At 44.7% G+C, this 72,089-nt stretch overlaps 2 protein-coding genes and 1 long non-coding RNA gene across 9 annotated transcripts in view; 1 reads left to right on the top strand and 2 right to left on the bottom strand.

The window, feature by feature from the left end:
- Nucleotides 1–560, bottom strand: part of epn1a (epsin 1a) — an 18,167-nt gene extending 17,607 nt beyond the window's left edge. For 2 of the 4 annotated variants that reach the window (XM_052494952.1, XM_052494954.1), the window contains exon 1: nt 228–459. In XM_052494952.1, coding sequence (XP_052350912.1) covers nt 228–361 — 134 coding nt within the window. In that variant the 5' untranslated portion in view covers nt 362–459. The other 2 variants (XM_052494953.1, XM_052494955.1) reach the window with 2 other exon arrangements.
- Nucleotides 561–41,645: 41,085 nt separating this feature from the next.
- LOC118378352 (serine/threonine-protein kinase SBK2-like) lies at nt 41,646–59,803 on the top strand. The gene is made up of 4 exons (XM_052494950.1): nt 41,646–41,996; nt 45,323–45,467; nt 57,365–57,567; nt 58,593–59,803. The coding sequence occupies exons 1-4, from the start codon at nt 41,991–41,993 to the stop codon at nt 59,391–59,393; spliced, it is 1,155 nt and encodes a 384-aa protein (XP_052350910.1). The 5' UTR covers nt 41,646–41,990; the 3' UTR covers nt 59,394–59,803.
- On the bottom strand, nt 48,431–56,385 carry LOC127915254 (uncharacterized). 4 transcript variants are annotated; one of them, XR_008090773.1, is made up of 4 exons: nt 55,987–56,385; nt 53,630–53,747; nt 51,567–51,743; nt 48,431–48,560 (listed from the first exon to the last, which is right to left on the bottom strand). It is a non-coding gene; the product is annotated as an uncharacterized LOC127915254 (long non-coding RNA). The 4 variants fall into 4 exon arrangements; XR_008090775.1 differs by lacking the exon at nt 55,987–56,385 and adding an exon at nt 54,573–54,633; XR_008090776.1 differs by lacking the exons at nt 48,431–48,560; nt 51,567–51,743 and adding an exon at nt 52,675–52,804.
- Nucleotides 59,804–72,089: the final 12,286 nt, after the last annotated feature.

The raw sequence follows: 72,089 nt of genomic DNA, 5'->3' as shown, positions 1-72,089 counted from the left end.
GCTATAGGCTGGCTAACGTTAGCTATCTGGTACCACCCTCCCAGCTATCAGCTGGAAAACGTTAGCTTACTTACCGTTAACTCCCCCCCTCCTTGGCTTTCTCAGTTGCGAACAATTTTAACGTTTTACACTTGTGTTTGGGGTTAAGGGGAAAACGTGAAAGAGAAACCCGACTAACTAAATATAGGTATTCCTGTCACGACACTGAATGAATCATTGCTATTTACCTAGCTAGGTAGCTGAAGTAGCCAACAGTACAAACAGATGAGATAACGTTGAACCCTGTTGCTAGCAGTTCAAGTGGCAACAGAATAGGAGTGGTATTTATGATCTGATCGAGTGACACCACCATCCTTAACATAAAACTGATGGTTATGGAACGTTCACTCTGTCAATATTACTTATAACATTTAATAACTGTTGACAATTTACCATACTTAACATCTAAATTAAGTCTATACTGACCCTGTTGTAGCTCGAATGGTACAAGGAGATGGCGGAACTTCCGGTTCCGTTCCCGAATACAGGAAAGACCGCACCCCTTTGCACGCTCCCATCATTTAATATTTATGAACTGGGCGAAGCTACACATTCATTATGCATTAAATAGTTAAAATTTGATCTAAATTAATTAAATTTCATTCATTTAAATTTCATTGTCTGGATGGGAATGTAGCGCTATTTATCACACTTGTAAATAAGCTTTATACTGTAACATAATGTCAAACTGACCCTTGATATTGATTGTTTTGTATGAAGGAACATGTGGAGCCTATAAAAGCACCCGTCAGACCTCTATAATTGTACCTGAAGTTGGGTGTCGGTTGAGAATGTGTGGCGTCGGTTGAGAATGTGTGGCGTCGTTGCTGTGCGTAGTCTGTTTAAGAAACATTTGAGGACCAAGATAGATGTAAGTGGTGTGGTCGAATGTGTTCAAATCAAATATATATATATATTAATTTATTTAACCAGTCAGTTAAGAACAAATTCTTATTTACAACAACGGCCAAACACAGCAATTCAAGCCCTGAGATGCAGTGCCTTAGACTGCTGTGTCAAGCCCTGAGATGCAGTGCCTTAGACTGCTGTGCCAAGCACTGAGATGCAGTGCCTTAGACTGCTGTGCCAAGCAGTGAGATGCAGTACCTTAGACTGCTGTGTCAAGCACTGAGATGCAGTGCCTTAGACTGCTGTGTCAAGCACTGAGATGCAGTGCCTTAGACTGCTGTGTCAAGCACTGAGATGCAGTGCCTTTGACTGCTGTGTCAAGCACTGAGATGCAGTGCCTTAGACTGCTGTGTCAAGCACTGAGATGCAGTGCCTTAGACTGCTGTGTCAAGCACTGAGATGCAGTGCCTTAGACTGCTGTGCCAAGCCCTGAGATGCAGGGCCTTAGACTGCTGTGCCAAGCACTGAGATGCAGTGCCTTAGACTGCTGTGCCAAGCACTGAGATGCAGTGCCTTAGACTGCTGTGCCAAGCACTGAGATGCAGTGCCTTAGACTGCTGTGCCAAGCACTGAGATGCAGTGCCTTAGACTGCTGTGTCAAGCCCTGAAATGCAGTGCCTTAGACTGCTGTGCCAAGCACTGAGATGCAGTGCCTTAGACTGCTGTGCCAAGCCCTGAGATGTAGTGCCTTAGACTGCTGTGCCAAGCACTAGGATGTAGTGCCTTAGACTGCTGTGCCAAGCACTAGGATGTAGTGCCTTAGACTGCTGTGCCAAGCACTGAGATACAGTGCCTTAGACTGCTGTGCCAAGCACTAGGATGTAGTGCCTTAGACTGCTGTGCCAAGCACTGAGATACAGTGCCTTAGACTGTTGTGCCAAGCACTGAGATGCAGTGCCTTAGACTGCTGTGCCAAGCCCTGAGATGCAGTGCCTTAGACTGCGGTGCCAAGCCCCGAGATGCAGTGCCTTAGACTGCTGTGCCAAGCACTGAGATGCAGTGCCTTAGACTGCTGTGCCAAGCACTGAGATGCAGTGTCTTAGATTGCTGTGCCAAGTAGTGAGATGCAGTGCCTTAGACTGCTGTGCCAAGCACTGAGATGCAGTGCCTTAGACTGCTGTGCCAAGCAGTGAGATGCAGTGCCTTAGACTGCTGTGTCAAGCACTAGGATGTAGTGCCTTAGACTGCTGTGCCAAGCAGTGAGATGCAGTGCCTTAGACTGCTGTGCCAAGCACTAGGATGCAGTGCCTTTGACTGCTGTGCCAAGCACTAGGATGTAGTGCCTTAGACTGCTGTGCCAAGCAGTGAGATGCAGTGCCTTAGACTGCTGTGCCAAGCAGTGAGATGCAGTGCCTTAGACTGCTGTGCCAAGCAGTGAGATGCAGTGCCTTAGACTGCTGTGCCAAGCACTGAGATGCAGTGCCTTAGACTGCTGTGCCAAGCACTGAGATGCAGTGCCTTAGACTGCTGTGCCAAGCACTGAGATGCAGTGCCTTAGACTGCTGTGCCAAGCACTGAGATGCAGTGCCTTAGACTGCTGTGCCAAGCACTGAGATGCAGTGCCTTAGACTGCTGTGCCAAGCACTGAGATGCAGTGCCTTAGACTGCTGTGCCAAGCACTGAGATGCAGTGCCTTAGACTGCTGCGCCAAGCACTGAGATGCAGTGCCTTAGACTGCTGTGCCAAGCACTGAGATGCAGTGCCTTAGACTGCTGTGCCAAGCACTAGGATGTAGTGCCTTAGACTGCTGTGCCAAGCACTGAGATGCAGTGCCTTAGACTGCTGTGCCAAGCAGTGAGATGCAGTGCCTTAGACTGCTGTGCCAAGCACTGAGATGCAGTGCCTTAGACTTGCTGTGCGTAGTCTGTTTAAGAAACATTTGAGGACCAAGATAGATGTAAGTGGTGTGGTCGAATGTGTTCAAATCAAATATATATATATATTAATTTATTTAACCAGTCAGTTAAGAACAAATTCTTATTTACAACAACGGCCAAACACAGCAATTCAAGCCCTGAGATGCAGTGCCTTAGACTGCTGTGTCAAGCCCTGAGATGCAGTGCCTTAGACTGCTGTGCCAAGCACTGAGATGCAGTGCCTTAGACTGCTGTGCCAAGCAGTGAGATGCAGTACCTTAGACTGCTGTGTCAAGCACTGAGATGCAGTGCCTTAGACTGCTGTGTCAAGCACTGAGATGCAGTGCCTTTGACTGCTGTGTCAAGCACTGAGATGCAGTGCCTTAGACTGCTGTGTCAAGCACTGAGATGCAGTGCCTTAGACTGCTGTGTCAAGCACTGAGATGCAGTGCCTTAGACTGCTGTGTCAAGCACTGAGATGCAGTGCCTTAGACTGCTGTGCCAAGCCCTGAGATGCAGGGCCTTAGACTGCTGTGCCAAGCACTGAGATGCAGTGCCTTAAGACTGCTGTGCCAAGCACTGAGATGCAGTGCCTTAGACTGCTGTGCCAAGCACTGAGATGCAGTGCCTTAGACTGCTGTGCCAAGCACTGAGATGCAGTGCCTTAGACTGCTGTGCCAAGCACTGAGATGCAGTGCCTTAGACTGCTGTGTCAAGCCCTGAAATGCAGTGCCTTAGACTGCTGTGCCAAGCACTGAGATGCAGTGCCTTAGACTGCTGTGTCAAGCCCTGAGATGCAGTGCCTTAGACTGCTGTGCCAAGCCCTGAGATGTAGTGCCTTAGACTGCTGTGCCAAGCACTAGGATGTAGTGCCTTAGACTGCTGTGCCAAGCACTAGGATGTAGTGCCTTAGACTGCTGTGCCAAGCACTGAGATACAGTGCCTTAGACTGTTGTGCCAAGCACTGAGATGCAGTGCCTTAGACTGCTGTGCCAAGCCCTGAGATGCAGTGCCTTAGAGTGCGGTGCCAAGCCCCGAGATGCAGTGCCTTAGACTGCTGTGCCAAGCACTGAGATACAGTGCCTTAGACTGTTGTGCCAAGCACTGAGATGCAGTGCCTTAGACTGCTGTGCCAAGCCCTGAGATGCAGTGCCTTAGAGTGCGGTGCCAAGCACTGAGATGCAGTGCCTTAGACTGCTGTGCCAAGCACTGAGATGCAGTGTCTTAGATTGCTGTGCCAAGTAGTGAGATGCAGTGCCTTAGACTGCTGTGCCAAGCACTGAGATGCAGTGCCTTAGACTGCTGTGCCAAGCCCTGAGATGCAGTGCCTTAGACTGCTGTGTCAAGCACTAGGATGTAGTGCCTTAGACTGCTGTGCCAAGCAGTGAGATGCAGTGCCTTAGACTGCTGTGCCAAGCACTAGGATGCAGTGCCTTAGACTGCTGTGCCAAGCACTAGGATGTAGTGCCTTAGACTGCTGTGCCAAGCAGTGAGATGCAGTGCCTTAGACTGCTGTGCCAAGCAGTGAGATGCAGTGCCTTAGACTGCTGTGCCAAGCACTGAGATGCAGTGCCTTAGACTGCTGTGCCAAGCACTGAGATGCAGTGCCTTAGACTGCTGTGCCAAGCACTGAGATGCAGTGCCTTAGACTGCTGTGCCAAGCACTGAGATGCAGTGCCTTAGACTGCTGTGCCAAGCACTGAGATGCAGTGCCTTAGACTGCTGTGCCAAGCACTGAGATGCAGTGCCTTAGACTGCTGTGCCAAGCACTGAGATGCAGTGCCTTAGACTGCTGTGCCAAGCACTGAGATGCAGTGCCTTAGACTGCTGTGCCAAGCACTGAGATGCAGTGCCTTAGACTGCTGTGCCAAGCACTGAGATGCAGTGCCTTAGACTGCTGTGCCAAGCACTGAGATGCAGTGCCTTAGACTGCTGTGCCAAGCACTAGGATGTAGTGCCTTAGACTGCTGTGCCAAGCACTGAGATGCAGTGCCTTAGACTGCTGTGCCAAGCAGTGAGATGCAGTGCCTTAGACTGCTGTGCCAAGCACTGAGATGCAGTGCCTTAGACTGCTGTGCCAAGCAGTGAGATGCAGTGCCTTAGACTGCTGTGCCAAGCACTGAGATGCAGTGCCTTAGACTGCTGTGCCAAGCACTGAGATGCAGTGCCTTAGACTGCTGTGCCAAGCAGTGAGATGCAGTGCCTTAGACTGCTGTGCCAAGCAGTGAGATGCAGTGCCTTAGACTGCTGTGCCACTCGGGTGCCCGAGTGCAATGTTGCCAACATTCCAAATGTGTATTTTGTTAAAGGGGAAAACTGCAATTGCTGCACACATTTTTTGACATGATATGTACCCATTCCTTCTTGAAGAATATAACTTAAAAATGCCTACAGAGCTTAGTTGAACTGTAGTAACCCATCAGAACCAAAAATATAAGCTTGTTTTACTCCAATGTTTGTAAACAAAGTAAATGTAGACAAACACTGTATAGCCTCAAAACATGGATAAAACTATAATGTTGATATCATGGATGCTTGAATGATCAGTCCTTGTATCCATAGCTCTGTCTATGGACGCAAGGAGAGGGGTTACATTTCTCCAGCCCCATCCTTCACATTTATACAGAAACAGGTTGGGAATATGTTTTGTTATTGTTACAACTGCAGATTTCCTCTTTATTGATTTTTTATTTCACCTTTATTTAACTAGGCAAGCCAGTTAAGAACAAATGGTTATTCACAATAACGGCCTACCCAACCAAACCCTGACGACGCTGGGCCAATTGTGTGCCACCCTATGGGACTCCCAATCACGGCCGGATGTAATTGCATTAATGTGCTTTGAGTTTATCCTGTTTGAAACAAGAAAACCTATATGTAGCCTGAATCGCTTAATAAACTTAGCTTGTCTTTTTATAGCTGACTCCTGACTGTTTCCCAAACAGGCCTAGAAAGCCTTATATAAAAAAATGATCAAATATGAATATACTTTAGTAATATAAGCATATTTCAATACTTATATTTCAAAGCATTTATCAAATAAGACAGGATAAAATACTAGCCAATACAAATAATCAAATATATATATAACTAAGGGACAGTAGACAACAAATCATTGAGATTTGTCTGACATTAATTTCAAGAGGGTTAGGCTTGTGTTGTGTCGCTTGACGTTCCTGCAGGCCCACTTCCTAAATTTAGCAGCAAAACCAGTGGCAAATATTGAGCTATAAATAAAATCAGCTCATATAAATCACCTCGTTGTGAATGGAATTATTCCTCTCATTCACATTCTTCACATTCAGATTCACACAGAAGTGTGTTATGTCATTTTATTGTTGCTTTGGTTTCTGCTGGTATGAATAGTAATCATTAACACCTCTCCACTCCCTCCCTGCTGAATGTCCATCAACACGAAACATCTATCCTGTCCTCCTCAGGCATGAGTCCCTGTTCATGTGCATATCATTATGAATAGTATGATCACAATAAAAATAGAATCATCTTTCAACAGGCACAATCCCGCAAGTGCTGTCACATCCACAGGCATCAATCACTCACATTTTTCCTTCACATTTGTAGAGCTCTTTTTACAAATACACATGGTAGTCAGACAGTAATGTCCAGAGATCACGTTTCTCAGTTCCTAACCCCATAACCCTAACCCAACAGGATACCTCTGAGCCTGGGACATTGTGTGTCTGGGACATGTGCATGTCTGCTGTGGGTCGCTGTGTAAATTGCCCTCAATAACACTACTGTAGCATATAGCATCCACACAGAGGTAACCTCCAGCATATTTTACAGAGATGTACAGTATAGCGTCAGAACCCAGCTGAACCATGATAATGCATGGAGGTCAACAGATCAGAGGACCATTATAAGAGCTGCTATACATGTGGGTCACAACTCCTCCTTTTATCCACTATCTACACTGAAACCAAATATAAACTCAACATGTAAAGTGTTGGTCCCATGTTACATGAGCTGAAATAAAAGATCCCAAAAGCTTATTTATCTCACATTTTGTGAACAATTTTGTTTACATCCCTGTTAGTGAGCATATATCCTTTGCCAAGATAACCCATCCACCTGACAGGTGTGGCATATCAAGAAGCTGATTAAACAGCATGATCATTACACAGATGCACCTGGTGCTGGAGGACAATAAAAGGACACTCTAAAATGTGCCGTTTTGTCACACAACACAATGCCACAGCTGTGTCAAGTTGAGGGTGTGTGCAATAGTCATGCTGACTGCAGGAATGTCCACCAGAGCTGTTTAAGAAAATTGAAAGCTGAAAATGTCCCAGTTATTCCATTGCCTGCATACACACCAGACATGTCACCCATTGAGCATGTTTGGGATGCTCAGGATTGACATGTACAACAGCGTGTTCCAGTTCCCGCCAATATCCAGCAACTTTGCAATCAACAGCCTGATCAACTCTATGTGAAGAAGATGGGTTATGCTGCATGAGACACTGACTGGTTTTCTGATCCACACCCCTACTGTCACGGTTTTCATGTGGTGAAGGAAAGTCGGACCAAACTGCAGCGTGTATATTGCGATCCATGTTTAATCACACAACGTAACACGAATCCGTAACACAAACTCTACAAAACAATAAACGTAGTGAAAACCAAAACAGCCTTAACTGGTGCAAACTAACACAGACTAAGGACATCAAGACACTCAGGACAATCACTCACGACAAACTCAAAGAATATGGCTGCCTAAATATGGTTCCCAATCAGAGACAACGATAAGCACCTGCCACTGATTGAGAACCACTCCAGACAGCCATAGACTTTGCTAGATAACCCCACTAGCTACAATCCCAAATACATACACACCAAAATCCCAAGACAAAACACACCACAATACAAAAACTCCATGCCACACCCTGACCTGACCCAATACAAGAAGAAAAACACAAAATACTTAGACCAGGGCGTGACACCTACCTTTTTTTTAAGGTATCTGTGACAAACAGTTGCATATCTGTATTTCCAGTTTCCATATTTTAACGCCTAAGGAATTTATTTAAATTGACTGATTTCCTTATATGAACTGTAACTCAGTAAAATGTTTGAAATAGTTGAATGTGGCATTTATATTTTTTCCACAAATACTACTGGAGTCACAGACAACAAAACTCTCTCTCTCTCTCTCTCTCTCTCTCTCTCTCTCTCTCTCTCTCTCTCTCTCTCTCTCTTTGTCTCTCTCTCTCTCTCTCTCTCTCTTTGTCTCTCTCTCTTCTCTCTCTCTCTCTTCGTCTCTCTCTTCGTCTCTCTCTCTTCTCTCTCTCTCTCTCTCTCTCTCTCTCTCTCTCTCTCTCTCTCTCTCTCTCTCTCTCTCTCTCTCTCTCTGTCTCTCCCTCTCCCCCTATGCTCTGTCAGGATTGCTGGGGACACTTGAGAGGGTGTGGGTCCCGCACTGATCAGACAGGCACATAGGAAAACACACAAATATGCTTTGGTGTTTCAAAGAAATATAGTTTATGCTTGAGTTCCAATGTAAAATCCTTATTAGTGTTTCTTGAAAGGTGGGTCGGGGTAGTGATGGTATGTTGCTCTTGGGTCATGCTCTAAGATTGGATTGTGTTAGGGAGATTTTATTTTACATTACTTGATGGATCTTATGATAGTTAAAACAAGTAGGACACAATATATAACAAATGCTAACCATTACTTTTAATGCAAAATGGATTAAGTGCAAACATAAAGTAGTTCTTATTCTGCCACTAGCAAGAATTGCAGAAGGACAGGGGACAGATGAACCTGTTATACAGGTACCACAATGCTGTCATTACACGTATTTCAGTCTATTCTGAATGCTTAAACGCTAACAATGATTCTTGAAGCACTATCTCTGAAACCATTAACACTTGTAGGAAACATACTTACCAAGTGTGTCAAACTGAATGCACTATCTCTGAAACCATTAACACTTGTAGGAAACATACTTACCAAGTGTGTCAAACTGAATACACGTTCTCTGAAACCATTAACACTTGTAGGAAACATACTTACCAAGTGTGTCAAACTGAATGCACGTTCTCTGAAACCATTAACACTTGTAGGAAACATACTTACCAAGTGTGCCAAACTGAATGCACGTTCTCTGAAACCATTAACACTTGTAGGAAACATACTTACCAAGTGTGTCAAACTGAATGCACGTTCTCTGAAACCATTAACACTTGTAGGAAACATACTTACCAAGTGTGTCAAACTGAATACACGTTCTCTGAAACCATTAACACTTGTAGGAAACATACTTACCAAGTGTGTCAAACTGAATGCACGTTCTCTGAAACCATTAACACTTGTAGGAAACATACTTACCAAGTGTGCCAAACTGAATGCACATTCTCTGAAACCATTAACACTTGTAGGAAACATACTTACCAAGTGTGTCAAACTGAATGCACGTTCTCTGCTTTACACTCAGTTTGTAACTTAATTACACTCTTCTAGCAAAACTGTAAATATTGGTCTCTACATTGCTACACTATTTTGCCAATTGCCTTTCCACATTGACCCATGTGAAAACACTTAAGATAATGAGTTCACTTACACATCAGAGCTTGAGCACTATAAATAGGCCACAGGTAAACATTTGGTTTGGACAACAATGGAGGTCAATATTGGACAGAGAGTAAGAGGGGTGAGAACTAGAGGAGGACGAGTAGGAGGAAGAGGAGGACAAGGAGGTGAAGAAGTAAGAGGAGGAGGAGGAAGAGGTGAAGTAGGATGGGGGAGAAGGAGAGGAAACCATTCAAATGTTTTTACAGAGCTGCAAGAAAACCAGTATCTGGTGGAAGAGGTCGACTGTTCACCCCAGAGCAGGAGACCCACATTGTAAATATGGTCATTGAAAATAACTGCATCCGACTCAGAGAACTGCAGGACCACATAATGTCAGATAACACCATATTCCAAAACGTCAACAGAGTGAGTCTCTGCACTGTCTCGTCTACTGAAACAGAGTGAGTCTCTCTGCACTGTCTCGTCTACTGAAACAGAGTGAGTCTCTGCACTGTCTCGTCTACTGAAACAGAGTGAGTCTCTGCACTGTCTCGTCTACTGAAACAGAGTGAGTCTCTCTGTCTCGTCTACTGAAACAGAGTGAGTCTCTGCACTGTCTCGTCTACTGAAACAGAGTGAGTCTCTGCACTGTCTCGTCTACTGAAACAGAGTGAGTCTCTGCACTGTCTCGTCTACTGAAACAGAGTGAGTCTCTCTGTCTCGTCTACTGAAACAGAGTGAGTCTCTCTGTCTCGTCTACTGAAACAGAGTGAGTCTCTGCACTGTCTCGTCTACTGAAACAGAGTGAGTCTCTGCACTGTCTCGTCTACTGAAACAGAGTGAGTCTCTGCACTGTCTCGTCTACTGAAACAGAGTGAGTCTCTGCACTGTCTCGTCTACTGAAACAGAGTGAGTCTCTCTGTCTCGTCTACTGAAACAGAGTGAGTCTCTGCACTGTCTCGTCTACTGAAACAGAGTGAGTCTCTGCACTGTCTCGTCTACTGAAACAGAGTGAGTCTCTGCACTGTCTCGTCTACTGAAACAGAGTGAGTCTCTCTGTCTCGTCTACTGAAACAGAGTGAGTCTCTGCACTGTCTCGTCTACTGAAACAGAGTGAGTCTCTCTGCACTGTCTCGTCTACTGAAACAGAGTGAGTCTCTCTGCACTGTCTCGTCTACTGAAACAGAGTGAGTCTCTGCACTGTCTCGTCTACTGAAACAGAGTGAGTCTCTGCACTGTCTCGTCTACTGAAACAGAGTGAGTCTCTCTGCACTGTCTCGTCTACTGAAACAGAGTGAGTCTCTGCACTGTCTCGTCTACTGAAACAGAGTGAGTCTCTGCACTGTCTCGTCTACTGAAACAGAGTGAGTCTCTGCTCTCGTCTACTGAAACAGAGTGAGTCTCTCTGTCTCGTCTACTGAAACAGAGTGAGTCTCTGCACTGTCTCGTCTACTGAAACAGAGTGAGTCTCTGCACTGTCTCGTCTACTGAAACAGAGTGAGTCTCTGCACTGTCTCGTCTACTGAAACAGAGTGAGTCTCTCACTGTCTCGTCTACTGAAACAGAGTGAGTCTCTGCACTGTCTCTGTCTGCTGAAACAGAGTGAGTCTCTCTGTCTCGTCTACTGAAACAGAGTGAGTCTCTGCACTGTCTCGTCTACTGAAACAGAGTGAGTCTCTGCACTGTCTCGTCTACTGAAACAGAGTGAGTCTCTCTGTCTCGTCTACTGAAACAGAGTGAGTCTCTGCACTGTCTCGTCTACTGAAACAGAGTGAGTCTCTGCACTGTCTCGTCTACTGAAACAGAGTGAGTCTCTGCACTGTCTCGTCTACTGAAACAGAGTGAGTCTCTGCACTGTCTCGTCTACTGAAACAGAGTGAGTCTCTGCACTGTCTCGTCTACTGAAACAGAGTGAGTCTCTGCACTGTCTCGTCTACTGAAACAGAGTGAGTCTCTGCACTGTCTCGTCTACTGAAACAGAGTGAGTCTCTGCACTGTCTCGTCTACTGAAACAGAGTGAGTCTCTGCACTGTCTCGTCTACTGAAACAGAGTGAGTCTCTGCACTGTCTCGTCTACTGAAACAGAGTGAGTCTCTGCACTGTCTCGTCTACTGAAACAGAGTGAGTCTCTGCACTGTCTCGTCTACTGAAACAGAGTGAGCCTCTGCACTGTCTCGTCTACTGAAACAGAGTGAGTCTCTCTGTCTCGTCTACTGAAACAGAGTGAGGCTCTGCACTGTCTCGACTGCTGAAACAGAGTGAGTCTTTCTGTCTCGTCTACTGAAACAGAGTGAGTCTCTGCACTGTCTCGTCTACTGAAACAGAGTGAGTCTCTGCACTGTCTCGTCTACTACAGAGTGAGTCTCTGCAACAGAGTGAGTCTCTCTGTCTCGTCTACTGAAACAGAGTGAGTCTCTGCACTGTCTCGTCTACTGAAACAGAGTGAGTCTCTGCACTGTCTCGTCTACTGAAACAGAGTGAGTCTCTGCACTGTCTCGTCTACTGAAACAGAGTGAGTCTCTGCACTGTCTCGTCTACTGAAACAGAGTGAGTCTCTGCACTGTCTCGTCTACTGAAACAGAGTGAGTCTCTGCACTGTCTCGTCTACTGAAACAGAGTGAGTCTCTGCACTGTCTCGTCTACTGAAACAGAGTGAGTCTCTGCACTGTCTCGTCTACTGAAACAGAGTGAGTCTCTGCACTGTCTCGTCTACTGAAACAGAGTGAGTCTCTGCACTGTCTCGTCTACTGAAACAGAGTGAGTCTCTGCACTGTCTCGTCTACTGAAACAGAGTGAGTCTCTGCACTGTCTCGTCTACTGAAACAGAGTGAGTCTCTGCACTGTCTCGTCTACTGAAACAGAGTGAGTCTCTGCACTGTCTCGTCTACTGAAACAGAGTGAGTCTCTCTGTCTCGTCTACTGAAACAGAGTGAGTCTCTGCACTGTCTCGTCTACTGAAACAGAGTGAGTCTTTCTGTCTCGTCTACTGAAACAGAGTGAGTCTCTGCACTGTCTCGTCTACTGAAACAGAGTGAGTCTCTGCACTGTCTCGTCTACTGAAACAGAGTGAGTCTCTGCACTGTCTCGTCTACTGAAACAGAGTGAGTCTCTCTGTCTCGTCTACTGAAACAGAGTGAGTCTCTGCACTGTCTCGTCTACTGAAACAGAGTGAGTCTCTGCACTGTCTCGTCTACTGAAACAGAGTGAGTCTCTGCACTGTCTCGTCTACTGAAACAGAGTGAGTCTCTGCACTGTCTCGTCTACTGAAACAGAGTGAGTCTCTGCACTGTCTCGTCTACTGAAACAGAGTGAGTCTCTGCACTGTCTCGTCTACTGAAACAGAGTGAGTCTCTGCACTGTCTCGTCTACTGAAACAGAGTGAGTCTCTGCACTGTCTCGTCTACTGAAACAGAGTGAGTCTCTGCACTGTCTCGTCTACTGAAACAGAGTGAGTCTCTGCACTGTCTCGTCTACTGAAACAGAGTGAGTCTCTGCACTGTCTCGTCTACTGAAACAGAGTGAGTCTCTGCACTGTCTCGTCTACTGAAACAGAGTGAGTCTCTCTGCACTGTCTCGTCTACTGAAACAGAGTGAGTCTCTGCACTGTCTCGTCTACTGAAACAGAGTGAGTCTCTCTGCACTGTCTCGTCTGCTGAAACGCAATAGAATTAAGATGAAGCAGCTGTACAAAGTCCCTTTCTAAAGAAACTCAGACTGTGTAAAACAACTGAGATATGAACATGTGCAGGTAAGCTATACTATCCCATCATTGGTACTGGATCTAGAAGTGTATGGTGCTACATCATATTGACCGATCCCTGTATTTTCCTACTGTGCTACATTGTCTTGTCTTGACTCTTTCAGAGAGTCATGGAGCTAGAAGCAGATGCAGTGTATCATGAGCTAATATATGTGGACGAGGCAGGTTTCAACCTTGCATACCTTAAGGGAAGAATTCGGCAGTACCTGTATGGTTAGTGAGAAAGTCCATATTGCAAATGTACGGTCCCTTACTAGACGTCCGAAATCGTTTGTAAAATTCGCGGACGGCGTCGGGCCGAGCGGCAGGGCCGGACCTACCAGGAAGTCATCAAATGAACGTTGTCGGACATTCGGTTTCCGTTTTACAAAAATAATAAGATTTATGTCATTTTTCCCATGTCCCGGAAATTCCCACAAGAGGGCATAAGCAATCATATGGCTATTGCTACAAAACATCACGATTCACGACGGGGCCTTATCTCGAAAACTGAAAATATTTAGAAGCCGAAACTCGGTGAGCGTAGGGGCGGCATAATGGGCAGTTGGCCCCGAACAAGATGGCGTCTAGGCCTCAACGGTTTTTGAGTTATGGCCATTTATCTGGGATTAAAGGTCCAAAATGAAAATAGAGAAATTATTTTTCCACTTCACGTCAAAGTCAAGGAGCCTCCGGTGTCAATAAAAAAGAACCAGCCATTTATCTATCGTCATTTAAGAGAAATCGTACAACGACACCTTGGTGATGTTCACGGATAGGTGTTTTTTTTTTCAACGGTTACAGATCCAGTTGCAGGTTGTTCTTACGAATCTTTTTAAAGTGTGCTGCGGAGCTCTGCGAGATTTCTGTGATTTTCTATGATTTTCTGAAATAACACACACTCACTAAACCCTCCGTAAATAACTCAGTTCTTAACGTAAAGACTTAAAACTCGGGATTCTGTAAAGGCATACCCCAATCATGATATGAGTTTATTTATAGCTTCCTGTGCCAACCGGAAGTGCCTTTAATGGTGTCACAGTGGCAGTTTCCATGGGTTAAAAAGGTCAGATCTTTTCAAAACTTCATATGTGTGACTAGGTAACCCTCATGAACTGTAAATCAGTCATTTCTCCCAGCAGATGTCAAAGAAAAGCTCTCACACGCACACACAGCAAGGATGGAGTGAAAAAGTGTGGTTCTTAAAGACACAGAGAGCAGGCAATGGCATAAACATAATGTCTAGGCCGTGCCGAGTTCAACGAGATATCCCGCTTGACCGTAGCTCGCTCGGTCTGAGCGCAGCGACCATTAGAAAAGTAGGCCCAAAATGAAGCCTGCCCCACAACGTCATTTGCTTTTGGGTGACAGTGAGAGAACCGTTAGGGTGAGAAGCACAATTCGACCTCAGGTATGTTCCTAAGGTCCTTCCGATCCGTGCAAGCCTAACGTTGACAGTGTGGCATTAACCCTTAATAGTTAAAAGATGGTGTTTACTTCAAAAAGTTTGCATTGATTTCTCTCCCCATAGGAATACATTGCCTTTACCCCTAAATTCAACCTGAAGTCTATATGGGTTATGAATGCCGTATGAACCTGTCTTTGGTAACAGTCCATCAGGCCAGTATGAGGTCTACCTGTGTTGATTCTAAGCTTCCTGGACCAACCGGAAGTGGTTAAAATCACCCTAAAAGTGTTTTTCCATTACCTGCCTGCAGTTTGATAGACATAGTGCATTCAACCCTGTGTAAATCAGTCAATTCTTAACGTAAGGACTTAAAACTCAGGATTCTGTAAAAGCATAGCCCAGTGAGGATATGTGTTGACTTATAGCTTCCTGTGACAACCGGAAGTGCCTTAATTGGTGTCTCAGGGGCTGTTTCGAGGGGTTAAAAAAGTCAGATCTGTCCAAAACTTCATATGTGTGATTAGGCAACCCCCATGAACTGTAAATCAGTCATTTTTCCCATAAAATTTCAAAGGAAAACTAAATCACACAGACACACAACTTGGAAGGAGGGACGTATTGGGGTTTGTAGAGACAGACAGTGCCTCCAATAGTTAGCTTTGTTCGAGCTAAAAGAACCGTCAGACCTAGAGTTCCGAAACTTTAGAAACCTGTTCTAGACCTCGGGTCGATAGTGCGTGGTGAGTTAGGTGGCTCTAGAAGGTTCTCGGACCGAGAAATAGCCTCGTACATTTGCAATGATTTCAATTCATTTTGACCATTACGAAAATGGCGACATTTAGAAAAGTCTCAGAGACACAAGACTAGGTGCATTGGAACCGGCTCGGCCCATAGAGACGGACCCCAACGTTTCGGTCCGATAGCTCATTCAAGGACCCCATAGCAAGGCATGGAAAAAGTGGATTTTCAGCACCAATTAGGGTTTTACTCGGGCACCGAAGGACCTATCGAGCCGAAACTCGGGATTCGGGGTCGCCTCACATAGGCCTTCACATAATGTCTGACCTGGACCCGCAGCTAGAACGTAACTATGTGTTTTACGTTTTTATTATGTTTTAAACTAATGGCGCTGTGAATTATGGGCCTGCTCTGACATATGTGATAGTTGGCTTCTAAATGAGTTGGAAAAAGTGGGTTTGGTGTCAATTGGTATCAGTTTGGTGTCAGAATGACATCTAATTGACTGGTGGACACTGACTTGCTAGTTGACTTTTGTACATTAGCAATATGTTTAAACGGAGAGGGACCATCACCAAAATGGCATTCTGAAATCAACACAAAAAATGGCATCACCATAGTCTCCAGGCTGTGCAGAGTTCAACGAGACGCCCCGCTTGACCGTAGCTCGCTCTGAGTGCAGCGACCTTGAAAAAAAAGAAGGCGCAAAAGGAAGCCTGGCCCTCAATGTCATTTGCTTTTGGGTGACAGTGAGAGAACCGTTAGGGTGAGAAGCACAATTCGACCTCAGGTACGTTCCTAAGGTCCTTCCGATCCGTGCAAGCCTAACCTTGACCGTGTGGCATTAACCCTTAATAGTTAAAAGAAGGTGTTTACTTCAAAGAGTTTGCATTGACTTCTCTCCCCATAGGAATACATTGCCTTTACCCCTAAATTCAACCTGAAGTCTATATGGGTTATGAATGCCGTATGAACCTGTCTTTGGTAACAGTCCATCAGGCCAGTATGAGGTCTACCTGTGTTGATTCTAAGCTTCCTGGACCAACCGGAAGTGGTTAAAATCACCCTAAAAGTGTTTTTCCATTACCTGCCTGCAGTTTGATAGACATAGTGCATTCAACCCTGTGTAAATCAGTCAATTCTTAACGTAAGGACTTAAAACTCAGGATTCTGTAAAAGCATAGCCCAGTGAGGATATATGTTGACTTATAGCTTCCTGTGACAACCGGAAGTGCCTTAATTGGTGTCTCAGGGGCTGTTTCGAGGGGTTAAAAAAGTCAGATCTTTTCAAAACTTCATATGTGTGACTAGGTAACCCTCATGAACTGTAAATCAGTCATCTCTCCCAACAGATGTCAAAGAAAAGCTCTCACACGCACACACAGCAAGGATGGAGTGAAAAAGTGTGGTTCTCAAAGACACAGAGAGCAGGCAATGGCATAAACATAATGTCTAGGCCGTGCCGAGTTCAACGAGATATCCCGCTTGACCGTAGCTCGCTCGGTCTGAGCGCAGCGACCATTAGAAAAGTAGGCCCAAAATGAAGCCTGCCCCACAACGTCATTTGCTTTTGGGTGACAGTGAGAGAACCGTTAGGGTGAGAAGCACAATTCGACCTCAGGTACGTTCCTAAGGTCCTTCCGATCCGTGCAAGCCTAACCTTGACCGTGTGGCATTAACCCTTAATAGTTAAAAGAAGGTGTTTACTTCAAATAGTTTGCATTGATTTCTCTCCCCATAGGAATACATTGCCTGCACCCCTAAATTCAACCTGAAGTCTATATGGGTTATGAATGCCGTATGAACCTGTCTTTGGTAACAGTCCATCAGGCCAGTATGAGGTCTACCTGTGTTGATTCTAGGCTTCCTGGACCAACCGGAAGTGGTTAAAATCACCCTAAAATTGTTTTTCCATTACCTGCCTGCAGTTTGATAGACATAGTGCATTCAACCCTGTGTAAATCAGTCAATTCTTAACGTAAGGACTTAAAACTCAGGATTCTGTAAGTTTCTATGTCAATCAAGACATGGGTTTACTTATAGCTTCCTGTGCCAACCGGAAGTGCCTTTAATGATGTCACAGTGGCAGTTTCCAAGGGTTAAAAAGGTCAGATCTTTTCAAAACTTCATATGTGTGACTAGGTAACCCTCATGAACTGTAAATCAGTCATTTCTCCCAACAGATGTCAAAGAAAAGCTCTCACACGCACACACAGCAAGGCTGGAGTGAAAAAGTGCGGTTCTCAAAGACACAGAGAGCAGGCAATGGCATAAACATAATCTCTAGGCCGTGCCGAGTTCAACGAGATATCCCGCTTGACCGTAGCTCGCTCGGTCTGAGCGCAGCGACCATTAGAAAAGTAGGCCCAAAATGAAGCCTGCCCCACAACGTCATTTGCTTTTGGGTGACAGTGAGAGAACCGTTAGGGTGAGAAGCACAATTCGACCTCAGGTACGTTCCTAAGGTCCTTCCGATCCGTGCAAGCCTAACGTTGACCGTGTGGCATTAACCCTTAATAGTTAAAAGAAGGTGTTTACTTCAAATAGTTTGCATTGACTTCTCTCCCCATAGGAATACATTGCCTGCACCCCTAAATTCAACCTGAAGTCTATATGGGTTATGAATGCCGTATGAACCTGTCTTTGATAACAGTCCATCAGGCCAGTATGAGGTCTACCTGTGTTGATTCTAGGCTTCCTGGACCAACCGGAAGTGGTTAAAATCACCCTAAAAGTGTTTTTCCATTACCTGCCTGCAGTTTGATAGACATAGTGCATTCAACCCTGTGTAAATCAGTCAATTCTTAACGTAAGGACTTAAAACACAGGATTCTGTAAAAGCATAGCCCAGTGAGGATATGTGTTGACTTATAGCTTCCTGTGCCAACCGGAAGTGCCTTAATTGGTGTCTCAGGGGCTGTTTCGAGGGGTTAAAAAAGTCAGATCTGTCCAAAACTTCATATGTGTGATTAGGCAACCCCCATGAACTGTAAATCAGTCATTTTTCCCATAAAATTTCAAAGGAAAACTAAATCACACAGACACACAACTTGGAAGGAGGGACGTATTGGGGGTTGTAGAGACAGACAGTGCCTCCAATAGTTAGCTTTGTTCGAGCTAAAAAGAACCGTCAGACCTAGAGTTCCGAAACTTTAGAAACCTGTTCTAGACCTCGGGTCGATAGTGCGTGGTGAGTTAGGTGGCTCTAGAAGGTTCTCGGACCGAGAAATAGCCTCGTACATTTGCAATGATTTCAATTCATTTTGACCATTACGAAAATGGCGACATTTAGAAAAGTCTCAGAGACACAAGACTAGGTGCATTGGAACCGGCTCGGCCCATAGAGACGGACCCCAACGTTTCGGTCCGATAGCTCATTCAAGGACCCCATAGCAAGGCATGGAAAAAGTGGATTTTCAGCACCAATTAGGGTTTTACTCGGGCACCGAAGGACCTATCGAGCCGAAACTCGGGATTCGGGGTCGCCTCACATAGGCCTTCACATAATGTCTGACCTGGACCCGCAGCTAGAACGTAACTATGTGTTTTACGTTTTTATTATGTTTTAAACTAAAGGCGCTGTGAATTATGGGCCTGCTCTGACATATATGATAGTTGGCTTCTAAATGAGTTGGAAAAAGTGGGTTTGGTGTCAATTGGTATCAGTTTGGTGTCAAAATGACATCTAATTGACTGATGGACACTGACTTGCTAGTTGACTTTTGTACATTAGCAATATGTTTAAACGGAGAGGGACCATCACCAAAAGTGACATTCTGAAATCAACCCTAACGAGCCATGGAGATGAACCAGAATCACTGCCCAGCTATCCCGAGTTCATCGGGCCAGTCAATTTCACATTCCTGCAGGATTTTTATAGCATGACAAATTCGTGATGGTACCTGCCCATTGAACCATATTGCAAATGCACAGTGACTTTGCAAAAGTGAGAAAACATAAACAAATGGACATGATGAAATCAACACAACGAGTGATGGAAATGTACAACTATCACTGCTCAGCCATCCTGTGTTCATCAGACCAGTCAATTTTGCATTTTTGAGCATGTCAAATTTCATATGGTAAATGCACATTGAAACATATTGCAAATGCGCGCGCACTTGCAATATGATTCTATAGTGTAAAAACATCACCTAATGGACATGATGAAATCAACACAACGAGTGATGGAAATGTACAACTATCACTGCTCGGCCATCCTGTGTCCATCAGACCAGTCAATTTTGCATTTTTGAGCATGTCAAATTTCATATGGTAAATGCACATTGAAACATATTGCAAATGCGCGCGCACTTGCAATATGATTCTATAGTGTAAAAACATCACCTAATGGACATGATGAAATCAACACAACGAGTGATGGAAATGTACAACTATCACTGCCCGGCCATCCTGTGTTCCCATAGCGAGCATTAATATCAGAATGACAGTAAATGCATTTACAACCATATTTTTATTTTTGGGTTACCAGTTGCACAACAATGCACGTGCATTTGCAATATGATTCTATAGTGAAAAAACATCACCTAATGGACATGATGAAATCAACACAACGAGTGATGGAAATGTACAACTATCACTGCTCGGCCATCCTGTGTCCATCAGACCAGTCAATTTTGCATTTTTGAGCATGTCAAATTTCATATGGTAAATGCACATTGAAACATATTGCAAATGCGCGCGCACTTGCAATATGATTCTATAGTGTAAAAACATCACCTAATGGACATGATGAAATCAACACAACGAGTGATGGAAATGTACAACTATCACTGCCCGGCCATCCTGTGTTCCCATAGCGAGCATTAATATCAGAATGACCGGTAAATGCATTTACAACCATATTTTTATTTTTGGGTTACCAGTTGCACAACAATGCACGTGCATTTGCAATATGATTCTATAGTGAAAAACATCACCTAATGGACATGATGAAATCAACACAACGAGTGATGGAAATGTACAACTATCACTGCTCGGCCATCCTGTGTTCATCAGACCAGTCAATTTTGCATTTTTGAGCATGGTCAAATTTCATATGGTAAATGCACATTGAAACATATTGCAAATGCGCGCGCACTTGCAATATGATTCTATAGTGTAAAAACATCACCTAATGGACATGATGAAATCAACACAACGAGTGATGGAAATGTACAACTATCACTGCTCGGCCATCCTGTGTTCCCATAGCGGGCATTAATATCAGAATGACCGGTAAATGCATTCACAACCATATTTTCATTTTTGGGTTACCAGGTGCCTATTTTCAATCACCAGTTGCACAACATGCGTATCCATCAGAATATTTTAAACAGTCCATAAAGCACTCAGGACTGCCCCCATAGATAGAGGGCCGTAGTAGGGTACTCCATAGCGGGCATGGATAATAGGAGTCCCGGTAAATGCATTTACAACCATATTTTAATTTTTGGGTTACCAGTTGCACAACAATGCACGTGCATTTGCAATATGATTCTATAGTGAAAAAACATCACCTAATGGACATGATGAAATCAACACAACAAGTGATGGAAATGTACAACTATCACTGCTCGGCCATCCTGTGTTCATCAGACCAGTCAATTTCACATTCCTGCAGGATTTTTATAGCATGACAAATTCGTGATGGTACCTGCCCATTGAACCATATTGCAAATGCACAGTGACTTTGCAAAAGTGAGAAAACATAAACAAATGGACATGATGAAATCAACACAACAGGTGATGGAAATGTACAACTATCACTGCTCAGCCATCCTGTGTTCATCAGACCAGTCAATTTTGCATTTTTGAGCATGTCAAATTTCATATGGTAAATGCACATTGAAACATATTGCAAATGCGCGTGCACTTGCAATATGATTCTATAGTGAAAAACATCACCTAATGGACATGATGAAATCAACACAACGAGTGATGGAAATGTACAACTATCACTGCTCGGCCATCCTGTGTCCATCAGACCAGTCAATTTTGCATTTTTGAGCATGTCAAATTTCATATGGTAAATGCACATTGAAACATATTGCAAATGCGCGCGCACTTGCAATATGATTCTATAGTGTAAAAACATCACCTAATGGACATGATGAAATCAACACAACGAGTGATGGAAATGTACAACTATCACTGCCCGGCCATCCTGTGTTCCCATAGCGAGCATTAATATCAGAATGACCGGTAAATGCATTTACAACCATATTTTTATTTTTGGGTTACCAGTTGCACAACAATGCACGTGCATTTGCAATATGATTCTATAGTGTAAAAACATCACCTAATGGACATGATGAAATCAACACAACGAGTGATGGAAATGTACAACTATCACTGCTCGGCCATCCTGTGTCCATCAGACCAGTCAATTTTGCATTTTTGAGCATTTCAAATTTCATATGGTAAATGCACATTGAAACATATTGCAAATGCGCGCGCACTTGCAATATGATTCTATAGTGTAAAAACATCACCTAATGGACATGATGAAATCAACACAACGAGTGATGGAAATGTACAACTATCACTGCTCGGCCATCCTGTGTTCCCATAGCGGGCATTAATATCAGAATGACCGGTAAATGCATTCACAACCATATTTTCATTTTTGGGTTACCAGGTGCCTATTTTCAATCACCAGTTGCACAACATGCGTATCCATCAGAATATTTTAAACAGTCCATAAAGCACTCAGGACTGCCCCCATAGATAGAGGGCCGTAGTAGGGTACTCCCATAGCGGGCATGGATAATAGGAGTCCCGGTAAATGCATTTACAACCATATTTTAATTTTTGGGTTACCAGTTGCACAACAATGCACGTGCATTTGCAATATGATTCTATAGTGAAAAAACATCACCTAATGGACATGATGAAATCAACACAACAAGTGATGGAAATGTACAACTATCACTGCTCGGCCATCCTGTGTTCATCAGACCAGTCAATTTCACATTCCTGCAGGATTTTTATAGCATGACAAATTCGTGATGGTACCTGCCCATTGAACCATATTGCAAATGCACAGTGACTTTGCAAAAGTGAGAAAACATAAACAAATGGACATGATGAAATCAACACAACAGGTGATGGAAATGTACAACTATCACTGCTCAGCCATCCTGTGTTCATCAGACCAGTCAATTTTGCATTTTTGAGCATGTCAAATTTCATATGGTAAATGCACATTGAAACATATTGCAAATGCGCGTGCACTTGCAATATGATTCTATAGTGAAAAAACATCACCTAATGGACATGATGAAATCAACACAACGAGTGATGGAAATGTACAACTATCACTGCTCGGCCATCCTGTGTCCATCAGACCAGTCAATTTTGCATTTTTGAGCATGTCAAATTTCATATGGTAAATGCACATTGAAACATATTGCAAATGCGCGCACTTGCAATATGATTCTATAGTGTAAAAACATCACCTAATGGACATGATGAAATCAACACAACGAGTGATGGAAATGTACAACTATCACTGCCCGGCCATCCTGTGTTCCCATAGCGAGCATTAATATCAGAATGACCGGTAAATGCATTTACAACCATATTTTTATTTTTGGGTTACCAGTTGCACAACAATGCACGTGCATTTGCAATATGATTCTATAGTGTAAAAACATCACCTAACGGAGATGATGAAATCAACACAACGAGTGATGGAAATGTACAACTATCACTGCTCGGCCATCCTGTGTTCATCAGACCAGTCAATTTTGCATTTTTGAGCAAGGTCAAATTTCATATGGTAAATGCACATTGAAACATATTGCAAATGCACGTGCACTTGCAATATGATTATATAGTGAAAAACATCACAAAATGGACATGATGAAGTCAACACAACGAGTGATGGAAAGGAACAACTATCACTGCCCGGCCATCCCGAGTTCATCAGGCCAGTCAATTTTGCATTTCTGCAGGATTTTTGAGCATGTCAAATTTCTTACGTCATTTGGCCCACAAAAAAATCCTTATGCACAATTTAAAAAAATATATAAAAAAATATGATAATAAAATTGGACAAAAGTATATTCATACAGTTCTTACACATGTGTAATTGACAAAAAAATTGAAAGAATTTCAAAAAACGGTCCAGAAAGCACTTTTTAAGGGTGTGTGAAGTTTTTACAAAATTTTGACATTTTTGACTTTTGACTTTGACTTCTTATGAAATCATATTGGAATTGGACAAAACATATTCCTTATGCGCATGTAAAAAAAAAAAAAAAATTATGATAATAAAATTGGACAAAAGTATATTCATACAGTTCTTACACATGTGTAATTGACAAAAAATCGAAAGAATTTCGAAAAACGGTCCAGAAAGCACTTTTTTATGGGTGTGTGAAGTTTTTTACAAAATTTTGACATTTTTGACTTTTGACTTTTGACTTCCTATGAAATCATATTGGAATTGGACAAAACATATTCCTTATGCGCATATAAAAAAATTTAAAAAATTATGATAATAAAATTGGACAAAAGTATATTCATACAGTTCTTACACATGTGTAATTGACAAAAAAATCGAAAGAATTTCGAAAAACGGTCCAGAAAGCACTTTTTTAAGGGGTGATAAGTTTTTGAAAAAAAGTTCATTTTTTCAAAATTTTACTTTTGGACATTAATTTGGGTTACATCTCCAATATGAAAAACCCCGGTGGAGCGCATTTGCCCCCTGTTGAATTTTTAGAGTGTTACAACTGGCAATTACCATATGGCATTTGCAATACACTTTGCATGAATCAACGCCGAATTGGGTGGTATTGGCCAATGTGTATATGGTTTGTCCGATGCCAATGACATGCCATTCATTTTTGTCCAATACAGGGGGGTATTCCCTTACAGAAATAAGGGGCCGCGGCAGAAATATCACCGGACATCGTGCCATCATCAACGCCCCGGGACAACGTGTTGGAAACATAACAATGTGTGCGGCTATTAGTCAAAACAGCGTCCTTCACCATCATGCAATCCTAGGCCCATACAACACTGCACACATTATCACATTTCTGGACACCCTCCACAACAGACTAACCCCTGATGACCAGGGGCCAGAGCAGCCCAGGTACGTTATCATCTGGGACAATGTTAGTTTTCACCGGGATGCTGTGATCCGCAATTGATTCACAGGTCACCCACTTTTCATAGCACTCAATCTCCCCCCTACTTTTTGTTCTTGAATCCTATTGAAGAATTTTTCTCTGCATGGCGTTGGAAGGTGTAGGATCGCCAGCCCCACCAACGCATACCCCTTCTACAGGCAATAGAGGAGGCTTGTGGAGACATGGGTCAGGGGTCATGCCAGGCCTGGATACAGCCCTCCAGGCCATACTTTCCACGCTGCCTAACTCAAGACAACATCACATGTGATGTGGATGATGAGATGTAGCTTCATTTTGTTCTGTTCTTAGTTTTCTTCTACTGCGCTTTTGTTGTTTAAGGAGTGTTAGAACATTTTGAGAGAAAGAATAATCCCCTCATCTGTATCGATAGTGTGTTATGTTCGCATTACACATCCATACTTTACACATTTGAATACCACATACATGTGTATGTGTGTTTACTACATGTATGACAAAACTTGATTGCTAACTGCTATGCCCTGCACACAGAAAGAGCTAAATCCACAAGTGTTTTTCATTCATACTATCAGTCCCTAGTAGGTGCTTCATGTGCTTATTCAAATGTGTACTGTATTGATGCAAAAACACAATTTTTAAAAAAGAGTTTGAAGAGTTTTGCAAGAATTGTTTGCTTTTGCAAGAGATGTATAATGTTTTTCTGGTTTGGTATAAGGTTTTGTGGTTAGTGTGTAGGGTTTTGCAAAAGTAACCTATAGTTTGAAAGAGAGTGCCTAAGCAATCAGAAAAAAAATTTAAACTGCAAAAAGGCTGTCTGCACTTTACAAGTCATTTAGGAGCAGAAAGGTCTGCATCTGTCAGCAACAATGTTTTGTGAATGGAAGGAGAGAGTGTGTATGCGAGCGTACGTGTCTGCATGCTGGTGTGTGTATGAGCAAGTGTATATGGGTGTATATGTACAGTATATGCTGTGTGGGTGTGTGTGAGTGTGTGTGTACAGTTGAAGTCGGAAGTATACATACACTTAGGTTGGAGTCATTCAAACTTATTTTTCAACCATTCCACAAATTTCTTGTTAACAAACTGTAGTTTTGGCAAGTCGGATCAGGCATCTACTTTGTGCATGACAAGTCATTTTTACAACGCCTGAAGGTACCACGTTCATCTGTACAAACAATAGTACGCAAGTATAAACACCATGGGACCATGCAGCCGTCATACCGCTCAGGAAGGAGATGCGTTCTGTCTCCTAGAGATGAATGTACTTTGGTGCGAAAATCGCAAATCAATCGCAGAACAACAGCAAATGACCTTGTGAAGATGATGGAGGAAACAGGTACAAAAGTATCTATATCCACAGAAAAACAAGTCCTATATCAACATAACCTGAAAGGTTGCTCAGCAAGGAAGAAGCCACTGCTCCAAAACCGCCATAAAAAAGCCAGACGCACAGGGGTGGCAGCATCATGTTGTGGGGGTGCTCTTCTGCATGAGGGACTGGTGCACTTCACAAAATAGATGGCATCATGAGGCAGGGAAATGATGTGGATATATTGAAGCAGCATCTAAAGACATCAGTCAGGAAGTTAAAGCTTGGTCGCAAATGGGTCTTCCAAATGGACAATGACCTCAAGCATACTTCCAAAGTTGTAGCAAAATGACTTAAGGACAACAAATCCAAGGTATTGGAGTGGCCATCACAAAGCCCTGACCTCATCCTATAGAAGATTTGTGGGTAGAACTGAAAAAGCATGTGCGAGCAAGGAGGACTACAAACCTGACTCAGTTACACCAGCTCTGTCAGGGGGAATGGGCCAAAATTCACCCAACTTAAGCTTGTGGAAGGCTACCCAAAACGTTTGACCCTTGTTAAGCAATTTAAAGGCAATGCTACCAAATACTAATTGAGTGTATGTAAACTTCTGACCCACTGGGAATGTGATGAAAGAATTAAAAGCTGAAATATGTAATTCTCTCTACTATTATTCTGACATTTCACATTCTTAAAATAAAGTGGTGATCCTAACTGACCTAAGACAGGGAATTGTTACTAGGATTAAATGTCAGGAATTGTGAAACACTGAGTTCAAATGTATTTGGCTAAGGTGTATGTAAACTTCCGACTTCAAATGTATGTGAAATTAAATTAAAGCAGAGTAGGCCGGGTGTCCAATCATAGGTAGTGATGAGACATGTTCCTGGTGGAGTGGTGGCAGGTTGTCACAGCAGGGGCATGGGGAGCCCACAGAGCTGGGTGGTTGCTATAACAGCCTGTGTTTTAGTTACACAGCACACAGAGAGCGAGAGCCCTCAGCAATAATAGTACAGTAGTATGTAGTATCAGGGGAAATCTGAGTAGACAGAAAGAGAAGGAGGGTGTCGGGGGAGAGAGATGTAGAAGAGGTCCCAGTTCGTTGGCAGTAAGCAGGGAAAAGGAGTTGGCATGTAGATGGCACTGTGATATTAAGCTGTTTGGTATAAGGTAAAGTTTCAGCTGTTAGCTTTGTCACTCACAGATGATGGGACATAACACAGTTTGGGCTAGAGGGAGGGAGGGAGGTAGGTAGGGAGGGAGGGAGGGAGGTAGGGAGGGAGGGAGGGAGGGAGGGAGGGAGGGAGGGAGGGAGGGAGGGGAAGAGAAGTAGAGAGAAAGGGGAACACAGAGGAAGAGAAGTAGGGAGAAAGGGGAACACAGAGGAAGAGAAGTAGAGAGAAAGGGGAACACAGAGGAAGAGAAGTAGAGAGAAAGGGGAACACAGAGGAAGAGAAGTAGAGAGAAAGGGGAACACAGAGGAAGAGAAGTAGAGAGAAAGGGGAACACAGAGGAAGAGAAGTAGGGAGAAAGGGGAACACAGAGGAAGATAAGTAGAGAGGAAGGGGAACACAGAGGAAGAGAAGTAGAGAGAAAGGGGAACACAGAGGAAGAGAAGTAGGGAGAAAGGGGAACACAGAGGAAGAGAAGTAGGGAGAAAGGGGAACACAGAGGAAGAGAAGTAGAGAGAAAGGGGAACACAGAGGAAGAGAAGTAGAGAGAAAGGGGAACACAGAGGAAGAGAAGTAGGGAGAAAGGGGAACACAGAGGAAGAGAAGTAGAGAGAAAGGGGAACACAGAGGAAGAGAAGTAGGGAGAAAGGGGAACACAGAGGAAGAGAAGTAGGGAGAAAGGGGAACACAGAGGAAGAGAAGTAGAGAGAAAGGGGAACACAGAGGAAGAGAAGTAGAGAGAAAGGGGAACACAGAGGAAGAGAAGTAGGGAGAAAGGGGAACACAGAGGAAGAGAAGTAGAGAGAAAGGGGAACACAGAGGAAGAGAAGTAGAGAGAAAGGGGAACACAGAGGAAGAGAAGTAGAGAGAAAGGGGAACACAGAGGAAGAGAAGTAGAGAGAAAGGGGAACACAGAGGAAGAGAAGTAGGGAGAAAGGGGAACACAGAGGAAGATAAGTAGAGAGAAAGGGGAACACAGAGGAAGAGAAGTAGAGAGAAAGGGGAACACAGAGGAAGAGAAGTAGGGAGAAAGGGGAACACAGAGGAAGAGAAGTAGGGAGAAAGGGGAACACAGAGGAAGAGAAGTAGAGAGAAAGGGGAACACAGAGGAAGAGAAGTAGAGAGAAAGGGGAACACAGAGGAAGAGAAGTAGGGAGAAAGGGGAACACAGAGGAAGAGAAGTAGAGAGAAAGGGGAACACAGAGGAAGAGAAGTAGGGAGAAAGGGGAACACAGAGGAAGAGAAGTAGAGAGAAAGGGGAACACAGAGGAAGAGAAGTAGAGAGAAAGGGGAACACAGAGGAAGAGAAGTAGAGAGAAAGGGGAACACAGAGGAAGAGAAGTAGGGAGAAAGGGGAACACAGAGGAAGAGAAGTAGAGAGAAAGGGGAACACAGAGGAAGAGAAGTAGGGAGAAAGGGGAACACAGAGGAAGAGAAGTAGAGAGAAAGGGGAACACAGAGGAAGAGAAGTAGAGAGAAAGGGGAACACAGAGGAAGAGAAGTAGAGAGAAAGGGGAACACAGAGGAAGAGAAGTAGAGAGAAAGGGGAACACAGAGGAAGAGAAGTAGGGAGAAAGGGGAACACAGAGGAAGATAAGTAGAGAGAAAGGGGAACACAGAGGAAGAGAAGTAGGGAGAAAGGGGAACACAGAGGAAGAGAAGTAGGGAGAAAGGGGAACACAGAGGAAGAGAAGTAGGGAGAAAGGGGAACACAGAGGAAGAGAAGTAGGGAGAAAGGGGAACACAGAGGAAGAGAAGTAGAGAGAAAGGGGAACACAGAGGAAGAGAAGTATGGAGAAAGGGGAACACAGAGGAAGAGAAGTAGGGAGAAAGGGGAACACATAGGAAGAGAAGTAGAGAGAAAGGGGAACACAGAGGAAGAGAAGTAGGGAGAAAGGGGAACACAGAGGAAGAGAAGTAGAGAGAAAGGGGAACACATAGGAAGAGAAGTAGGGAGAAAGGGGAACACAGAGGAAGAGAAGTAGAGAGAAAGGGGAACACAGAGGAAGAGAAGTAAGGGAGAAAGGGGAACACAGAGGAAGAGAAGTAGAGAGAAAGGGGAACACAGAGGAAGAGAAGTAGAGAGAAAGGGGAACACAGAGGAAGAGAAGTAGGGAGAAAGGGGAACACAGAGGAAGAGAAGTAGAGAGAAAGGGGAACACAGAGGAAGAGAAGTAGGGAGAAAGGGGAACACAGAGGAAGAGAAGTAGGGAGAAAGGGGAAAGCCAGAAATGTAGCTTTGAGAGCTTACCAAAAATATATGTCTGTATGATGAAAAATAGATGACTAATGCATTAGGCTTTTCTAAACGTTGTAGCTGACTAAGAGATCAGAGGACATGGGTTTGAAAAATTGATTTCACTTCACTGCTTGAGAGAGCAGGGTTCAGAAAGAGAGAGAGTGTTTGTGTGTGAGAGAAAGAAGGAGAGAAAGTGAGAGTGAGGGAGAAACGAGAGAGTGTATGTGTGTGAGAGAGAGAAGGAAAGAGAGAGAGTGAGGGAGAGAGAGAAAGAGAGAGTCTGTGTGTGAGATGAAGGAGGGAGAGTGTCTGTGTGTGAAATAGAGAATGAGAGAGATGGAGAGAGAGAGAGAGTGTGTCTGTGTGTGAGATAGAGAATGAGAGAGAGAGAATGTCTGTGTGTGAGATAGAGAAGGAGAGAGAGAGAGTGTCTGTGTGTGAAATAGAGATGAGAGAAAGAGTGTCTGTGTGTGAGATAGAGAAGGAGAGAGAGAGAGAGTGTCTGTGTGTGAGATAGAGAAGGAGAGAGAGAGTGTCTGTGTGTGTGATAGATAAGGAGAGAGAGAGAGAGAGTCTGTGTGTGTGAGATAGAGAGAGTGAGAGAGGGGGGGGGTGGTTGTGTATGGGAGGAGAGAGACAGGGAGGGAATAAGAGAGAGAGAGAATAGCGAGAGAGAGGGGGGTGGTTGTGTATGGGAGGAGAGAGACAGGGAGGGAATAAGAGAAAGAGGGAGAAGAGAGAGAGAGAGGGGGGTTGTGTATGGGAGGAGAGAGACAGGGAGGGAATAACAGAAAGAGGGAGAAGAGAGAGAGGGGGGGGGGTGGGTATGGGAGGAGAGAGACAGGGAGGGAATAAGAGAAAGAGGGAGAAGAGAGAGAGAGGGGGGGGGTTGTGTATGGGAGGAGAGAGACAGGGATGGAATAAGAGAAAGAGGGAGAAGGAGAAGAGAGAGGGGGGGGGTTGTGTGTGGGAGGAGAGAGACAGGGAGGGAATAAGAGAAAGAGGGAGAAGAGAGAGAGGGGGGGGTTGTGTATGGGAGGAGAGAGACAGGGAGGGAGTAAGATAAAGAGGTAGAAGAGAGAGAGGGGGGGTGTGTATGGGAGGAGAGAGACAGGGAGGGAATAAGAGAAAGAGGGAGAAGAGAGAGAGAGGGGGGTGTATGGAGATAATCAGAGATAATTGCATAATTATCGTATTTCGTCGCCCTAACGTAGCCTTCACTGCTATTCGCCCAGGAGCTAGCTAACGCTAGCTAACGCACACAGATTAGCATCACTGTAGTGCTATTCACTCAACTGTACGACTTGATTAGTTTACTGTTAGCTAGCTACATAATCTTAGCCATTCTTCTTAGCTAGCTACATAGCCGTCCTTGTATCAGAGATAATTGCATAATTATCGTATTTCGTATTTCGTCGCCCTAACGTAGCTTTCACTGCTATTCGCCCAGGAGCTAGCAACGCTAGCTAACGCACACAGATTAGCATCACTGTAGTGCTATTCACTCAACTGTACGACTTGATTAGTTCAGTGTTAGCTAGCTACATAGCTGTCTTTGTTTCCAAGATAATTGTGTAGTTTAGTGTGTGTAGCCTTGGAGTGATTATCTTAATTCACTGAGGTTCGCTAGCCAGCTATTTGTCGTCCTTAACGTAGGAGACTCTGCTAGCTAGCCAACGTCTACTGAATAGAACTCAACCGGTCGCATTCACAGGTAGTATCACATTTTCATTTCATTACAGTACAACGGTTTGATTTGTTTGATCGTAGCTAGCTACATAGCTAGCTACATAGCCGTCTTTGTTTCAAAGATAATTGTGTAGTCTAGAGCGATTTCCTAGGTTAGCTAGCCAGCTATTGTCGTTCTTTTAACTCAAAGTAACGTAAACAACACTGCTAGCTAGCCCCCGAATAGCAGCACTGTAGAAATTATTACACTCAACGGAACGACTTGATTAGTGTAGTGTCAACAACGCAGCTACTGCCAGCTAGCCTACTTTAGCAGTACTGTATCATTTTAATCATTTTAGTCAATAAGATTCTTGCTACGTAAGCCTAACTTTCTGAACATTCGAGACGTGTAGTCCGCTTGTCATTCCAATTTCCTTGCATTAGCGTAGCCTTTTCTGTAGCCTGTCAACTATGTGTCTGTCTATCCCTGTTCTCTCCTCTCTGCACAGACCATACAAACGCTCCACACCGCGTGGCCGCGACCACCCTAACCTGGTGGTCCCAGCGCGTACGACCCACGTGGAGTTCCAGGTCTCTGGTAGCCTCTGGAACTGCCAATCTGCGGCCAACAAGGCAGAGTTCATCTCAGCCTATGCCTCCCTCCAGTCCCTTGACTTCTTGGCACTGACGGAAACATGGATCACCACAGATAACACTGCTACTCCTACTGCTCTCTCCTCGTCCGCCCACGTGTTCTCGCACACCCCGAGAGCTTCTGGTCAGCGGGGTGGTGGCACCGGGATCCTCATCTCTCCCAAGTGGTCTTTCTCTCTTTCTCCCCTTACCCATCTGTCTATTGCCTCCTTTGAATTCCATGCTGTCACAGTTACCAGCCCTTTCAAGCTTAACATCCTTATCATTTATCGCCCTCCAGGTTCCCTCGGAGAGTTCATCAATGAGCTTGATGCCTTGATAAGCTCCTTTCCTGAGGACGGCTCACCTCTCACAGTTCTGGGCGACTTTAACCTCCCCACGTCTACCTTTGACTCATTCCTCTCTGCCTCCTTCTTTCCACTCCTCTCCTCTTTGACCTCACCCTCTCACCTTCCCCCTACTCACAAGGCAGGCAATACGCTTGACCTCATCTTTACTAGATGCTGTTCTTCCACTAACCTCATTGCAACTCCCCTCCAAGTCTCCGACCACTACCTTGTATCCTTTTCCCTCTCGCTCTCATCCAACACTTCCCACACTGCCCCTACTCGGATGGTATCGCGCCGTCCCAACCTTCGCTCTCTCTCCCCGCTACTCTCTCCTCTTCCATCCTATCTTCTCTTCCCTCTGCTCAAACTTTCTCCAACCTATCTCCTGATTCTGCCTCCTCAACCCTCCTCTCCTCCCTTACTGCATCCTTTGACTCCCTATGTCCCCTATCCTCCAGGCCGGCTCGGTCCTCCCCTCCCGCTCCGTGGCTCGACGACTCATTGCGAGCTCACAGAACAGGGCTCCGGGCAGCCGAGCGGAAATGGAGGAAAACTCGCCTCCCTGCGGACCTGGCATCCTTTCACTCCCTCCTCTCTACATTTTCCTCCTCTGTCTCTGCTGCTAAAGCCACTTTCTACCATTCTAAGTTCCAAGCATCTGCCTCTAACCCTAGGAAGCTCTTTGCCACCTTCTCCTCCCTCCTGAATCCTCCCCCCCCCTCCTCCCTCTCTGCAGATGACTTCGTCAACCATTTTGAAAAGAAGGTCGATGACATCCGATCCTCGTTTGCTAAGTCAAACGACACCGCTGGTTCTGCTCACACTGCCCTACCCTATGCTCTGACCTCTTTCTCCCCTCTCTCTCCAGATGAAATCTCGCGTCTTGTGACGGCCGGCCGCCCAACAACCTGCCCGCTTGACCCTATCCCCTCCTCTCTTCTCCAGACCATTTCCGGAGACCTTCTCCCTTACCTCACCTCGCTCATCAACTCATCCCTGACCGCTGGCTACGTCCCTCCCGTCTTCAAGAGAGCGAGAGTTGCACCCCTTCTGAAAAAACCTACACTCGATCCCTCCGATGTCAACAACTACAGACCAGTATCCCTTCTCTCTTTTCTCTCCAAAACTCTTGAGCGTGCCGTCCTTGGCCAGCTCTACCGCTATCTCTCTCAGAATGACCTTCTTGATCCAAATCAGTCAGGTTTCAAGACTAGTCATTCAACTGAGACTGCTCTTCTCTGTATCACGGAGGCGCTCCGCACTGCTAAAGCTAACTCTCTCTCCTCTGCTCTCATCCTTCTAGACCTATCGGCTGCCTTCGATACTGTGAACCATCAGATCCTCCTCTCCACCCTCTCCGAGTTGGGCATCTCCGGCGCGGCCCACGCTTGGATTGCGTCCTACCTGACAGGTCGCTCCTACCAGGTGGCGTGGCGAGAATCTGTCTCCTCACCACGCGCTCTCACCACTGGTGTCCCCCAGGGCTCTGTTCTAGGCCCTCTCTTATTCTCGCTATACACCAAGTCACTTGGCTCTGTCATAACCTCACATGGTCTCTCCTATCATTGCTATGCAGACGACACACAATTAATCTTCTCCTTTCCCCCTTCTGATGACCAGGTGGCGAATCGCATCTCTGCATGTCTGGCAGACATATCAGTGTGGATGACGGATCACCACCTCAAGCTGAACCTCAGCAAGACGGAGCTCCTCTTCCTCCCGGGAAGGACTGCCCGTTCCATGATCTCGCCATCACGGTTGACAACTCCATTGTGTCCTCCTCCCAGAGCGCTAAGAACCTTGGCGTGATCCTGGACAACACCCTGACGTTCTCAACTAACATCAAGGCGGTGTCCCGTTCCTGTAGGTTCATGCTCTACAACATCCGCAGAGTACGACCCTGCCTCACACAGGAAGCGGCGCAGGTCCTAATCCAGGCACTTGTCATCTCCCGTCTTGATTACTGCAACTCGCTGTTGGCTGGGCTCCCTGCCTGTGCCATTAAACCCCTACAACTCATCCAGAACGCCGCAGCCCGTCTGGTGTTCAACCTTCCCAAGTTCTCTCACGTCACCCCGCTCCTCCGCTCTCTCCACTGGCTTCCAGTTGAAGCTCGCATCCGCTACAAGACCATGGTGCTCGCCTACGGAGCTGTGAGGGGAACGGCACCTCAGTACCTCCAGGCTCTGATCAGGCCCTACACCCAAACAAGGGCACTGCGTTCATCCACCTCTGGCCTGCTCGCCTCCCTACCACTGAGGAAGTACAGTTCCCGCTCAGCCCAGTCAAAACTGTTCGCTGCTCTGGCCCCCAATGGTGGAACAAACTCCCTCACGACGCCAGGACAGCGGAGTCAATCACCACCTTCCGGAGACACCTGAAACCCCACCTCTTCAAGGAATACCTAGGATAGGGTAAGTAAGGGTAGGTAATCCTACTCCCCCCCAACAAGATTTAGATGCAAGTGGCTGTTCCACTGGTTGTCATAAGGTGTATGCACCAATTTGTAAGTCGCTCTGGATAAGAGCGTCTGCTAAATGACTTAAATGTAAATGTAAATGTATGGGAGGAGAGAGACAGGGAGGGAATAAGAGAAAGAGGGAGAAGAGAGAGAGAGAGGGGGGGTTGTGTATGGGAGGAGAGAGACAGGGATGGAATAAGATAAAGAGGGAGAAGAGAGAGAGAGAGGGGGGGTTGTGTATGGGAGGAGAGAGACAGGGAGGGAATAAGAGAAAGAGGGAGAAGAGAGAGAGAGGGGGTGTGTATGGGAGGAGAGAGACAGGGAGGGAATAAGAGAAAGAGGGAGAAGAGAGAGAGAGGGGGGTTGTGTATGGGAGGAGAGAGACAGGGAGGTAGTAAGAGAAAGAGGGAAGAGCAGAAACCCGGACTTCACCAAAGAAATCGGTAACACAGACATTGTCATCCTGCAAGAAACCTGGTATAGAGGAGACGGACCCACTGGTTGCCCTCTAGGTTACAGAGTTACATCCACCAAACTACCAGGTGTGAAACAGGGAAGGGACTCAGGGGGTATGCTAATTTGGTATAGAGCAGACCTAACTCACTCCATTAAATTAATCAAAACAGGAACATTCTACATTTGGCTAGAAATTCAAAAGGAAATTTTCCTAACAGAGAAAAATGTCCTCCTGTGTGTTACCTATATCCCCCCACTAGAATCCCCATATTTTAATGAAGACAGCTTCTCCATCCTGGAGGGCGAAATCAATCATTTCCAGGCCCAGGGACATGTACTAGTCTGTGGCGACCTAAATGCCAGAACCGGACAAGAACCTGACACCCTCAGCACACAGGGGACAAACATCTGCCTGGAGGTGACAGCATCCCCTCCCACATATGCCCCCTAGGCACAACTATGACAACATAACCAACAAAAACGGGTCACAACTCCTGCAGCTCTGTCGCACGCTGGGTATGTACATAGTCAACGGTAGGCTTCGAGGGGACTCCTATGGTAGATACACCTATAGCTCATCTCTTGGCAGTAGTACTGTAGACTACTTTATCACTGACCTCAACCCAGAATCTCTCAGAGCGTTCACAGTCAGTCCACTAACAACCCTATCAGACCACAGCAAAATCACAGTCTACTTAAACAGAGCAATACTCAACCACGAGGCATCAAAGCCAAAGGAACTGAGTAACATTAAGAAATGCTATAGGTGGAAGGAATGCAGTTTGGAAACCTACCAAAAAACAATTAGGCAACAACAAATTCAATCCCTTTTAGACAATTTCCTGGGTAAAACGTTCCACTGTAATAGTGAAGGTGTAAACTTGGCAGTAGAAAATCTTAACAGTATATTTGACCTCTCAGCTTCCCTATCAAATCTAAAAATCTCAAATAGAAAACCGAAGAAAATTAACAATAATGACAAATGGTTTGATGAGGAATGCAAAAATCTAAGAAAGAAATTGAGAAACCTGTCCAACCAAAAACATAGAGACCCGGAAAACCTGAGTCTACGCCTTCACTATGGTGAATCACTAAAACAATACAGAAACACACTACGGAAAAAGAAGGAACAGCATGTCAGAAATCAGCTCAATGCAATTGAAGAATCCATAGACTCTAACCACTTCTGGGAAAATTGGAAAACACTAAACAAACAACAACACGAAGAATTATCTATCCAAAATGGAGATGTATGGGTAAACCACTTCTCCAATCTTTTTGGTTCTATAACAAAGAACAAAGAGCAAAAACATATACATGATCAACTACAGATCTTAGAATCAACTATTAAAGACTACCAGAACCCACTGGATTCTCCAATTACATTGAATGAGTTACAGGACAAAATAAAAACCCTCCAACCCAAAAAGGCCTGTGGTGTCGATGGTATCCTCAATGAAATGATCAAATATACAGACAACAAATTCCAACTGGCTATACTAAAACTCTTTAACATCATACTTAGCTCTGGCATCTTCCCCAATATTTGGAACCAAGGACTGATCACCCCAATCCACAAAAGTGGATACAAATTTGACCCCAATAACTACCGTGGAATATGTGTCAACAGTAACCTTGGGAAAATCCTCTGCATTATTATTAACAGCAGACTCGTACATTTCCTCAATGAAAACAATGTACTGAGCAAATATCAAATTGGCTTTTTACCAAATTACCGTACAACAGACCATGTATTCACCCTGCACACCTTAATTGACAACCAAACAAACCAAAACAAAGGCAAAGTCTTCTCATGCTTTGTTGATTTCAAAAAAGCCTTCGACTCAATTTGGCATGAGGGTCTGCTATACAAACTGATGGAAAGTGGTGTTGGGGGTAAAACATATGACATTATAAAATCCATGTACACAAACAACAAGTGTGCGGTTAAAATTGGCAAAAAACACACACATTTCTTCACACAGGGTCGTGGGGTTAGACAGGGATGCAGCTTAAGCCCCACCCTCTTCAACATATATATCAACGAACTGGCGCGGGCACTAGAAAAGTCTGCAGCACCCGGCCTCCCCTGCTAGAATCCGAAGTCAAATGTCTGCTGTTTGCTGATGATCTGGTGCTTCTGTCACCAACCAAGGAGGGCCTACAGCAGCACCTAGATCTTATGCACAGATTCTGTCAGACCTGGGCCCTGACAGTAAATCTCAGTAAGACCAAAATAATGGTGTTCCAAAAAAGGTCGAGTCACCAGGACCACAAATACAAATTCCATCTCGACACTGTTGCCCTAGAGCACACAAAAAACTATACATACCTTGGCCTAAACATCAGCGCCACAGGTAACTTCCACAAAGGTGTGAACGATCTGAGAGACAAGGCAAGAAGGGCATTCTATGCCATCAAAAGAAACAAAAGAAACTAAATTTCAACATACCAATTAGGATTTGGCTAAAAATACTTGAATCAGTCATAGAGCCCATTGCCCTTTATGGTTGTGAGGTCTGGGGTCCGCTCACCAACCAAGACTTCACAAAATGGGACAAACACCAAATTGAGACTCTGCACGCAGAATTCTGCAAAAATATCCTCCGTGTACAACGTAAAACACCAAATAATTGGCTCTGTCATAACCTCACATGGTCTCTCCTATCATTGCTATGCAGACGACACACAATTAATCTTCTCCTTTCCTCCTTCTGATGACCAGGTGGTGAATCGCATCTCTGCATGTCTGGCAGACATATCAGTGTGGATGACGGATCACCACCTCAAGCTGAACCTCGGCAAGACGGAGCTGCTCTTCCTCCCGGGGAAGGACTGCCCGTTCCATGATCTCGCCATCACGGTTGACAACTCCATTGTGTCCTCCTCCCAGAGCGCTAAGAACCTTGGCGTGATCCTGGACAACACCCTGTCGTTCTCAACTAACATCAAGGCGGTGGCCCGTTCCTGTAGGTTCATGCTCTACAACATCCGCAGAGTGCGACCCTGCCTCACACAGGAAGCGGCGCAGGTCCTAATCCAGGCACTTGTCATCTCCCGTCTGGATTACTGCAACTCGCTGTTGGCTGGGCTCCCTGCCTGTGCCATTAAACCCCTACAACTCATCCAGAACGCCGCAGCCCGTCTGGTGTTCAACCTTCCCAAGTTCTCTCACGTCACCCCGCTCCTCCGCTCTCTCCACTGGCTTCCAGTTGAAGCTTGCATCTGCTACAAGACCATGGTGCTTGCCTACGGAGCTGTGAGGGGAACGACACCTCAGTACCTCCAGGCTCTGATCAGGCCCTACACCCAAACAAGGGCACTGCGTTCATCCACCTCTGGCCTGCTCGCCTCCCTACCACTGAGGAAGTACAGTTCCCGCTCAGCCCAGTCAAAACTGTTCGCTGCTCTGGCTCCCCAATGGTGGAACACACTCCCTCACGACGCCAGGACAGCGGAGTCAATCACCACCTTCCGGAGACACCTGAAACCCCACCTCTTTAAGGAATACGTAGGATAGGATAAAGTAATCCTTCTCACCCCCCCCCCCCTTAAAATATTTAGATGCACTATTGTAAAGTGGCTGTTCCACTGGATGTCATAAGGTGAATGCACCAATTTGTAAGTCGCTCTGGATAAGAGCGTCTGCTAAATGACTTAAATGTAAATGTAAATAATGCATGCAGAGCAGAATTAGGCCGATACCCACTAATTATCAAAATCCAGAAAAGAGCCATTAAATTCTACAACCACCTAAAAGGAAGCGATTCACAAACCTTCCATAACAAAGCCATCACAAACAGAGAGATGAACCTGGAGAAGAGTCCCCTAAGCAAACTGGTCCTGGGGCTCTGTTCACAAACACAAACACACCCTACAGAGCCCCAGGACAACAGCACAATTAGACCCAACCAAATCATGAGAAAACAAAAAGATAATTACTTAACACATTGGAAAGAATTAACAAAAAAACAGAGCAAACTAGAATGCTATTTGGCCCTACACAGAGAGTACACAGCGGCAGAATACCTGACCACTGTGACTGACCCAAAATTAAGGAAAGCTTTGACTATGTACAGACTCAGTGAGCATAGCCTTGCTATTGAGAAAGGCCGCCGTAGGCAGATCTGGCTCTCAAGAGAAGACAGGCTATGTGCTCACTGCCCACAAAATGAGGTGGAAACTGAGCTGCACTTCCTAACCTCCTGCCCAATGTATGACCATATTAGAGAGATATATTTCCCTCAGATTACACAGATCCACAAAGAATTTGAAAACAAATCCAATTTTGATAAACTCCCATATCTACTGGGGGAAATTCCACAGTGTGCCATCACAGCAGCAAGATTTGTGACCTGTTGCCACAAGAAAAGGGCAACCAGTGAAGAACAAACACCATTGTAAATACAACCCATATTTATGCTTATTTATTTTATCTTGTGTCCTCTTAGAGCTCCCCCTCTATACTGCCCCCGTTGGAGAAAGTGCGTACCCATAGTAAACTGAAAATATTTTTTCCCAAAATTGCTAATATATGCATATAAAAATTATTATTGAATAGAAAACACTCTAAAGTTTCTAAAACCGTTTAAATTATGTCTGTATGTAAAGCAGAACTCTCAGGGCAGCCTTTCTCCCAAACTCTCTCTTGTGAAGAGAAAAGTTGGGTCAACTTTGACGTCATGGCCCCCACCCTTCCCAGGCAGCTACCGATCCACGAACAGTCTCTATCTGTTCAGCGCGATGTCAGCTTTCAAATGGCACGTTCACTGTGAGAATCCCACGAGCCCTGCACGTTTGGCGGGCGAAATTGCTCGTGTCCCTCTGAAAAACAGGCACTCTATTGCACGCGGCCGATTTGGAGTACGTCTTTTTCCATGATCCAGCATTTGAAGCCGGATTGTCTGTTCGCGCTGATCTTTGTTCTACATGCTAAAAACATCATACAGCTCGATTTTTCACATTGTTTGACCAGTTTAGTGGACATATAATATGTAAATGGGAAGTTTTGATGCGCCAGAGTGCTGGACCAGAAGTCATTTTGGATGCATTTCAGCCGAAGCTGTTAACATGTGCTAATACAGAGATACACAACGTGAAACCAAACGATGTATTGGGTAAGTATGACTCCTTCTACGTCTTCTGATGGAAGAACATCAAAGGTAAGGGAATATTTATGTGGTTATTTGGTGTTTCTGTGGACTCCAAACGTAGAGGAGACATACTGCTAATATCTGAGCGCTGACTCATAGTATAGCCCAGTGAACGATGTCTGTAACGTTAAAAATAAATGTAATACAGCGGTTGCATTAAGAAGTGTATCTTTGTAAATATATGTAGAACATGTATATTTAGTCATGTTTATTGCTTGTTATCTGACGTTATCTGTCGGAGCTATCATCATTTCTCCTGACATTTGAGTAGCATTTTTTGAAATGTCGTCATTGTAAACAGAGATTTATGGATATAAATGGCATATTATTGAAAAAAAATTAAATGTACTGTGTAACATGTAATATTACTGTCATCTGATGAAGATTTTCAAAAGGTTAGTGAATTATTTATTTTTTAATCCTACTTTTAAATTTTATTTTTTCTGGGACAAAATGGCCGCAGCTTGCCTTTTGTTTCGGTGGTTATCTAATATAAATATGTGCTATGCTTTCGCCGTAAAACATTTTAGAAATCTGACTTGCTGGGTAGATTAACAAGATGTTTATCTTTCATTTGAGCTATTGGACTTGTTAATGTGTGGAGGTTAAATATTCTTAGGAATATTTTTTCGCATTGTGCGTTATGGTAATGAGCTTGAGCCGTAGTCACGATCCCGGATCCGGGATGGGGAGTTCTAAGAGGTTTTAACCATTTGTACATTGTTAAAACACTGTATATATATATATATATATATAATATGACATTTGTAATGTCTTTATTGTCTTGAAACTTCTGTATGTGTAATGTTTACTGTTAATTTAGAGAGAGAGAGAGAGAGAGAGAGAGAGAGAGAGAGAGAGAGAGAGAGAGAGAGAGAGAGAGAGAGAGAGAGAGAGAGTTGGGGGGTTGTGTATGGGAGAAGAGAGAGAGGGAGAAGAGAGAGAGGGAGAGAGGGAGAGAGGGAGAGAGGGAGGTTGTATGGGAGGAGAGAGACAGGGAGGGAATAAGAGAGAGAGGGAGGAGAGAGAGAGAGGGGGGGGGCTGTATGGGAGGAGAGAGACAGGGAGGGAGTAAGAGAGAGAGGGAGAAGAGAGAGAGAGGGAGAGAGAGGGAAGAGTGAGAGAGAGAGTGGGGGGTTGTGTATGGGAGGAGAGAGACAGGGAGGGAATAAGAGAGAGAGGGAGAAGAGAGAGAGGGAGAGAGAGAGAGAGAGAGAGAGAGAGAGAGAGAAGAGTGAGTGAGAGAGAGAGTGGGGGGTTGTGTATGGGAGGAGAGAGACAGGGAGGGAATAAGAGAGAGAGGGAGAAGAGAGAGAGAGGGAGCACAATGAATGGGTTACAGGGTTAATGTAGACAGACAGACGGTCAGATTGGGCACATTTGAACATTAACACTGACGCTGAGAGGGAGCAGGCTAAGGACACGTCGGGAGAGGGAGATGGTTGGAATACCTTACAACTATGGTACATGCATATTTGCTGGAAAAACAAGTGCATTCACTTTGTATGTTGTCTACCTCACTTGCTTTGGCAATGTTAACACATGTTTCCCATGCCAATAAAGCCATTGAATTGAATTGAATTGAATTGAGAGTGTGTGTTAGGGACAGAGATAGAGGGAGAGCGGGAGGAGACAAAGAGTGGGAGGAGGGGGATAGAGAGAGGGGAGGAGACAGAGAGTGGGAGGAGGGGGACAGAGAGAGGGGAGGAGACAGAGAGTGTGTGTTCGGGACAGAGAGAGAGGAAGGGAGGGGAGAGGAGACAGGGAGTGTGTGTTTGGGACAGAGAGAGAGGAAGGGAGGGAGGAGGGGGAGGGGGAGAGCGTGAGAGCAGGAGGAGGGGGATAGAGAGAGGGGAGGAGACAGAGAGTGAGTGAAGTGGTGGTCTCTCAGGGAGAGAGACACGGTAAGTACCAAGGTCCTGAGGGATATGAAGGTAGATATACCTCAGTGTCTGCTATAAAAACCACCAGCGCATGGACCTGCAGAGACAAAGTAACAAAGTAACAGCCACTTGTGCTCCGATACAGATCTCCTAAATAGTAGATCACCCGTGAAAGAGAATAGTTAGGAACAGAACAGCAGCAGACCAACAGCAGACCTACAAAGGGTCAGGAGGGTGTTGAAGTCTATTTAGATGCTGACGAGGACCCAGACAAGCTGAACAGAGACAGACGTTCCCATTTGAGAAAACTCTACAATGACAGTAAGTGGACTTTTCTTTAAAATGCAGCTATTGTTGTCCTTATGCAAATTGTATGAAAAGTGGTGGTGTCATATATTTTAATTTCCTCTATACCAACTGCAGAGAAATTCCATCGCAAAATAGTCATAAATACATTTTTTTTATACAGCCAATATCTTCCTCGCCCCACTACATCGACAGGAGGCTGATATGACATTGCACTATAGTCATATAAACATAGAACCACTGTTTTTACAAGTAGATTCATGATTTGTGTATTGTTTGACATTTTTACTGCATCGTTAGCAGCGAGTAAGTCAAGCCTTTCACTGCTCCCACTATAGCATCTGCTGAACGCTTTACGCAACTAATAAACTTTGATTTTCTTTTGAATTGATTTGATTTAGCCTGCTGTCAGATGTTGCATTGGACTTAGTTTGTTTCGGGGGTCACATTCTATGGACAATGGTATAATGTTTATAGGTCTGTAAATACAGTAACATCACTCTGACACTAGTATCTGCATAGTGAAGTGACATTGTAATATAGACATGTCTTCATACGGGGGCGTTCAGTTGGGGGTGTCAGTGGTTGCCACGGCCACGGGTCCAGAAAGGAGCACATAGTAGAGAGGCTTTTCAGCTTCCAGTGTTTATATCTTTACTGGTTTTACTTGTCTTTAAATCTGTTAATAGCGTTAGTCTTCGGACAGCTCATAATCCTGTCATAGAGGCCAATATTTCAATTACAGCTGGCTCTTATCGACAGGGGGATTCATTGACCAATAAGGGATTCATTCATAATCACCTCAGGTTAGAAGGACACAGTGAATGTCAGGTGGGTGAGTCTGGGGCAACTGTCTTCCACCTGCTGCAGCAACAAGTTACGCAATTGGTGTCAATTGGGAAACGTCATTGGATCAGCCAAGACCTCAGAAAAAAAATTGTAGACCTCCACAAGTTTGGTTCATCCTTGGGAGCAATTTTCAAACGCCTGAATGTACCACGTTCATCTGTACAAACAATAGTACGCAAGTATAAACACCATGGGACCACGCAGCCGTCATACCACTCAGGAAGGAGACACGTTCTGTCTCCTAGAGATGAACGTACTTCGGTGCGAAAAGCGCAAATCAATCCCAGAACAACAGCAAAGGACCTTGTGAAGATGATGGAGAAAACAGGTAGAAAAGTATCAAATACATTTAAGCTCAGTTTTTCACAATTTTTGACATGTCAGAAATGGTGAAAAACTGAGTTTAAATGTATTTGGCTAAGGTGTATGTAAACTTCCGACTTCAACTGTATATAGGGGACCAAACTGATGATATGATAGACACAGGGGACTGAGGAGACAGTCGGTATGTACATACAGCATGTTCTGGTTGCTCCAATGTGATCCGATCTACATCCGATCTCTCATCTCATAATTTTCTCACATTTTATGGTAATCCGTGAGGTCACTAGACATCCTGTAACAGTACATTTTATGGTAATCCCTGAGGTCGCTGGACATCCTGTAACAGTACATTTTATGGTAATCCCTGAGGTCGCTGGACATCCTGTAACAGTACATTTTATGGTAATCCCCGAGGTCGCTGGACATCCTGTAACAGTACATTTTATGGTAATCCCTGAGGTCGCTGGACATCCTGTAACAGTACATTTTATGGTAATCCCCGAGGTCGCTGGACATCCTGTAACAGTACATTTTATGGTAATCCCTGAGGTCGCTGGACATCCTGTAACAGTACATTTTATGGTAATCCCCGAGGTCGCTGGACATCCTGTAACAGTACATTTTATGGTAATCCCTGAGGTCGCTGGACATCCTGTAACAGTACATTTTATGGTAATCCCCGAGGTCGCTGGACATCCTGAAACAGTACATTTTATGGTAATCCCTGAGGTCGCTGGACATCCTGAAACAGTACATTTTATGGTAATCCCTGAGGTCGCTGGACATCCTGTAACAGTACATTTTATGGTAATTCCTGAGGTCGCTGGACATCCTGTAACAGTACATTTTATGGTAATCCCTGAGGTCGCTGGACATCCTGTAACAGTACATTTTATGGTAATCCCTGAGGTCGCTGGACATCCTGTAACAGTACATTTTATCCCTGAGGTCGCTGGACATCCTGTAACAGTACATTTTATGGTAATCCCTGAGGTCGCTGGACATCCTGTAACAGTACATTTTATGGTAATCCCTGAGGTCGCTGGACATCCTGTAACAGTACATTTTATGGTAATCCCCGAGGTCGCTGGACATACTGTAACAGTACATTTTATGGTAATCCCTGAGGTCGCTGGACATCCTGTAACAGTACATTTTATGGTAATCCCTGAGGTCGCTGGACATCCTGTAACAGTACATTTTATGGTAATCCCTGAGGTCGCTGGACATCCTGTAACAGTACATTTTATGGTAATCCCTGAGGTCGCTGGACATACTGTAACAGTACATTTTATGGTAATCCCTGAGGTCGCCTGACATCCTGTAACAGTACATTTTATGGTAATCCCTGAGGTCGCTGGACATCCTGTAACAGTACATTTTATGGTAATCCCTGAGGTCGCTGGACATCCTGTAACAGTACATTTTATGGTAATCCCTGAGGTCGCTGGACATCCTGTAACAGTACATTTTATGGTAATCCCTGAGGTCGCTGGACATCCTGTAACAGTACATTTTATCCCTGAGGTCGCTGGACATCCTGTAACAGTACATTTTATGGTAATCCCTGAGGTCGCTGGACATCCTGTAACAGTACATTTTACGGTAATCCCTGAGGTCGCTGGACATCCTGTAACAGTACATTTTATGGTAATCCCTGAGGTCGCTGGACATACTGTAACAGTACATTTTATGGTAATCCCTGAGGTCGCTGGACATCCTGTAACAGTACATTTTATGGTAATCCCTGAGGTCGCTGGACATCCTGTAACAGTACATTTTATGGTAATCCCTGAGGTCGCTGGACATCCTGTAACAGTACATTTTACGGTAATCCCTGAGGTCGCTGGACATCCTGTAACAGTACATTTTATCGTGACACTGAACCATATCCACCCAAGCATACATGTATCAGCAAGTTAATCAATCAATCGATCAATCAATCATTCAATTGATAAATCTAAATGTATTTATATTGCATTTGTCATAATATGTTTAATATTTCTTCCCAGTGTTCGTTGATCATTTTCAGTGTTGGTTGGTTATTCACCATGCAGCGTGGTAGCCTACAAGCCTAGTCAATTCCTGCTAGTGTCAAAAGATATTGGAAATGAAACATCAACTCCTGTTCCCCCTATTTGACCATGTTTCCTTGTTTTCTCTGTCAGGCTGCAGCTCAGGAACTGGACGAGCTATGTTTCCTCTCAGCCCAGTCCATGTCCACTCTGGAGACCTCCGACCACTTCCAGATGGTCAAGCTGCTGGGAGAGGGATCCTACGGCAAGGTCATGCTGGCCGTCCACAAGAAGAGAGGTCAGTAAAGCGCCAGAGGTCACTGTGGTGGTCCCTGGAGAGTTGTGGGGTGGGCAGGCGTTATAAATGATGCCTTCCGATATTATACTTATGCTAAAACATTTATTCTGTTCTACTGAGCCACCTACTTTTTTAATTTTTTTGAACTTTACCCCGTTTTTCTCCCCAATTTCATGGTATCCAATTGTTTTAGTAGCTACTATCGTGTCTCCGCTACAACACCCGTATGGTCTCGGGAGAGACGAAGGTTGAAAGTCATGCGTCCTAGGCCAATTGTGCATCGCCCCACTGACCTCCCGGTCGGTTATGACAGAGCCATTGCGCGAACCCAGAGTCTCTGGTGGCACAGCTGGTGCTGCAGTACAGCGCCCTTAACCACTGCGCCACCCGGGAGGCCATTGAGCCACTTACTTTATGTTCGTATTCTTCTAGAATTTCTCATTGTTGTTGCATTGTGGAGAATGAACCTGGCAGTAAGCATTTAGCTGGACGGTAAAAACCATGTGTATCCCGCACAGACGGCTAATAAAACCTGAAACTTGTTAGTGTCCACGACACACCAATAATGGCTTGTTAGTGTCCACGACACACCAATAATGGCTTGTTAGTGTCCACGACACACCAATAATGGCTTGTTAGTGTCCACGACACACCTATAATGGCTTGTTAGTGTCCACGGCACACCAATAATGGCTTATTAGTGTCCACGGCACACCAATAATGGCTTGTTAGTGTCCACGACACACCAATAATGGCTTGTTAGTGTCCACGGCACACCAATAATGGCTTATTAGTGTCCACGGCACACCAATAATGGCTTATTAATGTCCACGGCACACCAATAATGGCTTGTTAGTGTCCACGACACACCAATAATGGCTTGTTAGTGTCCACGGCACACCAATAATGGCTTATTAGTGTCCACGGCACACCAATAATGGCTTATTAGTGTCCACGGCACACCAATAATGGCTTATTAGTGTCCACCGCACACCAATAATGGCTTGTTAGTGTCCACGACACACCAATAATGGCTTGTTAGTGTCCACGACACACCTATAATGGCTTGTTAGTGTCCACGGCACACCTATAATGGCTTATTAGTGTCCACGGCACACCTACAATGGCTTGTTAGTGTCCACGACACACCTATAATGGGACCGAGAGACTGAAAAACAGCTTCTATCTCAAGGCCATCAGACTGTTAAACAGCCACCACTAACATTGAGTGGCTGCTGCCAACACTGACTCAACTCCAGCCACTTTAATAATGGGAATTGATGGGAAATGATGTAAAATATATCACTAGCCACTTTAAACAATGCTACCTAATATAATTTTTACATACCCTACATTATTCATCTCATATGTATACGTATATACTGTACTCTATATCATCTACTGCATCCTTATGTAATACATGTATCACTAGCCACTTTAACTATGCCACTTTGTTTACATACTCATCTCATATGTATATACTGCACTCAATACCATCTACTGCATCTTGCCTATGCCGCTTTGTACCATCACTCATTCATATATCTTTATGTACATATTCTTTATCCCCTTACACTTGTCTATAAGGTAGTAGTTTTGGAATTGTTAGCTAGATTACTTGTTGGTTATTACTTCATTGTCGGAACTAGAAGCACAAGCATTTCGCTACACTCGCACTAACATCTGCTAACCATGTGTATGTGACAAATAAAATTGGATTTGATTTGATTTGATTTGTTAGTGTCCACGGCACACCTATAATGGCTTGTTATCAAGGTAAAACATTGTCAAAGACTCCACCCAAGTCATAGACTGTTCTCTCTGCTACCGCACGGCAAGTGGTACCGGAGCGCCAAGTCGAGGTCCAAGAGGCTTCTAAACAGCTTCTACCCCCAAGCCATAAGACTCCTGAACATGAACCCAGACTATTTGCATTGTCCACCCCTCTCCACACCACTGACACTATCTGTTGTCATCTATCCATAGTCACTTTAATAACTCTACCTACATGTACAAACTACCTCAACTAACCGGTGCCCCCGCACATTGACTCTTTACCGGCACCACCTGTATATATTGTTATTTTATACTGCTGCTCTTTAATTACCTGTTACTTTTATCTCTTATTCTTATCTTTTTTTTAACTGCCCTGTTGGCTAGGGGCTAGTAAGTAAGCATTTCACTGTACGGGATACACATGGTATATACCTGTTGGCTAGGGGCTAGTAAGTAAACATTTCACTGTACGGGATACACATGGTATATACCTGTTGGCTAGGGGCTAGTAAGTAAACATTTCACTGTACGGGATACACATGGTATATACCTGTTGGCTAGGGGCTAGTAAGTAAGCATTTCACTGTACGGGATACACATGGTATATACCTGTTGGCTAGGGGCTAGTAAGTAAACATTTCACTGTACGGGATACACATGGTATATACCTGTTGGCTAGGGGCTAGTAAGTAAACATTTCACTGTACGGGATACACATGGTATATACCTGTTGGCTCGGGGCTAGTAAGTAAGCATTTCACTGTACGGGATACACATGGTATATACCTGTTGGCTAGGGGCTAGTAAGTAAGCATTTCACTGTACGGGATACACATGGTATATACCTGTTGGCTAGGGGCTAGTAAGTAAACATTTCACTGTACGGGATACACATGGTATATACCTGTTGGCTAGGGGCTAGTAAGTAAACATTTCACTGTACGGGATACACATGGTATATACCTGTTGGCTAGGGGCTAGTAAGTAAACATTTCACTGTACGGGATACACATGGTATATACCTGTTGGCTAGGGGCTAGTAAGTAAACATTTCACTGTACGGGATACACATGGTATATACCTGTTGGCTAGGGGCTAGTAAGTAAACATTTCACTGTACGGGATACACATGGTATATACCTGTTGGCTAGGGGCTAGTAAGTAAACATTTCACTGTACGGGATACACATGGTATATACCTGTTGGCTAGGGGCTAGTAAGTAAGCATTTCACTGTACGGGATACACATGGTATATACCTGTTGGCTAGGGGCTAGTAAGTAAGCATTTCACTGTACGGGATACACATGGTATATACCTGTTGGCTAGGGCTAGTAAGTAAGCATTTCACTGTACGGGATACACATGGTATATACCTGTTGGCTAGGGGCTAGTAAGTAAACATTTCACTGTACGGGATACACATGGTATATACCTGTTGGCTAGGGGCTAGTAAGTAAGCATTTCACTGTACGGGATACACATGGTATATACCTGTTGGCTAGGGCTAGTAAGTAAGCATTTCACTGTACGGGATACACATGGTATATACCTGTTGGCTAGGGGCTAGTAAGTAAACATTTCACTGTACGGGATACACATGGTATATACCTGTTGGCTAGGGGCTAGTAAGTAAACATTTCACTGTACGGGATACACATGGTATATACCTGTTGGCTAGGGGCTAGTAAGTAAACATTTCACTGTACGGGATACACATGGTATATACCTGTTGGCTAGGGGCTAGTAAGTAAGCATTTCACTGTACGGGATACACATGGTATATACCTGTTGGCTAGGGGCTAGTAAGTAAACATTTCACTGTACGGGATACACATGGTATATACCTGTTGGCTAGGGGCTAGTAAGTAAACATTTCACTGTACGGGATACACATGGTATATACCTGTTGGCTAGGGGCTAGTAAGTAAACATTTCACTGTACGGGATACACATGGTATATACCTGTTGGCTAGGGGCTAGTAAGTAAACATTTCACTGTACGGGATACACATGGTATATACCTGTTGGCTAGGGGCTAGTAAGTAAACATTTCACTGTACGGGATACACATGGTATATACCTGTTGGCTAGGGGCTAGTAAGTAAACATTTCACTGTACGGGATACACATGGTATATACCTGTTGGCTAGGGGCTAGTAAGTAAGCATTTCACTGTACGGGATACACATGGTATATACCTGTTGGCTAGGGGCTAGTAAGTAAACATTTCACTGTACGGGATACACATGGTATATACCTGTTGGCTAGGGGCTAGTAAGTAAACATTTCACTGTACGGGATACACATGGTATATACCTGTTGGCTAGGGGCTAGTAAGTAAGCATTTCACTGTACGGGATACACATGGTATATACCTGTTGGCTAGGGGCTAGTAAGTAAACATTTCACTGTACGGGATACACATGGTATATACCTGTTGGCTAGGGGCTAGTAAGTAAACATTTCACTGTACGGGATACACATGGTATATACCTGTTGGCTAGGGGCTAGTAAGTAAGCATTTCACTGTACGGGATACACATGGTATATACCTGTTGGCTAGGGGCTAGTAAGTAAACATTTCACTGTACGGGATACACATGGTATATACCTGTTGGCTAGGGGCTAGTAAGTAAACATTTCACTGTACGGGATACACATGGTATATACCTGTTGGCTAGGGGCTAGTAAGTAAACATTTCACTGTACGGGATACACATGGTATATACCTGTTGGCTAGGGGCTAGTAAGTAAACATTTCACTGTACGGGATACACATGGTATATACCTGTTGGCTAGGGGCTAGTAAGTAAACATTTCACTGTACGGGATACACATGGTATATACCTGTTGGCTAGGGGCTAGTAAGTAAACATTTCACTGTACGGGATACACATGGTATATACCTGTTGGCTAGGGGCTAGTAAGTAAACATTTCACTGTACGGGATACACATGGTATATACCTGTTGGCTAGGGGCTAGTAAGTAAGCATTTCACTGTACGGGATACACATGGTATATACCTGTTGGCTAGGGGCTAGTAAGTAAACATTTCACTGTACGGGATACACATGGTATATACCTGTTGGCTAGGGGCTAGTAAGTAAACATTTCACTGTACGGGATACACATGGTATATACCTGTTGGCTAGGGGCTAGTAAGTAAACATTTCACTGTACGGGATACACATGGTATATACCTGTTGGCTAGGGGCTAGTAAGTAAACATTTCACTGTACGGGATACACATGGTATATACCTGTTGGCTAGGGGCTAGTAAGTAAGCATTTCACTGTACGGGATACACATGGTATATACCTGTTGGCTAGGGGCTAGTAAGTAAACATTTCACTGTACGGGATACACATGGTATATACCTGTTGGCTAGGGGCTAGTAAGTAAGCATTTCACTGTACGGGATACACATGGTATATACCTGTTGGCTAGGGGCTAGTAAGTAAACATTTCACTGTACGGGATACACATGGTATATACCTGTTGGCTAGGGGCTAGTAAGTAAGCATTTCACTGTACGGGATACACATGGTATATACCTGTTGGCTAGGGGCTAGTAAGTAAACATTTCACTGTACGGGATACACATGGTATATACCTGTTGGCTAGGGGCTAGTAAGTAAACATTTCACTGTACGGGATACACATGGTATATACCTGTTGGCTAGGGGCTAGTAAGTAAACATTTCACTGTACGGGATACACATGGTATATACCTGTTGGCTAGGGGCTAGTAAGTAAACATTTCACTGTACGGGATACACATGGTATATACCTGTTGGCTAGGGGCTAGTAAGTAAACATTTCACTGTACGGGATACACATGGTATATACCTGTTGGCTAGGGGCTAGTAAGTAAGCATTTCACTGTACGGGATACACATGGTATATACCTGTTGGCTAGGGGCTAGTAAGTAAACATTTCACTGTACGGGATACACATGGTATATACCTGTTGGCTAGGGGCTAGTAAGTAAACATTTCACTGTACGGGATACACATGGTATATACCTGTTGGCTAGGGGCTAGTAAGTAAACATTTCACTGTACGGGATACACATGGTATATACCTGTTGGCTAGGGCTAGTAAGTAAGCATTTCACTGTACGGGATACACATGGTATATACCTGTTGGCTAGGGGCTAGTAAGTAAGCATTTCACTGTACGGGATACACATGGTATATACCTGTTGGCTAGGGGCTAGTAAGTAAACATTTCACTGTACGGGATACACATGGTATATACCTGTTGGCTAGGGGCTAGTAAGTAAGCATTTCACTGTACGGGATACACATGGTATATACCTGTTGGCTAGGGGCTAGTAAGTAAGCATTTCACTGTACGGGATACACATGGTATATACCTGTTGGCTAGGGGCTAGTAAGTAAGCATTTCACTGTACGGGATACACATGGTATATACCTGTTGGCTAGGGGCTAGTAAGTAAGCATTTCACTGTACGGGATACACATGGTATATACCTGTTGGCTAGGGCTAGTAAGTAAACATTTCACTGTACGGGATACACATGGTATATACCTGTTGGCTAGGGGCTAGTAAGTAAACATTTCACTGTACGGGATACACATGGTATATACCTGTTGGCTAGGGGCTAGTAAGTAAACATTTCACTGTACGGGATACACATGGTATATACCTGTTGGCTAGGGGCTAGTAAGTAAGCATTTCACTGTACGGGATACACATGGTATATACCTGTTGGCTAGGGGCTAGTAAGTAAACATTTCACTGTACGGGATACACATGGTATATACCTGTTGGCTAGGGGCTAGTAAGTAAACATTTCACTGTACGGGATACACATGGTATATACCTGTTGGCTAGGGGCTAGTAAGTAAGCATTTCACTGTACGGGATACACATGGTATATACCTGTTGGCTAGGGGCTAGTAAGTAAACATTTCACTGTACGGGATACACATGGTATATACCTGTTGGCTAGGGGCTAGTAAGTAAACATTTCACTGTACGGGATACACATGGTATATACCTGTTGGCTAGGGGCTAGTAAGTAAACATTTCACTGTACGGGATACACATGGTATATACCTGTTGGCTAGGGGCTAGTAAGTAAACATTTCACTGTACGGGATACACATGGTATATACCTGTTGGCTAGGGGCTAGTAAGTAAGCATTTCACTGTACGGGATACACATGGTATATACCTGTTGGCTAGGGGCTAGTAAGTAAACATTTCACTGTACGGGATACACATGGTATATACCTGTTGGCTAGGGGCTAGTAAGTAAGCATTTCACTGTACGGGATACACATGGTATATACCTGTTGGCTAGGGGCTAGTAAGTAAACATTTCACTGTACGGGATACACATGGTATATACCTGTTGGCTAGGGGCTAGTAAGTAAACATTTCACTGTACGGGATACACATGGTATATACCTGTTGGCTAGGGGCTAGTAAGTAAGCATTTCACTGTACGGGATACACATGGTATATACCTGTTGGCTAGGGGCTAGTAAGTAAGCATTTCACTGTACGGGATACACATGGTATATACCTGTTGGCTAGGGGCTAGTAAGTAAACATTTCACTGTACGGGATACACATGGTATATACCTGTTGGCTAGGGGCTAGTAAGTAAACATTTCACTGTACGGGATACACATGGTATATACCTGTTGGCTAGGGGCTAGTAAGTAAACATTTCACTGTACGGGATACACATGGTATATACCTGTTGGCTAGGGGCTAGTAAGTAAACATTTCACTGTACGGGATACACATGGTATATACCTGTTGGCTAGGGGCTAGTAAGTAAACATTTCACTGTACGGGATACACATGGTATATACCTGTTGGCTAGGGGCTAGTAAGTAAACATTTCACTGTACGGGATACACATGGTATATACCTGTTGGCTAGGGGCTAGTAAGTAAACATTTCACTGTACGGGATACACATGGTATATACCTGTTGGCTAGGGCTAGTAAGTAAACATTTCACTGTACGGGATACACATGGTATATACCTGTTGGCTAGGGGCTAGTAAGTAAACATTTCACTGTACGGGATACACATGGTATATACCTGTTGGCTAGGGGCTAGTAAGTAAGCATTTCACTGTACGGGATACACATGGTATATACCTGTTGGCTAGGGGCTAGTAAGTAAGCATTTCACTGTACGGGATACACATGGTATATACCTGTTGGCTAGGGGCTAGTAAGTAAACATTTCACTGTACGGGATACACATGGTATATACCTGTTGGCTAGGGGCTAGTAAGTAAACATTTCACTGTACGGGATACACATGGTATATACCTGTTGGCTAGGGGCTAGTAAGTAAGCATTTCACTGTACGGGATACACATGGTATATACCTGTTGGCTAGGGGCTAGTAAGTAAGCATTTCACTGTACGGGATACACATGGTATATACCTGTTGGCTAGGGGCTAGTAAGTAAGCATTTCACTGTACGGGATACACATGGTATATACCTGTTGGCTAGGGGCTAGTAAGTAAACATTTCACTGTACGGGATACACATGGTATATACCTGTTGGCTAGGGGCTAGTAAGTAAACATTTCACTGTACGGGATACACATGGTATATACCTGTTGGCTAGGGCTAGTAAGTAAACATTTCACTGTACGGGATACACATGGTATATACCTGTTGGCTAGGGGCTAGTAAGTAAACATTTCACTGTACGGGATACACATGGTATATACCTGTTGGCTAGGGGCTAGTAAGTAAGCATTTCACTGTACGGGATACACATGGTATATACCTGTTGGCTAGGGGCTAGTAAGTAAACATTTCACTGTACGGGATACACATGGTATATACCTGTTGGCTAGGGGCTAGTAAGTAAACATTTCACTGTACGGGATACACATGGTATATACCTGTTGGCTAGGGGCTAGTAAGTAAACATTTCACTGTACGGGATACACATGGTATATACCTGTTGGCTAGGGGCTAGTAAGTAAACATTTCACTGTACGGGATACACATGGTATATACCTGTTGGCTAGGGGCTAGTAAGTAAGCATTTCACTGTACGGGATACACATGGTATATACCTGTTGGCTAGGGGCTAGTAAGTAAACATTTCACTGTACGGGATACACATGGTATATACCTGTTGGCTAGGGGCTAGTAAGTAAGCATTTCACTGTACGGGATACACATGGTATATACCTGTTGGCTAGGGGCTAGTAAGTAAACATTTCACTGTACGGGATACACATGGTATATACCTGTTGGCTAGGGGCTAGTAAGTAAGCATTTCACTGTACGGGATACACATGGTATATACCTGTTGGCTAGGGGCTAGTAAGTAAGCATTTCACTGTACGGGATACACATGGTATATACCTGTTGGCTAGGGCTAGTAAGTAAGCATTTCACTGTACGGGATACACATGGTATATACCTGTTGGCTAGGGGCTAGTAAGTAAACATTTCACTGTACGGGATACACATGGTATATACCTGTTGGCTAGGGGCTAGTAAGTAAGCATTTCACTGTACGGATACACATGATATATACCTGTTGGCTAGGGGCTAGTAAGTAAGCATTTCACTGTACGGGATACACATGGTATATACCTGTTGGCTAGGGGCTAGTAAGTAAACATTTCACTGTACGGGATACACATGGTATATACCTGTTGGCTAGGGGCTAGTAAGTAAGCATTTCACTGTACGGGATACACATGGTATATACCTGTTGGCTAGGGGCTAGTAAGTAAACATTTCACTGTACGGGATACACATGGTATATACCTGTTGGCTAGGGGCTAGTAAGTAAACATTTCACTGTACGGGATACACATGGTATATACCTGTTGGCTAGGGGCTAGTAAGTAAACATTTCACTGTACGGGATACACATGGTATATACCTGTTGGCTAGGGGCTAGTAAGTAAACATTTCACTGTACGGGATACACATGGTATATACCTGTTGGCTAGGGGCTAGTAAGTAAACATTTCACTGTACGGGATACACATGGTATATACCTGTTGGCTAGGGGCTAGTAAGTAAACATTTCACTGTACGGGATACACATGGTATATACCTGTTGGCTAGGGGCTAGTAAGTAAACATTTCACTGTACGGGATACACATGGTATATACCTGTTGGCTAGGGGCTAGTAAGTAAGCATTTCACTGTACGGGATACACATGGTATATACCTGTTGGCTAGGGGCTAGTAAGTAAACATTTCACTGTACGGGATACACATGGTATATACCTGTTGGCTAGGGGCTAGTAAGTAAACATTTCACTGTACGGGATACACATGGTATATACCTGTTGGCTAGGGGCTAGTAAGTAAACATTTCACTGTACGGGATACACATGGTATATACCTGTTGGCTAGGGGCTAGTAAGTAAACATTTCACTGTACGGGATACACATGGTATATACCTGTTGGCTAGGGGCTAGTAAGTAAACATTTCACTGTACGGGATACACATGGTATATACCTGTTGGCTAGGGGCTAGTAAGTAAGCATTTCACTGTACGGGATACACATGGTATATACCTGTTGGCTAGGGGCTAGTAAGTAAACATTTCACTGTACGGGATACACATGGTATATACCTGTTGGCTAGGGGCTAGTAAGTAAACATTTCACTGTACGGGATACACATGGTATATACCTGTTGGCTAGGGGCTAGTAAGTAAGCATTTCACTGTACGGGATACACATGGTATATACCTGTTGGCTAGGGGCTAGTAAGTAAGCATTTCACTGTACGGGATACACATGGTATATACCTGTTGGCTAGGGGCTAGTAAGTAAACATTTCACTGTACGGGATACACATGGTATATACCTGTTGTATACGGCGCATGTGACTAATAACATTTTATTTCTGGTTCTAGTGAAATATAGGTCTGAAGGGGTCTGGGGTTACAGTTCAGAGGATAAAACTACACGTGAACAGTGAGTGTAGAGGTGTCTTTAAATAGTGTCAACTTAACTGTTAGCATGAGTGTTGCTGTTATGAAGTGCTTTACTACATTCTTGGGGATAGAGTTGCTGTGGGGTTTCCTCAGGGGAGAATGACTGCCCCTTCTCATTGAAGCCACGCAGGGTTGGATGGGTTACTTTCTAAATGTCGTACGTAACAGTTACTAGTTACCTGTCCAAAATTGTAATCTGTAACTTTTGGATTACCCAAACTCAGTAATCTGATTACTTTCCCCTAAAGAGGCGTTAAAAGAAGACAAACTATCCATCAAACATATTTTTTTGTGTCATCATAGAGGTCTCTGACTTGTGGTCAGACTCATTGGGTGGAACAAACGTAAACATACACCGTTCTTCAATGCTGAATTATTTTTATCTTTATTTAACTAGGCAAGTCAGTTAAGAACAAATTGCTATTTTCAATGACGGCCTAGGAACAGTGGGTTAACTGCCTTGTTCAGGGGCAGAACGACAGATTTGTACCTTGTCAGCTCGGGGATTCTAACTTGCTACTTTTCGGTTACTAGTCCAACACTCTAACCACTAGGCTACCCTGCCTATGTCAGTGACAAAACAGAAAGGTGTCATATTGTATTTTTTCGCAAGCATCCTTTCTGTATTGAAAAATAATCCAAGAAGTAATCATCTAGTTTTTCAAAATATATGTATTCTGATTACAATATTTTTGTAGGCAATGTAATTTCTTAGTTTGTTTTTTTAACCAGTTCTGTGCAACCCTGAAACCCCGGAAGTTCAAGGCTGACCGCATTACTGCAGGCATTGTTAGCAAAAAATGGGATCCCCATGATAGTGAATGGAAAATTGCCAATCTTCGTGGTGTATCTTTGTGTAAATAAAAAACATTGTCACTTGATCGATGGCTTTATCCATTCATAAACAGTCATTGGATTTCCTCTATCTAAACCCCAGGGAATAGGGAAGTAATGTAATTAGACATCCCCGGGGCTATATGGAATCTGCCAGGATGTTTTTATGTTATCAATGTGGTCACAGTGATGACAACATGATTTACTCTATAATTGATCTATTGATGTTTTGGTGCAGTATTTGACTTGATTTTATTGTCTAAATCATTTCTGAGGCCTCTCCTCCTCTCCATCAGGCACTCCCATGGCTCTGAAGTTCTTCCCCCGCCAGTCCACATCCCTCTTCTCTTTCCTGCGTGAATACAACCTCTCCCTTTCTTATTGCACTCATCCCTCTCTTACCCGGGCCCTGGGTATCTTCTTCTCCACCCCCTGCTACTACGTCTTCGCCCAGCAGGCTGGTCTCTATGGAGACCTCTACAGTGTCATCGTGTCAGAGGTCAGTTAGAATCATACATCTGTTTACAATCTCTGAGTCAGTCATACATGAGAGGTGTTTCATTTCAATGTCAAAGCACTAAAGCTAAGTGCACAACACAGACCCAGTATTGTAATTCCTCCATGGTCTGACCTCTGTCTGCCACCACCTCTACTGTTCCATATTGACCTGGTCCCAGTTGCCCTCTTCCTCTGTCAGTGAGTACATGATAAAGACTTCATTGGAATCTCTCCAGTGGCCTCCACCTCGTCCCCTCTAGTGACTCTGTGTTTGTGTCGGTCTATGCCAGTAACCTACAGTGGATGATAAGCTTGCATCCTCTTCAAGACCCTGGTGCTTGCCGACAGAGCAGCAAGGGGAACTGCACCGCCTTACCTTCAGGCTATGTTCAAACCCTACATCCCAACCTGAGCACTTCGTTCTGCCACCTCTGGTCTCTTGGGCCTCCCACCCCTACAGGAGGGCAGGTCCTGTCAAAGCTCTTCTCTGTCCTGGCATCCCAATGGTGGAACAACTTTTACCCTATAGTCATACCCATTTTTCGAAAACGTCTGAAACCCTACCTCTTTGAAGAGTATCTTAAATAACTCTCACGGTGCCTCCTCCCCCCACCTCTTTTCACCCTAGCACTGACTTTGCTGGTAAATGCTTTGTCGAGGGAAAATGTCCTTGATACGATTGTGATGTGTTGTTGTCTCACCTAGATACTGTATCTTCAGCACTAATTGTAAGACGCCCTGAAGAAGAGCATCTGCTAAATGTCTAACTTGTAAATGTGAAAGATTACAAAGTGTTTGCCGTCCCCGATCCATTTAGCATCTTTGGGTGGGACGAGGACAACGTTATAGAACAGTGGTTCCCAAACATTTTTATATCGTGACCCACATAAAGCTTTTTGTGTGACCTAACTAGTAAACTGAACCTAGCAGCCGCCTATGTTGAACCATGACCCAAAAGGAATCCAGGTCATACCATTTATGAAACAATGATATAGAGTATAATGTTGTTTCTCTCTCTGTCTCCAGGTGGGTGTAGATGAAGAGTGTGTCCAGAGGGTGATGTCTCAGCTGAGTGGTGCCGTCTCACACCTCCACTCCATGGGCTTCGTCCACCGGGACATCAAACCAGAGAACATCTTCCTGTGTGACCGTGCCTGTCGCTGGGTCAAACTGGGTGACTTCGGCCTGGCCCGCCCCACTGGCTGCACTATCCGTGCCGTCTGGTACGACTCACCCTTCTGCACGCCTGAGGTGGAGCAGGCCAAAGAGTCTGAGAAAGTGAGGGAGCAGAGAGAGGAGGATGGAGAGGAGGAGGAGAACATTTGGATCACAGTGGAGACCACTATAGACAGCTGGGCCCTGGGCGTGCTGGTCTACTGCCTGCTGACGGGATGCTTTCCCTGGGAAGAGACCACGCACAACGACCCCGCCTACAGGAGGTACAAGGAGTGGTACGACCGCGAGATGGAGAGGGAGGAAAGGAGCGAGGGCCTGAGAGGGGAGCAGGAAGTAATTTGGTGTGAAGGTGAAAGGGAAAAGGACAATATCCTGAGCCTGGAGATGAATCAGAAGTCGAACCCTGTGGCCCCACAGTTTGAAGGCTTCAGCCCACTGGTGATGTCTCTTTTCAGGGAGCTGCTTAACCCACAGCCCAGGCTTCGAGGAGGCCCTGACGAGATCCTCAGCTACCTGGGTGGGCCCTGGTTGATGGAGATGGAGAGAGAGGAGAAGAGGAAAGCAGAGGAGGTAGAGAAGGAGGCCAGGAAAATAAGAGAGGCAGGAACGGTGGAGGAAGGGAGGGAGAGGGAGGGAAGAGGGGAGAGATAAAGTGTTTCATACTAGACAGGTTCGAGAATTTTTAAGATGTACTGTACATTTTCAAAGAGAATATTTGCTTTATAGAGGTTGACATTCAGAATATTTTGCTGAACATTTCTTACTCTGTATTGATAGAATTGAGAACTTTATTTTGATATTGCTGTATGTTTTACCTTGTAATAGTTCTCTACAGTGTAGTGCAACTTAATATTATATGTGTGTGTGAGCGTGCATGTGCCATACCTGCCTGTGTATGTGCGTGCTTGAACATGATCGTGAGTGTGCATGTGGGCTTAGGGGCAGCTAGCCTCTTAAGAGAATACATGAATAGTTATCCTTCAACACACAGGCTGTATTATAATGATCACTCTATGACACTTTATGTTGTAAAAATATCTGAATAAACCAGTTTGTATTTATATACATGTCTTGCTTCTCTATGTTTGTCTAATACACCTTTTCTTGTATTATTTTTAAATAATACATTTTCCAATATGCAAACCTAGGGATTTTGTCAAAAATCAGCAAAACAACTAGGTTATCCACAAGTGTACCTGGCTCCACGAGGGCACTAAAGGGGGCTTAGTCCCCTCAGTTCAAACTTTAGCCAACTCAGTTTTCATTTTAAGTCACTATATAAAAATAGCAAAAAAGTTACAAGCAGTGTGTGTATGGGGCTCTGGAAAGCTACTGGGGCGGTTAAATCAAATCCTATTATATGCGCAGAAGACAACCGGTGTAAAAGTTAAAAATACAAATAGCAAAGAATGAAAAAGCAGCAGTAAAATAGCATTAGAGAGGCTGTATACAGGAGGTACAGGTACAGCAGGAGGTATCGTGAGAGGCTGTATACAGGAGGTACTGGTACAGCAGGAGGTACTGGTACAGCAGGAGGTATCGTGAGAGGCTGTATACAGGAGGTACTGGTACAGCAGGAGGTACTGGTACAGCAGGAGGTACTGGTACAGCAGGAGGTACTAGTACAGCAGGAGGTATCGAGAGAGGCTGTATACAGGAGGTACTGGTACAGCAGGAGGTACTGGTACAGCAGGAGGTATCGAGAGAGGCATGACTCCTTTGAGTTTCCATAAAAAAGCAGGGGAAAACGCTTTTCTTCTCTGTGGTAGGATGTGAATAACGTGATGTAATATTTGATTTTGATGTATAAGGGCGGGGTCAAGTTGATGGTCTAACGGACCTTTCTGGTCCTCTGCTGTTCCTATGGGTGGAGCTCTGAGGGGTGTCTTCCTTATGATGGTGTGAGGTTTTCATCCTGACATTTCCCAGTTCAAAACAACTGGGAATGACGTCAGTGATGTTCAGGTCGGAAAGTCGGAGCTCCAGAAAGAGGCTCGAGTTCCCGAGTTGGAATTCCGACTTGGATGACCGTTCAAAACGATTTTTCCCAGTTGGAGTTCTTCCCTTACCTGCTTCAGCAAAGGCAGGCCACCACATTGACAAAAGATTAGTGGACAGTGTTTAGGGGGGAAGTGTTCATCTGCCTCAAGGCAACTGAGTTTGCCAAAAGGCATCTAAAGACTCTCAGACCATAAGAAATAAGATTCTCTGGTGTGATAATACCAAGATTGAACTCTTTGGCCTGAATGTCAAGCGTCACCCATGGAGGAAACCCGGCAACATCCCTACAGGGAAGCATGGTGGTGGCAGCATCATGTTGTGGGGATGTTTTTCAGCGGCAGAGAATGGGAGACTAGTCAGGATCGAGGCAAAGTACAGAGAGATCCTTGATGAAAACCTGCTCCAGAGCGCTCAGGACCTCAAACGAGGGTGAAGATTCACCTTCTAACAGGACAACGACCCTAGGCACACAGCCAAGACAATGCAGGAGTCTTTGAATGTCCTTGAGTGGCCCAGCCAGAGCCAGGACTTGAACCCAATTGAACATCTCTGGAGAGACCTGAAAATTACTGTGCAGCAACACTCCGATGTGCAGTCCAAACCTGTCTTCCAATAACAGCTTTTTCAGTGTCGCCTCTCCACCCAGAATTTGTCATTATGCGGTATAGTGTGTAGATTGATGAGATTTTTTTTAAAAAATACATTTTAGAGTAAGGCTGTAATGTCACAAAATGTGGAAAAAGTCAAGGGAATGTATGTGTTTTTTTGTGTATCTACCTGCCAAGACTCTCCAGTTATCTATTAGCTAGCTGGCTATATCTGGCACATTTACAAAAATGTTGATTGATGTGCAGTCCAAACCTCTCTGCCAATAGCAGCTTTTTCAGTGTCGCCTCCCCACCCAGAAATGGCTCTTTGCTAAGAAGCTATTTTTGTTTATTTTTGACTGTTTACATGTTTTTTTAAATATCACCTTTATTATTTATACAAGTAAGTCAATTAAGAACTAATTCTTATTTACAAAGATGATCTGTCAAACATCAATAAACAACAGTTTTACTTTACATATCTATATACACATCATTAAACAACAGTTTCACTATACATATCTATATACACATCAATAAACAACAGTTTTACTATACATATCTATTAGATACACATCAGCCCTGACCCTAATGGTCGACTGTCTAAAGAGTGCACGGGAAAAGGGGGGTTTACTTTTACTAACGGAATCCTCAACCTCTGAGCGAGTACCAGTGCCTTATGCTGGAGAGAAGGAGAATAATTTAGGAAACAAATTAATAGAAACATGTGACCAACAGGAAACTCTGGGAGAGTGTGGTGCTTACTCACCTGGGGTGACCGATGAGTATTCTGCCTGCCCTCATGATTCCCAGATGAATTCCTCCAGCACCGACCAGACGTGTGCCCTCTCCGGCCACAACTGGTACAGGAGGAGCTTCCTCCTCCGATCTCCCTTGATGCGGTACCTCCTAACTCCATCGGAATAGGGGCAGGAGGATCAGGAGGTAGAACTGACAAGACCCTTTCAGAACGTCCACGAGCAGCTAGCAGATGGTCCAACCGGATCGACAGGTCTATCAGTCCATCCAGGTCAAGTGTAGTATCCCGACAGGCCAGCTCCCTACGGACGTCCTCTCTCAGGCTACACCTGTAATGGTCTATCAGGGCCCTGTCGTTCCACCCTGCTCCCGCAGCCAAGGTCCGGAACTCCAGCGCGAAGTCCTGCGCGCTCCTCGTCCCCTGTCTCAGATAGAACAATCTCTCACCTGCCGCACGACCCTCTGGAGGGTGATCGAACACGGCCCTGAAACGGCGGATGAACTCTGGGTAGTTGTCTCTCACCGAGTCGGGCCCGTTCCAGACCGCATTAGCCCACTCCAGGGCTCTACCAGACAGGCAGGTGATGAGGACCCCTACTCTCTCCTCCTCTGAGGGGGCCGGTCGAACGGTGGACAGGTAGAGGTCTAATTGCAGCAGGAATCCCTGGCACCCTGTCACTGTTCCATCGTAATTCCTCGGAGGCGTCATGTGCAGAGCGCTGGAACCGGATCCAGATGGGGCAGATGGTAGAGTTGCTGGTGGGAGGGTCGGTGGAGTAGTAGGGAAACCACTCCTCTCCCAACGATCCATCCTCTCCATCATCTGATCCATCGCTGATCCTAGGCGATGGAGGATGGATGTGTGATGTTGGACTCTCTCTCCATAGTGGGAAGAGGAGTGGTCGCTGCTCCTGCTGACTCCATATCGTGGTGCGGGCTTCTGTCACAGTAATGAGTGAAGAGGTGTGGAGTCAGGCGCAGAGAGCAAAGATGTGGGCAAAACAACACGCTTTAATGTCCCGGAAACACAACATGTACAAAGTGAAAACACAAATGAACAGAAATATAAACGGACAGCGTGAAACCCAAAAGCAACAAAATGCACTCAACCAACATAACAGACAATAACAAGCCCGCATATCGAAACAGAAGCGGGCTAAACAGACTATATATACCCTATCCTAACAACCAAACAAGAAACAGGTGCTACCAATTAGACAAAACTAAACGAACACAGAACGGATCGGCGATAGCTAGTAGACCGGCGACGACGACCGCCGAGCGCCACCCGAACAAGAAGGGGAGTCACCTACTATATCTACATATCTATATACATATCTATCACATAATAAACAGTTTTACTATATAAACAACAGTCTATATACACATCAATAAACAACAGTTTTACTATACATATCTATATACACATCAATAAACAACAGTTTTTACTTTAATAAACAATCAGTTTTACTATACATATCTATATACACATCAATAAACAACAGTTTTACTATACATATCTATATACACATCAATAAACAACAGTTTTACTATACATATCTATATACACATCAATAAACAACAGTTTTACTATACATATCTATATACACATCAATAAACAACAGTTTTACTATACATATCTATATACACATCAATAAACAACAGTTTTACTATACATATCTATATACACATCAATAAACAACAGTTTTACTATACATATCTATATACACATCAATAAACAACAGTTTTACTATACATATCTATATACACATCAATAAACAACAGTTTTACTATACATATCTATATACACACCAATAAACAACAGTTTTACTATACATATCTATATACACATCAATAAACAACAGTTTTACTATACATATCTATATACACATCAATAAACAACCATTACACTATATATATCTATATACACACCAATAAACAACAGTTTTACTATACATATCTATATACACATCAATAAACAACCATTACACTATATATATCTATATACACATCAATAAACAACAGTTTTACTATACATATCTATATACACACCAATAAACAACAGTTTTACTATACATATCTATATACACATCAATAAACAACAGTTTTACTATACATATCTATATACACACCAATAAACAACAGTTTTACTATACATATCTATATACACATCAATAAACAACAGTTTCACTATACATATCTATATACACATATAATTTTTTCTATATTTGACCCAGCCTTGGCCCAGGCCTTGGCCCAGCCTTGACCCAGTCTTGACCAAGCCTTGGCCCAGGCCTTGGAATTTGTCCTATTTTGTTGCCTTACAACCTTGAATTCAGATATATTTTTGGAGGGTTTGTATCATTTGATTTACACAACATGCCTACCACTTTTAAGATGTAAAATATTTTTATTGTGAAGCTAACAGGAAATAACAGGTGCATAACTATTCACCCCGCCAAAGTCACTACTTTGTAGAGCCACCTTTTGCAGCAATTACAGATGCAAGTCTCTGAGGGTTATGTCTCTATAAGCTTGGCACATCTAGCCACTGGGATTTTTGCCAATTTTTCAAGGCAAAACTGCTCCAGCTCCTTCAAGTTGGATGGGTTCTGCTGGTGTACAGCAATCTTTAAGTCATACCAGAGATTCTCAATTGGATTGAGGTCTGGGCTTTGAGTAGGCCATTCCAAGACATTTAAATGTTTCCCCTTAAACCACGTGAGTGTTGCTTTAGCAGTATGCTTAGTGTCATTGTTCTGCTGGAAGGTGAACCTCCGTCCCAGTCTCAAATCTCTGGAAGACTGAAACAGATTCCCCTAAAGAATTTCCCTGTATTTAGCGCCATCCACCACTCCTTCAATTCTGACCAGTTTCCCAGTCCTTGCCGATGAAAATCATGCTGTTCTCGGGCTGATGAGAGGTGTTGGGTTTGCACCAGACATAGCGCTTTCCTTGATGGCCAAAAAGCTCAATTTTAGTCTCATCTGACAAGAATACCTTCTTCGATATGTTTGGGGAGTCTCCCATATGCCTTTTGGTGAACAACAAGCGTGTTTGCAATTTTTTTTCTTTAAGCAATGGCTTTTTCTGGCAACTCTTCCAGCTCTGTGGAGTGTACGGCTTAAAGTGGTCCTATGCACAGATACTCCAGTCTCTGCTGTGGAGCTTTGCAGCTCCTTCAGGGTTATCTTTGGTCTCTTTGTTGCCTCTCTGATTAATGCCCTCCTTGCCTGGTCGGTGAGTTTTGGTGGGCGGCCCTCTCTTGGCAGGTTTGTTGTAGTGCCATATTCTTTCATTTTTTAATAATGGATTTAACGGTGCTCCGTGGGATGTTCAAAGTTTCGGATATTTTTTTATAACCCAACCCTGATCTGTCCGCAACCTGTTTGGAGAGCTCCTTGGTCTTCATAGTGCCGCTTGCTTGGTGGTGCCCCTTGCTTAGTGGTGTTGCAGACTCTGGGGCCTTTCAGAACAGGTGTATATATACTGAGATCATGTGACAGATCATGTGACACTTAGATTGCACACAGGTGGACTTTATTTAACCAATTATGTGACTTCTGATGGTAAGATCTTATTTGGGGGCTTCATAGCAAAGTTTGTGAATACATATGCACGCACCACTTCTCCGTTTTACATTTTTAAACATTTTTTTGAAACAAGTAATTTTATTCATTTCACTTCGCCAATTTGGACTATTTTGTATATGTCCATTACCTGAAATCCAAATAAAAATCTATTTACATTACAGGTTGTAATACAACAAAATAGGAAAAACGCCAAGGGGTGTGAATACTTTTGCAAGGCACTGTGGCTGATAGAGGAAATGTCAGAGTAATACATTATGAAGAAAGCTTGTTGGAATTTAAAACATTTCTCGTCATGATTATTTGAGGATCAGTGTTAATCTGTTTAGTATCTCTAATAAATGCAGTAGGACAGTGATCACTGAGATCATTGAAAACAGTCACAGTAAGGTATTGAATTGTTACCCAGAAATGATTTGATATAAAAACAGCTGCATTGGACCTTTAAGACCTTGGGACAGGATGAAGCCAGTACTGGAACTAGAGATATGGGGGACACACACACACACACACACACACACACACACACACACACACACACACACACACACACACACACACACACACACACACACACACACACACACACACACACACACACACACACACACACACACACACACACACACACACACACACACACTTGGCTACCATTAGCAGTAAATAATACCTAATACCCTGGCTGTTCCAAGCTCAGTATTCAATCTCATATGGCCCCTATCTGCCCTCTTCACCCACGTTAGGAATTAGAGCTTATCAGGGTGTTTCATTAGAAGCAGGTCAATCAGGCACCATCATTACACTGCCGATGTTAGCAACAACTGATCCTAACACTTAACTACAGGACAGGCTCCTTTAAAGTTATGTCACTGCCACAACTGACGAATATAATAACCTGCTGTGGAGAGATCTGCCTCCATGACCCTTGACCTTGACCTGCTTAACTGTCCCCCTGAGTACAATAACTATACCCTGCAGCAGAAGGAACTCTGGACCTGTCCCATTTCTGTCACTGAGAATGATGCCAACAGATGAAAAATGACCTCCCTGAATGTTACCCTAATAGCCCAGAACCAACCATGCAATGCTGTTAGCCTGTCAGTAGCCTATGTAGACTTGACCCCTAATTGAATGCAAAGCCAATGCTACCAGTTACGTAGCAGCATTTATTGGTTGATAGTGCGCAGACTGAACTGTATACCAATTAACACAAATAGAAAAACTACAAATCCTCAGCGTGTGTGAGTGCGTGCGTTCATTTGTGTGTGTGCGCATGTATGTGCTTGTGTGTTTGTGTGTGCATGCATGCATGGGAGTGTGTATGTGTGTGTCAGGAAGGGAGGTCTGTGCTAACCCCAGCTAAGGGCCACTCCAGATGACTTTATAAATAGACCCCAGGCCCATCTATTTACACAACACATACATCATCAGCTCCGGGGGCTACACTGCCACCCTGGCTCCTTCCCTCCCCCTCTCTACTTCTCTCATTCTCTCCTCCTCCCTCTCTCCCTGGCTCCCTCCCTCCCTCTCTCTACTTCTCTCATTCTCTGCCTCCCTCTCTCCCTCCCTCCCTCCCTCTCTCTACTTCTCTCATTCTCTCCTCCTCCCTCTCTCCCTGGCTCCTTCCCTCCCCCTCTCTACTTCTCTCATTCTCTCCTCCTCCCTCTCTCCCTGGCTCCCTCTCTCACCCTCTCTACTTCTCTCATTCTCTCCTCCTCCCTCTCTCCCTGGCTCCCTCTCTCACCCTCTCTACTTCTCTCATTCTCTCCTCCTCCCTCTCTCCCTGGCTCCTTCCCTCCCCCTCTCTACTTCTCTCATTCTCTCCTCCTCCCTCTCTCCCTGGCTCCCTCTCTCCCCCTCTCTACTTCTCTCATTCTCTGCCTCCCTCTCTCCCTGGCTCCCTCTCTCCCCCTCTCTACTTCTCTCATTCTCTGCCTCCCTCTCTCCCTGGCTCCCTCTCTCACCCTCTCTACTTCTCTCATTCTCTCCTCCTCCCTCTCTCCCTGGCTCCCTCCCTCCCTCCCTCTCTCTACTTCTCTCATTCTCTGCCTCCCTCTCTCCCTGGCTCCCTCTCTCACCCTCTCTACTTCTCTCATTCTCTGACTCCCTCTGTCCCTGGCTCCCTCCCCCTCTCTACTTCTCTCCCTCTCTGCCTCCCTCTCTCCCTGGCTTCCTCCCTCTCTCTCTACATCTCTCACTCTCTGCCTCCTCTCCCTGGCTTCCTCCCTCTCTCTCTACATCTCTCACTCTCTGCCTCCTCTCCCTGGCTCCCTCCCTCCCACTCTCTACTTCTCTCCCTCTCTGCCTCCCTCTCTCCCTGGCTTCCTCCCTCTCTCTCTACATCTCTCACTCTCTGCCTCCTCTCCCTGGCTCCCTCCCTCCCACTTTCTACTTCTCTCCCTCTCTGCCTCCCTCTCTCCCTGGCTTCCTCCCTCTCTCTCTACATCTCTCACTCTCTGCCTCCCTCTGTCCCTGTCTCCCTCCCCCTCTCTACTTCTCTCCCGCTCTGCCTCCCTCTCTCCCTGGCTCCCTCCCTCCCCCTCTCTACTTCTCTCACTCTCTGCCTCCCTCTCTCCCTGGCTTCCTCCCTCTCTCTCTACATCTCTCACTCTCTGCCTCCCTCTCTGCCTCCCTCTCTCCCTGGCTTCCTCCCTCTCTCTCTACATCTCTCACTCTCTGCCTCCTCTCGCTGGCTTCCTCCCTCCCTCTCTACATCTCTCAATCTCTGCCTCCTCTCCCTAGCTTCCTCCCTCCCTCTCTACATCTCTCAATCTCTGCCTCCCTCTCTCCCTGGCTCCCTCCCTCCCTCTCTACTTCTCTCACTCTCTGCCTCCCTCTCTCCCTGGCTCCCTCTCTCCCCCTCTCTACTTCTCTCCCTCTCTGCCTCCCTCTCTCCCTGGCTCCCTCCCTCCCTCCCTCCCTCCCTCCCTCCCTCCCTCCCTCCCTCCCTCCCTCCCTCCCTCCCTCCCTCCCTCCCTCCCTCCCTCCCTCCCTCCCTCCCTCTCTACTTCTCTCCCTCTCTGCCTCCCTCTCTCCCTGGCTCCCTCCCTCCCTCTCTACTTCTCTCCCGCTCTGCCTCCCTCTCTCCCTGGCTCCCTCTCTCCCCCTCTCTACTTCTCTCCCTCTCTCCCTCCCTCCCTCCCTCCCTCCCTCCCTCCCTCCCTCCCTCCCTCCCTCCCCCCCTCCCTCCCTCCCTCTCTCCCTCTCTGCCTCCCTCCCTCCCTCCCTCCCTCCCTCTCTACTTCTCTCCCTCTCTGCCTCCTCTCCCTGGCTTCCTCTCTCTTTACCACTCTACCTCTCCATACCTTAAAGCACAATTTGGCCAAACAGTTTGACCTTCTGCTATTAGTTCTCTACAATCTCTTTCTCTCTATTCCTCCCTCCCTTTCTCACTCTGTACCTTTCCTCCTCTCCAAAACTCACAAGGCAGCCTCACTTAGACTCTAGTGGTTGTTCAACATTCTCTCTATCATGGCACCCCTTCTCGCTCTTCTCTTGCACTTTCTCCCCCTTTATCTTTACCTTATGCTTTTTTGTTTCCTCTCATTTTTTAACTTATTACATCTTGTCCCCACTCTAGTCTTAAAAAATGCACTCTTTCTCTTCATTGACTTCTGTCTCTGCAGGTCAATGCTTACTTAGGCCAGTAACAGCTGGTGTAGTCCAGAGTTCTGTATGCAAGTTGTGGACATCCTACAGTGCCTTTGTTACATTACAGCCTTATTCTAAATACATTTTCCTCATCAATCTACACACAATACGCCATAATGACAAATCAAAATCAGGTTTTTAGACATTTTTGCTACTCTAATAAAAAAAACTAAAATATCACATCTACATAAGTATTCAGACCTTCTACTCAGTACTTTGTTGAAGCACCTTTGGCAGCAATTACAGCCTCGAGTCTTCTTGGGTATGATGCTACAAGCTTGGCACACCTGTATTTGGGAAGTTTCTCCATTCTTCTCTGCAGATCCTCTCAACCTGTCAGGTTGGATGGGGAGCGTTGCTGCACAACTGTTTTCAGGTCTCTCCAGAGATGTTTGATCGGGTTCATATCCGGGCTCTGGGTGGGCCACTCAAGAATGTTCAGAGACTTGTCCCGAGGCCTGCTTTGTCTTGGCTGTGTGCCTAGGGTCGTTGTCCTGTTGGAAGGTGAACCTGAGCCCAGTCGGTAGTCTTGAGCGCTCTGGAGCATGTTTTCATCAAGGATCTCTCTGTACTTTGCTCCGTTCATCTTTGCCTTGATCCTGACTAGTCTCCCAGTCTCTGCCGCTGAATAATATCCCTACCGCATGATGCTGCCACCACCATGCCGTGACGCTTGGCATTCGGGCCAAAGAGTTGATGCTGCCACCACCATGCCGTGACGCTTGGCCGTGACGCTTGGCATTCAGGCCAAAGAGTTGATGCTGCCACCACCATGCCGTGACGCTTGGCCGTGACGCTTGGCATTCAGGCCAAAGAGTTCAATCTTGGTTTTATCACACCAGAGAATCTTGTTTCTCATGGTCTTAGAGTCTTTAGATGCCTTTTGGCAAACTCCAAACAGGGAAATCAACCATAAAGGCCTGATTGGTGGAGTGCTGCAGAGATGGTTGTTCTTATGGAAGGTTCTCCCATCTCCACAGAGGAACTCTAGAGCTCTGTCGGAGTGACAATCGGGTTCTTGGTCACCTCCCTGACCAAGGCCCTTCTCCCCCGTTTGGCCGGGCAGCCAGCTCTAGGAAGATTCTTGGTGGTTCCAAACTTCTTCCATTTAAGAGTGATGGAGGCCACTGTGGACCTTCAATGCTGCAGACATTTTTTAGAACCCTTCCCCAGATCTGTGCCTCGAACACAATCTTGTCTCGGAGCTCTACAGACGATCCCTTCGACCTCATGGCTTGGTTTTTGCTCTGACATGCACAGGTGTGTGCCTTTCCACATCATGTCCAATCATTTGAATTTACCACAGGTGGACTCCAATCAAGTTGAAGAAACATCTCAGGGATGATCAATGGAAACAGGATGCACCTGGTATTTCTGGTTTTTAAGAAAACAGTCAGGTTCAAACTAGGGATTTTGTGGCTAATTGAGGTAAGACAGTAATTATGCTCATAGATTATGTATGTATGAACTACATATTGACACATCCCAAATCGGGAGGTCTATAAAATACTTATTTATTGCCAAAGTACCAGAGCACGTCTTTAACACCCCTCACCCCCTCTCTTTGTAAATGGTTGTGCTGGATCCCCCCCTCAGTTGTAGATGTTCAGGGTGCGCTATTTCCAGGAAACAGGGGGACAGGGCTCATGTGACAGGGTTGGGGGGGGTTCATACAGGAGCATGGACACTCTGTTTGACAAATGGAAACACATGGTGCAAATAATAGGACATAGCCAGGAGGACAGTTTGATATGAGGGACAGTGAGACAACAGGACAGAGAGGGGGTGGGGCAAAGCCAGAGGGACAGATAGGCAAGAGAACAGACAGAGTTAAACAGAGACAGACAGACAGACAGAGGTAAACAGAGAGACAGACTGGGTAAATAAGAGACAGTAGATAACCAGACTGAGCGAGACAAGACGGTGAGATGTGCCCCGCCCCCTTGTTAAGTCAGTAATACTGGAATTGTTCTGCTGGATCAGGGGAATCGCATCAGTGAAGGAGTCTGGATGATTCTCAAATGAACTATCTTACTAGAGGGAGCACTGACTCACACAATGTCACCTGATCTAGGTCATAAAGGCTGTGAGTGATTGAGTGTGAGTGTGTATGCGAGGGAGAATGCGAGGGAGAATGTGCACTTGTTGTTTGTGTGTGTTTGTGTCCAGGGCTGTAACCAGGGTTAGAGTATTAGTGAGTGGGAGGCAGAGCTCCGCACAAACAGACATCAAAATGCAAAATGGAGCACACAGATGATCATATTATCACATTCACATGAATTATTAGAATATTACTTACAATTCTGTAAAAAGAAAAGAGGGTAATGTATCAGACAAAACAACCACCGATATAAACTAAAACATTACATTTTTACAGAACTGTATTGTTTGCATTTTTTTAAATATCATTTTAATGTAGAGGCCTGTAGGGAAGATGGGCCATGTGGATGTGTTCATATTGTAACATACATTTGAAGTCGGAAGTCGCTCTGTCAGGAGGAATGGGCCGAAAATCACCCAACTTAATGTGGTAAGCTTGTGGAAGGCTACCCAAAACGTCTGACCCAGGTTAAACTATTTAAAGGCAATGCTACCAAATACTAACTGAGTGTATGTAAACTTCTGACCCACTGGTAATGTGATGAAAGAAATAAAATCTGAAATAAATCATTCTCTCTACTATTATTCTCTCTACTCTCTACTATCCCTGGTCACCTATGACTGCGTGACCAAGTATGACTCCAATGTCATCATTAAGT

The sequence above is a fragment of the Oncorhynchus keta genome, chromosome 34, assembly GCF_023373465.1.
Source record: "Oncorhynchus keta strain PuntledgeMale-10-30-2019 chromosome 34, Oket_V2, whole genome shotgun sequence".
Taxonomy (NCBI): Eukaryota; Metazoa; Chordata; class Actinopteri; order Salmoniformes; family Salmonidae; genus Oncorhynchus; species Oncorhynchus keta.
This window is presented reverse-complemented; position numbering and strand designations above follow the sequence as displayed.

Coding starts and splice junctions, on each gene's coding strand:
- LOC118378352 (XM_052494950.1), top strand. Junction 45,468..57,364: donor GGCCGTCCACAAGAAGAGAG/GTCAGTAAAGCG, acceptor CCTCTCCATCAG/GCACTCCCATGGCTCTGAAG. Junction 57,568..58,592: donor ACAGTGTCATCGTGTCAGAG/GTCAGTTAGAAT, acceptor CTCTGTCTCCAG/GTGGGTGTAGATGAAGAGTG.